Consider the following 70,921-nt stretch of genomic DNA (forward strand, 5'->3'; position numbering starts at 1 on the left):
AAGTAAAGTAAAAACGTTAGGGATCCTTAGGATAATATTGAATGTGTCATTATTTTCTTGATTTTATAATACATTATGCTCACTAGGACGTGTTACAAGGTCCAAATAAGTTCAAAAATTACAGACTTAAATGGCCTTTCAAGCCTCTAAGACTTGCGAAGTTTGGATCCCTTTGAATCCAAGTGTATTCTCTAGTGGCAATTTTGAGGATCCCGGACGGTAATTTCCCTCTCTTTTCTCTCTTATTGAATTATGATAGAGTTTTTCTCAAGGATTTTTACTCTCATTCCCCTGTCGTTGAATGCCTTTCACTGTTGGCTGCTTCCCCTTTTATAGTGTCATCCTAGGGTTTCTGGAGAACCATTGATTCCCTCTCTTCACTCCCCTAGGTACTATAACCAATGCTATGTCAGCAACATTGTTAGCTAGTCCATTCCTCATTCTTCATTATTTCCTTCTTTTGAGGTTCCCTCTTCAAAAGACCCCCCAGCTGACTTTCCCGTTCTCGGGGTCCTAGAGGGTTGACCTTTGGTCTTTCTTTTCTTAAGGCTTCTAAATTCCACTTTTTCAAAACCACCTTTTGACTACTTTCCCTTTTGTCATTTTTCCCAAGTGAGCTAATTCCTTCCTACCAGGCTGAAAGATCCCCAACCACCTTCCTTTGTAATTCCTCTTCCTGGGTTCCCCGAGGTATTAGACCCTTGCTCATGAGTTGTTGGTTCCCAAATCTTCTGATCCCTTTTTTGCATCACTAGGTGGCTAATAAGAACATATCTGTCCTAGTTCTTCGTGTTTCTAGGTATGGCCCCTAGAACTATCTTAGTCCTAACCTGACCTTATTGCACATCCCAAGGATCCCACGCTCCTGAGAATCCCCAAGTATCCTGGTCCAGTTTTTTCCCCGAGCTCCCCAGCAATTTTTTCTGACCTTTGAGGGATGGGCTAGACTTTTTTCTTTCCTTTGTTTTGTGAGATCCAAAGCTTGCCCACCATGGATTTGGGTCCCTCCTTATGGACCCTTAATGGGTTCGGGCCTCCCCCCTTTTTTATTGAAAGCTCAAATGCTTTTTTTCTAGATTTCAATCATTTGTGTTGTTTTGGGCCTTGGTACAACATTGTAATTTTTTGAATCTCAACAGTGAGCTAGTTACCACTTCATTCCCAAAAAAGCTGCTAATAAGGATATGGCAATTCATTTTATTTCCACAAGTGATCAAGTCGCTGTTACTTTTACAAAGGATTTATCCACTACTTGCTTCTCGGTGTTACAAGACAAGCTTTGTGCCGGGGGTTGTTAAGGAAAGAAACTCTCTATTAATGGCGGTGTTGTGTTGAGATATTGTGGGTAGGACAGCGAATTCTAAACTTAAGGCGTGAAGAATAAATCAATTCAAACATCACCTCTAATATGGAAATGTAAAACAGAGAAAATCACTCAAGGAACGTAACCCAAGTAACAAGTACCATTGATTTCTCATTGCCATGGTGTAATCCGAAGATATATTTGGATGTTTGTTGCATGAATTTGGCTGTATATATAATTTCTTGATGTGCCTCACGTAATCAATCCAGAGAGGAAAGTCTTCTTTTTGTATACTTAAGACTTTACACAAAGAACATCTAATTTTGGTTTTCCTCTAATCACGCTTCACCTTGTTTTTCCTCTTCCTAGCTGCAGTTTTGTCGGTTTGGTTGTTGTTTCCTTACATATACTCCCTCGCAATACGTGATTGACTAAATCTTCTTTCGGCAAAAATATTTTTTTCTTATATTAAATTAGCCTCTCTTATCCAAAGATTACAAAAATTAGTAGTATCCTAAGCTAGGAAAAAGACGCAAACATTATTGTTCGTAGTAAGCTAGGAAAAAGACGCAAACATTATTGTTCGTAGTATCCTAAGCTAGGAAGCAATATAAATTGTTAATTTATAGTCTGAATTTGCAACTTAATTATTCTCTCCCCACTTTTGTCTGAGTATTGACTAATTAATTGAAGGATATTATTTCTGAAAAATATTTAGATACTCCTAAGAGGGCAAGGAATTGGAGTTTAAGTCACTAGAGGAGAGTTTCACATACATATACACTTAGATTAGGCTAGAATATAATTTCTATCTTATATTAAAATATATATATATATATATGGTACGCCCTCTTCTCACAATAATAGTAGACCCTATCAAAAATTTAATGAGTAGGCATTAACATAAATGTGAGAGGAGTATTGTTCACTATGCTCCAGAAGTAATTAAAAATACTCATTGAAGCGTGCTCCAGAAGTATTGTTCAGTTTACTCATGGCAGCTAGTATTGTTCACTTGTACTGTCATTCTAGGCTTAGACTTCGTGTAAATATTATAGGCGTTGTTTAATATATGCAACAAATCAATAATAACATAATCGCACTTCTCGAAAATGATTCATGACAAAAACTTTAATGAAAAAAATGTTCACAAATAAAAAATCAAGCTGTGAAAACGTACCAAACGACATGCATGAATCTCTATACAATTTACATTCCAATTATGCCTCTTTCGAAACGCTGCAGAGTGGATTCGATAAACTTGAAGGAGATGTCGTAAATCCCGAGGTCCCAAATTCCAATTATGATTCTAAGGAAGTTGCTCTGGTTGAACTCGCCACCTCGTCAAGAGGCGACTTTCGACACAGAGGGCATGTAGCATGCAGCCTTAACCAGGAGTCCAATGTTATTGATGGAGTGTTGGGGGACAGCTCCGTTGGGTTCTTGGTGTCCGAATCGGGGTTGGTGGCCAGAAGGTAAGGGCACGGCAAAGCAAATTGAAATCATGATTCTGAGTACGACCATGAGGAAGATGAAAAATATGAATCCGATGACATATCCAAATCCACTCATGTTCTGAATTGTTGATGCCATCTAAGGCATCATTGGAATGATGAAGCGAAAGAGAGTTGGAGAAATCGATGAGGCTGTCTACTTGTTAAGGAAAATGAAAGCGAAAGAAAAGGATGGGTAGGCATGATTGGGAGAGCAATTACCTGGTGAGATTGTTTGGTGGGCTGCTGCTGTATATCCATCCAGGTTTTAGCTTTGGATGGTCAACGGTTCCTATCTTAAAAAACAAATATAAATAAAAGAGGAAAAATTCTCTCCAATTTCATTACTCATTTGATAAACGTGCATGATTGTTTTATTAATTTTCCTTAACTTTTTGAATTTTATATGTTTGGAGATATGATTGGCTAAAGTTAGTTGTGAGCAACGATATATATAGTTGATTACCAACAAAAAAAGAAAAAAGAAAAATAGAAAACGATATATATAGTTGAAAAAGATTTACATCGATAAAAATTCAGTTAACATGTTGACCAAGTTTAAACTCTGGGTTAATTTGGCCCAATTAGATATCGGATAAAAAAAAAAAAAAACATATTGGATTAAAGTGAATATTTATTGTTATAATCCTTACCCATCCTTTAACGGGTTGGGTCAACTCACATTGCTATTTTTTCACATATAAAAAAACTAAATAAATAAAAAATAAAAACCGTAACATATATCCTAATAGACAAGTACAAACCGCACCTTACAGAGAATGTACTTGTTACTTGGCTGGTTTAAAGTTTAAACATATAAAGAAAAAGGGAAAGTTGATAATTTAAAATTGCTAGTTTGAAGTTTGAACAAGTATGAAATAGATGAAAAAAGAAAAAAGGACTAAAGTTATTAAAAATGATAGTTTGAACACATAAATGAAAAAATGATAAGAAAAAATTATTAGAATTTCTAGTTTGAAGTTTGAATTTATAAAGAAAAAAAAAATGTTTGGCTTACTTTTAGTACCTTTTTAATTTGTAGTGTTCTTTTGTTTCAAATACACAATGACAAATAATAGTGAGTTTTAATCTTTACTTTTTATTTTTATTCAGTTAGTGTGTGATGTGACAATTTTTCAATAAAATAAAATGAGATTTTAGTTAAAAAGTACTAGAAGTAAACCAAGTAAAAAAAAAAGAAGAAAAGAAAAAAGTTAATTAAAAATTTTGAAGATAAAAAAATCCAAGTGTCTTATGTTTGAAAATATAGTAGTGGAAGCATCAAGCATGGAAGGTGCGAGGTATGCCTTGGCAAATGGTGGTCAACTCTCTGTCGGTACGATTGGTTTACTTTCTCCATCTTCAAACGTCAACAAATCTATTAAAAATGGTTTATTTTCTTCATCTTGGATTCAAAGTGGGTATGATTAGTGGCATGGTTCATTTAATATAGGACTTTTTGTTTTTTCTTAATGAATAATTAACTTGGTATAAAAATTAATTCTCAAAAAATAAAAAATTGGCATAAAAATTAAAATTTTCAAATTAGACACATTAATTGAAAATTAGAAAATATTTAGGATAAATTACAAATTGCATCTCTAACGTTTGGAGGTATTGGGATTTTACACCCTGAAATTTCAAATTTTAGATTTTACTTCCTAACGTTTAGGGTCTTTGGATTTTAAATCCTAACGTTTCGGAATTTAGATTTTATTCTCTAAAATTATGGACAAATTTGAAACTTTAAGGTGTAAAATCCAAATACTCTCAAACTTTATGGCATAAAATCCAATCTCCCCCTAAAAAATAGAGTAAAACCCTTATTTTGAAACATCAAAATGTAAAATCCAAACATCTTCAAATATCATGAGGTAAAATCCAAATTCTAAAATTTTAAGGTGTAAAATCCAATCACCTCCAAACTTTAGGAGTGTAATTTGTAATTTACCTAAATATTTATATTAGCTAGAGAAGTGCTTGTAAATTAAGTTTTCACATAATGTCATTTATATTTTCATCTACAATATAAAAAGAGTAATGTTATAATCACAAACAATTTTATAACATCTATATATATCTAAAAGCTGAAGCATAGCATTTATTGTTACTACGCTTCTGTTGAGCCACGTCAACGACCATATCATCTACTTATTTTCAATCATTTCTCTTTTATTTTTTTTTGTTTACCCTTTTTATTTATTTATTAATTTTGTAGTGCGGTTACATTTTCTCCAACTTTTCCCATCCCCTTTTACATTTTTATCTCCCCACTACTATTAACATTAATATCACTTTTCCTTCATTCCTTCATCTTCCTTTTATTTTGACTATTTTTATCCTTATCATTTTACTATAAATTTGCTAATCTTTTGCACCCTATACATATTTTATCACACAAAAAGGTTATTACTCTCTCTTTCTTTCTTGTGTTTTTCTTTTATTTTGGTAGTTTAAAAAAAAAAAAATCGTATCTTTACTTTATATTGATGAATTTCCATGTTCTTTAGAACTCTTCTATTTAAAATAGGATTGAATTGAATTTCACGCTCCAAACTTTTTGGTTTTGTGTTTTCAAGTTGTTACTTTTTCCCCTTTTTTTTTTCAAATGCTATCATATTGCATTATAAAGATAGAATATAAGAATATAATGTTATTTGACTTGGATAATTTGGTGTGACTATATCCTTTATTTTGACTATTCTTCTTCTTGTCTTATTTTCTATAAATTTATCTAATTCAGGTCTCTCTCGAAAAAAGTAATTATTCTCTTTCTCGATTATTTATTCTTTCTTGCAACTTAACTTTAGGTTGATGAATCATTATGTTTTTTTTATAACACTATTTTGGGTTAATATACAATTTTGTGTGTGTTTCTGAGTTCTCAATCACAAGCCTTCTCTCTCCCTCTCATAGTTTTTGTTTGATTTTTGTTTGACATAATAAAAAATTAGAATTTATATTAAAACACAATCTCGCTATGTATTTGAATGTGTTTCCCAACTATTTGAGTAATATCAGGTGTAATTTTGTAATGAGTTTTGATTATCATAATACCTTATTTAAGAAATGAGAAATTTGAATAATACATTTGAAACTTAAAGAATTTTTTTTTAGTAAAAAACTTAAAGAATTTAGTTGTAAGAAAAAAAAAAGGAAAACACAACATACCATAATATAATTTAGAAAAATATAGATAACCTCAAAAAGAAATAATTTCAATCAAACACACCTAAAATATTAAAATGATATATATGTAAAGATGGATAGATGAAAAATAATTTTAAATTTTTTTTATTTTTAGAGAGAACATATTATACATTGTACCACAATTTCAAAGTAATAATATATCTCCACGTATCATGTGGGTCTGCGACTAGTTTTTATAAATTGCTGTTGTGACCAACTTTTTATTGGTTTTCAATGACTAATGCTACAAACACAAATTATTTTATAATATTTTTACAAATTGCTAATATAGTTTTAGTATTTTCTAAATAATTATTGGTAAGTAAATATGCGATATTAGTGGTGGACCCATATTAGAACTAGTAAGAATTTGTCACATTAATAATTTGTAAAAATGTTGAAAAATAGTTTGTGGTTGTAATGTTACTCGTTTTCATTTGGGCTCACCACTAACATCACTTTTTCATTTATTAATAACTATTCTCACCACATCAACGGTTTATAAAAATTTTTGTAAGAAAATTTGTATTTCTAGCATTTTCCATATAAAAACTTGATATAAGTATAACTTTAGTTCAGAAACATGAATTGACAATGAGTAAAAATAGAAATTAAGTTTACAATTAATGTAATAAAGGCTTGGTGAGCGGGATAAAATTTTGTTGCTTTGAACTTAAATCATGGATTGCCTCAAATGATACATGGGGTTATGACAAGGCTTAATTACTTTCTTGAACCAAGGTTTTCCATGGCCTTTCATAGTTCAATCAGAGTCTTCGAACAATTTTTAATTTTTTATAAAAAAAATAAAAAAAATAAAAAATGTCTTCGAACAATGAAATTCTTCAGGTTTTGTTATTCCATCCAAAATAAGAAGAAAATATGCAGTTTACAACTTACAAAAAGATCTTAAAGTGGTGTAGCTGGTAGGCATGAAAGCGTTCAATGTAGTTCATGCTTATCATGAGCCACGTTTGAACTCATAGAAAAATCAATAAAATACCAATAACACCATTTTTCTAGTTTCAAAGGTTTTCCCTCTCATTTTGGTCTTTTTCCTGAAGGTCTAGGTAATATAATTTTTGGATTTGAGGATGTGAGGTGATTTGTTGCATTTTCAATGAACGGTTTTGATATTTGGCTCTACTTAATTTGGGTATGATACGTTATCAGCGATTTTTTTTTTTTTTTTTTGGTTACAAACGTTTCGCCATGTCATAAAATATTTGTGAGGGTGGCCGTTCTCCCTCACGAAAACATATTTTTGTGAGGCCTTCGTGCACCTGTCACAATGATTTTGTTGCTAAAAATCATTTTTCTTTTAAAAATCAAAACATGAAACATATAAATGGAAAAATAAAAAATAAAAAATTATTATGGTCCTTAAAAATTACCAAAAGTTTATTTTTTGTCCTCAATATTTTAAAATGTTTTTTTTTTTTTATCCTTAAACTTTGTAAAGAGTTTTTTTCAATAGTTTAAATACAAAAATAGGGAAAAAAATTTTTTTTTTCCAATAGTTTAGGTATGAAACTGTTGAAATTTAGGGACAAAAAACAGAAAGTAAAACACTTTCCATAATTTAGGGACAAAAAATGGCCATTTCAATAGTTTATGAACAAAAAACGAATTTTTTTAAAATTAGGGACAATAAAATTTTGATAAATTTTTGAGACCAAAATAGCATATAATTATCCAAAAGAAAAAATTATAGAAAAAAAAAACAATTTTACACACATATTTATATTTATTTATTTATTTATTTATATACATAGCAGTACTTAATAATAGAACATTAATTTAACCTAATCACTCAGTTATTTTAAATTATTATTTTGAATTTATTGAGAAAAAAATAGGAATAAATTCTGTATAAATATTTAAAATTATTTTATTTAGCATATTAATGAGACTCAGAATACTTGTTTATTGAAAACTAGAAAGCCATCTATGTTTGGTTTAAACATTTCTAGTTAAGAGAACTTTGGAAATCAATTTGTCCAAGTTTTGGTAAGAAGAACTGCTAGGTTTGGTAGCATCCTCTGTCTTTCTCTTCCACTCCATTACCTTTTTCTTCATTTCTTTACCTTTCTCACCGTCCATTAACTCTCTCACAAGTTTCTTCACTTTGTCTCTTTGAACATTATTATCTATCTCCATTCCAATGCCCCACTCGACAGAATAGTATCAACAATTCGTCTGTTGATCAGCAAACAGGGACCAAGACATCATTGGAACTCCACAACACACACTCTCAAGCGTTGAATTCCACCCACTATGTGTTAAAAAACACCCTATTGATGGGTGCTTTAGGATTTGTTCTTGATGACACCAGCTTGCTAACCTGCCTCTATATTTAGTTTTGGTAACAAAATTCAGGAGGAATTATAGCTGAATTTCCTCCCACAAGATCAGGCCTTATAATCCACAAGAAGGGTTTTTCACTGTTTGCTAATCCCCATGCAAACTCAATGAGTTTGTGAGGTGTCATGATAGTTATACTACCATAATTTACAGACACTACCAAGTTAGATTCTTTTGAATTTAACCATCCCACACACCCTGATTCTTCTTTCCATAGATTGGAACCTATTGATTTCAAGCTATTGTCCTTAACTTGATTAGCAAGCAAAACAAGTGGTCCAATGGTGTATATACAAGAAAGCATGGAAGATAGAGTATCCAACAGATGTTGTTTAAAGGGGTCAAATGTGTTCAAAATGATAGCTAAAGCTCTTGGAGCTCTCTTAGTTTCACGGATTTTAAAGTTGAGCATGACGTCATTCTCATTTGTAGTTCTAACAAAAGTTGGAAGATCCTTGAGAGAGACATTTTTCATACCGGGAATCCAATCAATTGTAGTTTCCAAGCATCCATTTGTTAGATAGTTTGCATCTATAAATCACACAAAAATAGGTTTGACCTTTGTAAATAGCCTACTCCAGTGTAACATTACAAAGTAGCGTAAGATTTTCAAAAAATAAAAGTAAATATAAAAAAGGAAAGAAAAAACTTGATAATTTGATGGCTATTATAAGTGTAATTGACATACAGAAATATAATTGGATCTCCCATGCACATCTCTTATATATAATATATAGACTTCTAATTTGTATGTTTGATTTCTAATTGAAGTTAACATGTATGATAATTGGATGTGATATTATTACCCCAAAAAATGGAGGTGATATTAGTAACGCATATGAGAGGGGTGTAAATCAAAATCAAAATCAAAATCTTCTATCCCACTTTCTCTATTCCACTTCATGTTTCACAAATCAAAATATGTCATTTGTCTACTAATTCCTAATTACGAGCTAAGATTATCAATATATGATGATATGGAACCAGGGAAATGATCGCTATTTCAATCTTTTAATTTCCTTTTCTTTTCTTTTTTTTCTTTCAAGTGTGAGATTCACGATATTGAAAAAAAATAAATCGAATCATCTTAAAAAATATAATATAAATAATAAATAGAAGGAATTTGAAGATTTAAATTATACCTTTGAGAGGTATTAAACCTCGTTCAACTAGATGGCGAAAATGCATATAGCTCAAGAGGCCGCAAGCGCTAGGTGCCCAGAAAAGCAAACATGGAATTCCGAACTTGTCAGCAGCATCAAGAGTGAAAGACATAGCACCATCTGCGACAATACAGGTAACAGGAGGCACATTCGAAGACGAAGTGTCGTTGAGTTTGGAAATAAGGTTGCAAAGTGGGACTAAGCAAGCCTTTGTGGTGGACGCAGCAAGAGCGAACATGTCTTGGCTGACATCTTCGTCTACTGGAGGGAGCCCATCGGGAATAGTTTCCAAGTGAAAGTCAGGCAAGCCATCAAGGGAGTTGGGACCTCTAGAGTCTAGACCAGAGTAAACGTTTGTGGATATACTGTATTTACAAAAATTACTTGAAACCCTTACGGTGGAGGAGTTTGGCTAGCTTGAGCATTGGAGTTTTGTGGCCTAGAAGTGGAGTTGGGACGCAAACTACATGAGGTCTAGTAGCTGTTGTAATGGAACCAATCACAACGAAGTTGGCTTTTTTTTCAAGGGTCATAACCCTTGAAAAAAAGTAATAAAAGCCCTCAAAAAATATAAATTTGAGCGTCACCCTCGATAAACGTTGAAACCAAAATTCCGTATATGACCTTTGAAATAGAAACTTCGACGGCTATGACCCTCAAAACAAATGTTTTATCTATATGGAGGTTTGGCGACCCTCGAAAATTTTAATAATAAATAAACAGTCCGATAACCATCTTTTTAGGGCATCCCAACCCTCAAAAATAAGATTTTAAGTGGGACTAAGCAAGCCTTTGTGGTGGACGCAGCAAGAGCGAACATGTCTTGGCTGACATCTTCGTCTACTGGAGGGAGCCCATCGGGAATAGTTTCCAAGTGAAAGTCAGGCAAGCCATCAAGGGAGTTGGGACCTCTAGAGTCTAGACCAGAGTAAACGTTTGTGGATATACTGTATTTACAAAAGTTACTTGAAACCCTTACGGTGGAGGAGTTTGGCTAGCTTGAGCATTGGAGTTTTGTGGCCTAGAAGTGGAGTTGGGACGCAAACTACATGAGGTCTAGTAGCTGTTGTAATGGAACCAATCACAACAAAGTTGGCTTTTTTTTCAAGGGTCATAACCCTTGAAAAAAAGTAATAAAAGCCCTCAAAAAAAATAAATTTGAGCGTCACCCTTGATAAACGTTGAAACCAAAATTCCGTATATGACCTTTGAAATAGAAACTTCGACGGCTATGACCCTCAAAACAAATGTTTTATCTATATGGAGGTTTGGCGACACTCGAAAATTTTAATAATAAATAAACAGTCCGACAACCTTCTTTTTAGGGCCTCCCAACCCTCAAAAATAAGATTTTTTTTTTTTTTTTTTTAATTTTAAAAACCACAATCATGCCTATAAATGTTAAGGAACCACATATTACAAAGAATAATGCTAGAATATACAAATTATTTTATAAAAAAATTTATAAACTGCTGATGTGGTAAGTAATTATCGGTAAATGAAAAAAAGATATTAATGGTGAATCTAAATAAAAATTAATAAGAAGTTGATCACAACAACATTTTGTAAAAATGCTACAAGATAGTTTGTTGCTGTAGTTTTATTCTATTACAAAATCTATATTGTACCAAAACATAAATATCAAAATAAAATTCAATTATCTTTTCAAATCATTAAACCCTTCATTCTTAAAGTCTATGGAGACACTTTCACAATAACCAAAAGGAACATAGTATTTTAACTAGAATTCTATGTGATAGACAATAAAAGTTGATATCCAGGATAGTTGCTAATGAAAAATAATATCTCATCCCATTGCCTGAACTTCCCTTAATCATCTCCCTTTTGCATTTATTTCAAAGGAATATTGCTGTCAGTAAGGTTTACAGAAGAAAAAAAAACTAATTAAAACAAAACAAAGTTGGCATTCGATAGCAAAACCTAGAACTAGGAAAAGAGAAACACACATAGATCTCATAGCTAGGAACAAATCTAAGGACAAGATTTTTCACTAGGAAACAGGGAGTATTAATAGTTAAAGCAGGAGGTATCAAAAACTAAACTGTTACTCCAGTTTTCAGAAGCAAATAGTATATCATGATTGAAAAGTAAATAGATATTTTTAAAACAGTTAAAATGTTAAAAATCAGAAAAGTAATTTTATTTATGATCTAAACCACCATAAATTTTAATTGTACCTTCGTTCTAGCTTCCTCAAAAATGGGCAGAAAAATAAAATCAGGATCAACTGGAGTTGCAGTTGCAGAATATTGGCGGCCATCTGTATGGGGCAAAAAAAAATGTCATATATAGTTTGAATTACTGGAAAGACAAACAAAAAGAATCCAAACCAATTACAGTCATTAGAAGTTTCAAGGTGATTAGAAACTAGAATCCAAAGCAAAAAAAACAGGGACTAGAATATCTAATACAAACAGGGACTAGAATATGTTAAAATTAGTTAACTAAAATATCTGATAATAAGAGCAGGGAAAGAGAGAAGAGTTAATGAATCTTGTTGCACATACCTGATTTTGGATTATGAAGTGATAGCATTTGTTCAATGCCATTTCCTGTTTCCCCTGGAACTCAAATTTTACAGCCAAAAAACTCAATTTGATGAATGGAAGTTAAACAGTTTAGAAAATAATATGACCAAAAAAAAAAGTTCATAAATGAAATACTTAGAAAATACATAAAAGATGTTATCCTCTGTTCTGATTTGTAAACTTCAGAGTTCTCTAAAAGCCAAACATAACAGTAAACACAAATGCGAATCAGTCGGAAGCTATTACCCCCACCCACAGACTGGAGTGAGAGAGACTGACAGACAGACAGAGAATCAGACAAAGAAGATATCAACTTAGGAGAAGGAAAAAAAAAAAAAAAATTAAGCTTTGATTTAAAGTGACTTTTCTTCAGGTCAAATGCTCACTCAAATAAATCAGCATCAATACTAACTCATAAATAAATTGAGAGGCATCAATTTTAAAGATTACAAAACCTTAGATACCACATACACAAAACAAAAATGATCACTTAACTGGTTAGTAATTCTTACATCTCTTTCAGTTTTGAAACCTACAAGTCAGTTAGTGGAAGCTCAGCTAGGTAGGTGACTGATCCGGTGAAGTTGTTATTGTGCAAGAACCTGCAGATNATCTTAGTTCTACTTTACTCAATTTATTAAAATTTTGATCAAAATCATCAAAAAGATAGTGAGAGGCCGTACCATGAAAAAGAAGATCAGATTGTTCATAAGAAAAACTAGTAACAGAAACCCCAAGTTCAGTATACTAAAACTTGTTTATATTTATGGAATGTTGTAATTTGCATTAATTTCTTTTCACTTCAAATGCCAGGGAAAAGAAAATATAAGGATCAGGTGAAAAACACATACATCTCTCTGAGATTCTGTAAGCCAGTAAAGACATTGCCAATTGGTCCAGACAACAAATTGTGGCTGAGATTTCTACAAGAAAAGTGTCAAGGGATTCTGACTGAATAACCAAAAAACAAAAAAGCAATTCAGTAAATAGTGGACTGATTTTGATTTTTTCTTTTATCCATTAAAATCAGTCTAAGACTTTACAACTGCGATAACAAATTTCAGCTGTATCAATATGTTAGGTACGCACCAATTGGTCATGTACGCACCAAATGCACTGGCAGCTCTACTTGTATATGAGGGTGGTCCTAGACCACCATCACTTGTCCCAAAAAAAAATTTTATATATGCAAAAAAAAAAAAAAAAAAATTATAAATAATCATTTTAAACTAATATGTATTATGACCTGACTTGAAAAAGATTGTATATATATACTTCTAAAAAATATGTTATATACTAAATTAATCTATTTTGACCACTCTAATAAAAATGTTGAACACCTTTACTTCAGAATCATAAGAATTTGAGTTCAATAAATATAAGAGTAATACTATATCCACAACATTTTCACAATAAATCTTATGTGGTAAGCTATTACTAATTCTAATTCGGGTTCAATATTGACATTTTTTACCCACAAATAATAGGCTAACAACTTGTTGCATAAGATTTGTTATGAAATTGTTGCGGTCACTTTATTATTCTCATATTATCAGCATTTTTAATTTGTAATTTATTTTTATTAGGTTTTTTTAAGTACAAAAAATTGTAATATTTCACGTATTTGCAATAAACACAAATGCGAATCAGTCGGAAGCTAATACCCCCACCCACAGACTGGAGTGAGAGAGACTGACAGACAAACAGAGAATCAGACAAAGAAGATATCAACTTAGGAGAAGGAAAAAAAAAAAAAAAAGCTTTGATTTAAAGTGACTTTTCCTCAGGTCAAATGCTCACTCAAATAAATCAGCATCAATACTAACTCATATAATAAATTGAGAGGCATCAATTTTAAAGATTACAAAACCTTAGATACCACAATACACAAAACAAAAATGATCACTTAACTGGTTAGTAATTCTTACATCTCTTTCAGTTTTGAAACCTACAAGTCAGTTAGTGGAAGCTCAGCTAGGTAGGTGACTGATCCGGTGAAGTTGTTATTGTGCAAGAACCTGCAGATACACCCCACATAATTATGGAAACCAACATGACAGATGACTCTAGAAAGACAATGTGCTTATGGTAGAACAGAAATCAAGAACCAGGGGTGGGGAGAGGACTCACAATCTAAAAAGATTTATCAAAGATCCGAATGAACATGGTAGATCTCCAATAAAGTTATTGTACGATAGGTCCCTGTTGAAGGAGTGACACAACATTTAATTTAAGGATGTCCATCAGATTATATTGTCAATTGACAACATACTTAATACACTTAAGTTTAGAATAATAATCAATTCAAAAGAGGGTAGCCCAATGCTTAAACTTAAATTGCACAATGAACTCATCAAATGAACTACTATAAAAAAGAAGACCAATTTGATGGTTTAACCTGGAAAGAAAAAACAGTTGCCCTTCCTGTTACTATATAAACAAATATAACGCTTAAGACAAAAGATTTCAGGAAGAAATACCAACTATCTTAGTTCTACTTTACTCAATTTATATTAATTTTGATCCAAAATCATCAAAAAGATAGTGAGAGGCCGTACCATGAAAGAAGTTTCAGAATTGTTCAAAGAAAAACTAGTAACAGAAACCCCAAGTTCAGTTATACTAAAACTGTTTTATATTTCATGGAATGTTGTAACTTTGCATTAATTTCTTTTCACTTCAAATGCCAGGGAAAAGAAATATAAGGATCGGTGAAAAACACATACATCTCTCTGAGATTCTGTAAGCCAGTAAAGACATTGCCAATTGGTCCAGACAACAAATTGTGGCTGAGATTTCTACAAGAAAAGTGTCAAGGATTCTGACTGAATAACCAAAAAACAAAAAGCAATTCAGTAAATAGGCACTTGGGGGGAGAAGTAACTCACAGATGCCGGAGATATTTCATGATTGGTAAAGAGTAGGGAATATTTTGGCTCAAATAGTTGTAAGCCACATTTCTGCATTCACGAAAAAGTAGAAGAATCACCAAAAAACTTGAAAGAAAAAAAATATTAAGCATATAAGAATCACAATTTACAAAACAGGCATCTTACATATTTGTGGCATTAGGGGTTAAGCTATATGGAATTTCACCCTGTATGTTATTGTAGCTGACATCCCTAAAGAAGAAACCAGACTAAAGAATTAAATAAACAGTACAGGTACTATTTCAATTATAGGTGCTCCAAATGATGCAGGATATTAAGCTGGCCTCCAATCCACCCAGTGAGGTTTAGTCCTTGAATTTTACTGCATAAAATTAGTAAAGACCATAGAAGGGACACAAAATAAATATAGAGAAAAGCAACAATAACACTACTATAGTACCCCAAAAAAAAAAAAAAAATGAGAACCAGTACTGCTAAAAAAACTTGAACAGTGAACGTTATATCACTCAAAACTAGAATAATAAAGAAACATATTATTACAATTCTGCAGCAGACTATACCTCATAAATGCTCTCTCTGAAAGAAATACAAGATTCACAACAAGAACACATTTATTCCAACATCCAGTGAAAAATAGAATGCTACAACCAGAGATCGATTCTTCAATAACAAACGATTCGAAGGGATATAGACATAAACCACCAAGCTTCCACATTATCATGATATTTTCATTCATTTTCTCGCTAAACAAACAGAGAAAAAGAGAAAAGTTACCTTGAGTTAAGTGAGTTTCCCCAAACTCCCTGGCTCCACAGTGTGTTTCACAAATGAAGGATCTATTGAATTCACACAAATTTTCTCAATTAAACCGGTAAATCAATAAATTAATCAACAAAAAACTAGTATTTGGAAATGGAATTTCGTTCAAAAATTTTTCTCAGGAAACAAACAGAGAGTTAAATAGATCGGAGAGACCTGTAGTCCGATGAAGAAGTGGCAGAGCTGAGATCGCCGACAACCGTGCCTCAGCTGGATTGTCATCGGAGCTGATCATCAACCACCGCGCCTCAGCTCTTTGAGTCTTCTCAAAGAGAGAGATGGGAAGAGCTAAAAATCAACGAAAATGAGTATTCTCACTAAACGAAAACTCATTTTAATGCTTTGATTCGAGGGTGAAATATATGGGGACAATTATTTTGGGGATTGTGTTGAAGTTGCGTCAAAAAATGTCGCTCCAAATTTGCGCGGGAGAGCTATAACTGGGCTGCCAAGTTTTTATTATGGGTGGAGTGTTTCTAGTCGTATCAACTAAAAAATTGTCTCTTGTAAAAATTGCCTCTTATTTGGGGGTGGCTGTTAAGACATATATGATTCACTTGTTAAATAATATATGTCATTCTTTTTTATAATTGGCTAATCCTTTGACAAAATGCACTCAACTTGTAATTGGGTAGTTCTAGATATTTTTAATACTTCAAGAAACAAGATTTCAAGATCAAGTGTTGAAGTCATCAAGTCTGTTCAAAAAACAAGCTGAAAAAGTGTTAAATCATTAAAGTTCGACACCTACTCGATAGATGCTGGACAGCTTCTATCTGTCGAGGTTTACTAAAATCTGAAATTCTGATCTGATTTCTTGTGATCCGTGGATGTGTCTTTGGACCTTTTTTTCTTCTAACCCTAAGCATATAAAATGATTGTTTTAAGGACTGTCAAAGTGTTCATAAGTTGTACAAGCATTGAGAAAATTATGTTCAAGCAAATTGGTGATTGAAGTCACGTATTGGGATTCGCGCAATTGGTTAGTCACGTACTTGGGAGCCGTGCATCAAAAGGGGGGAACTGTCACTACAGAACAAGTCTAATTGGGTATTGGGGTAAGGGTTCAACTGTAGGTTAGTAACATACTTGAGATTCCTTTACTCGTAACCACTTGTTATAATAATAGTGGAGTTTCGGGAGTGGTGACCTGAAAATCACCTGGTGGGGTTTTTGCCGTTAGGTTTTCCCCATTCGTAAACAAATCACCGTGTCATTTATTTTCCGTTGCATTATTAGTTTATTGGTAATTTGTTTATGCTACACGCGTTTGCATATTAAATTGATTAATTAAGAACTTGACTAATTAATTAATTTAATCATAAGGGGTCAATACGTTTTTGGCTTATCAGTGACTATCATTAACTTCTCCACTTACCAACACATTCCTATACCCACCAGAATCCCAAGAGATCCTCACGAATTTAGAGGATTCTCTTGGAACTTGTTCTAGAAGCCGAACAGTGTTCAAGAGTGGATCCCTCCCAAAACCATAGTTCTCAGTATATAATCTCACTGGGGCTATGCACAGATTCCCGTTGTGGTTGGTTCCGCTCGCTGACCTCTTAGGAATTCCTAGGGTATTGTTGCCCCAATTCCTAATACACAGCTAGAGATCAAGCCCATTGTGGTAAGGCCCGAGGTTATCTCCCCCATGCGTATTGGGCTTATATAACCTAACAGGCCTTGGGCTTTATGTTGGGCTTTGTCCAGGTGGGTTGACCTAGTTCCTCGGGCCTAGCTCACCCACAACATTGCATAGACATATTAGCCTAAAATGTGTAACGTCATCAGAGAAAGTAGTTTTAGGTATGGGTGTACATTGGCGACTCTAGAATTTTTTTCTAAAGGGGCTAGCAGGGATGGAGCTAAAAATTTATCATGGGGGCAAGTAAAAAAAAGAAATAATTAATTTTTTTTTTATATATATATGCAACCTCCATATTATATACATTATACAATAATCTAAAATAGTATTCTAAATATAATTTAGTATAAATAGTGGTAAGAAAACAACCATTAAATGCATAAACAAATATAATTAAATAACTAATAAACACATGGTTAGTCTTTTGGAGTCAGACTAACGATAAATGTGAAACTAAGAAGAAGAAAAAAAAATAGTAACTAATATAAGTTTTAACTTTTGAAGTGTATGACTTTTTGACCACACACGTTGTTAGTCTTTTGGAATTAGAGCAAGCACTAAAAGACTTTTTAAATTTGGAAATCTATAGAGCATTTATCAAACTACTTGATCAAATAGAAAGAAAAACTAAGAAAACAAAGAAGGGAAAAATAAAGATAGAGAGAACGAGAAAAGAATCACAGATATAGATATAGATCGGTTAGTTGTAACAGTTTTGTACCTTTTTGTTGATAAAGAAGAAAAGTGCAGGAAAAAACTATTTTATTCTACTATCAATGAAAAAGTAAACCGAAGTCTTGGGAATTTTTTTTTTTTAAACAAATGAGCAAAAATTTGAAATAGATTTATTTATTTCTTGTAAAATTAAATATCTTAAGAGTAGTGTTATTGGCACAACGCTTTCACAATAAAACCTAGGTGGCAAGTTATTAAAAGTGAGAAAAAAGTGATGTTAGTTGTGAGTTCTAATAAAAATCAATTATGACTTGTCACTTAACATTTATTGTGAAAATATTGAAAAATTAGCATTAAGATGATTATATTTCAACTTATATCAGCTAGTTTTAAATAAAATTTAGGGTTAAGAGGTTCAAAATTTTATTTTAGGGGCTAAAAAAATTATTAAAAAATAAATTATATATATTTGTATATATACATATATACATATATGTATATATACATATATACATACATATATATATATATATAATTATGGCCAGGCCAGGGGGTTCATTGGAACCCCTGGCCTTAAGGTAGAGTCGCCCCTTTGAGTGTAATATATGTATGGTTAAGGGATTTGAAAAGTGAACATGAGTGGAAGAATGCTTGAACAATGTTGAAGATATTTGTCTTGACAGTGCTCCAATATTCCTGGAAGAAGAAAGCAGGGATGCCATCTAGTCCAAAAGTTTTATGTAACCTAGCTGGAAGACAATAGACTCAATATGTTTTCGATATCCTCAGGGTTTTCTATTAGGTTTCCATCTTTGTCTTTCAAGTGCAAGATTCTGCTCCTAGCTCTTCTTTACTTAACCACTGTTTGGAAAAACTAGTATTTCTATCACCCAATAAGGTCCAATCACTTCTAGCTTTCTGTGCCTACATTAACTCTTCCCTATTAAGCAACACTTCCAATTCTTCCCTAATTGCTTTCTCCTTCCTCACATCCTCAACTGAATTAATTGAATTTTGAATATTCTAAAGTTGAGCTTGTTTCAGTTTAATCTCACATTCAACCCTTCCAAAAACCTTCTTGTTCTAGCCAAAAACTTCTTTTCTGACATTGGAAAGCTTATTCTTTAGTTGGAAAGCTCTAGAGCCCTTAGTGTGAATGTCCCATGCATGTTGAACCATATCTTTGCATGTAGGATGAGTGATCCACATGTGTTCAAATCTAAATAGTCTTCTACTAAAAGGATGCTGGAAGTCAAAATCTAGGATGTTTGGTCCATGATCAAAGCGAAGAATTGGGAAATTCCTAAGAGCATAATTTGGGTACGCATTTACCCATTCCACACTAGCAAATGCTCTATCCAGTCTCTCCATGACAAAATCACTTTCCTCTCTATTGTTCATCCAAGTAAACTTTTGTCTAATGGCAGCTAATTCACAAAGTTCTAATTCAGAAATTACCTATTTGAATCAAGCGGCACCCACAATTGCACCCTGACTGAAAAAGAATTTCTCATCTATTGACAATATTTGGTTGAAGTCTCCAATACACAGCCAACTGGGGTGAGCAAGAGAACTAAGGTTACTAAGTTGCTGCCACACTTCCTCTCTTTTGGATTGTTTAGGGTGCCCATACACAAAGGTAATGGATAAGGGGTTACCTTTGTTATCCAGCAAGTTAGTATGGACAAGATTCTTTGAAGGGAGGATGATTTTTAACTAAAATATTACATTTATGTTCTACTTCCCATTAAAATAGTGGCAACAATCTAATGCATTAGATATTGTGATATTACATTATGTAAGGGATACGTTAGATTGGTAAAATAATATGCAAATCCAGCATCACTAGGTGTCCAAAATATAATTTTAAAAGATGGAAAAATAAAAGAAAAAATCAAAATCAATCTAAGACTATTACAGCCACAAACAACAAATTTCTAACTATGTACTACAGGTTTTGGTATAATTACAACAAATAAATAGTATGTCAAGCAAGCACGCATAGAACCAGGAAATGAATGTTGTCCTATTTTATTAAAACTGTATTGTATCGTATCCTTCTTCAATGGAAAAGCATCTTAACAGGAATGTGACATTCAAGGAAGAATTATGGAGAAAAAAAGCCTGGGAGTCAATACCTAATCCGGTACAGAAACAAGAATGTTTCAGATCTCTCTCTCTCTCTCTCTCTCACTTAAGTACAAGCTCTGTCACTTACTTAGCCACAGTTGTTGCCACCACGTTTCCGCCACATTACCAGTAGTAACCTTTGGGTTTGAAAGTCTCGACCTCCCTTTCCATTCGCATTCGGCCTGCCCAGACCTGATACCCTTTACTGCTTCTGTTTCTTTTTCTTATGGGAGGTAGTTGAGGAATACAAATTCTTTGTAACATATTTTTTATTCAATTTTATGTTTCATCAATCACAATTTGATGATGTGTTTAATTTTTTTTTTTCTATTTTAACCTTTAGCTATTTTATAAAGAAAGTTAAACATACATAGCAAGTTATGATTGATAAAAAATAAAGTAAAACACAAAAAATAATACAAAATATTTGTATTTCTCGTTCACTCGTTACGGTTTCCTTTTCCATCTTTTTTTAATTTTATTTATTTATTTTTGTTTTGTGTGTTTGGAGCCATGTAAACATCAATTTCAACCTCGAATCTTTATTATGTTCTTAATAAAAAAATTATATTTTATTTGCCAATTATGTTTTGTTTGTCTAATAGTCCCACGTGAACATTCAAGGTTTTTTTTATTTTTTTTTTAATAAAAATATTGCTTCTATCTTTTAATTTAACAAGGAAAAAAAAATTAAATATAGAGCATTGATTTAAGGAATATTTAAAAACTTTTTATTGAAAAAAAAAAAAAAAACTCATTTTTTTATATTTCCCCAACTTTTTATTGAAAAAAAAAAAAAAAAAACTCATTTTTTTATATTTCCCCTAAAAGTTGTATTAAAATTTTTCTAAAATAGTTTATTAATGAATGTCCTAAGGTTTGTTAATAAGATTGTTAAAAAAAAATGATTAAGAATGAATTTTTAAAGACCTAAAAAATTTGTTTATTTAATCAAAAACATTATAAACTCAAGTACGAATATGATACCACATACCACTGCTTTGTGCTACTTGTATAACCAAAAAAAAAAAAAATTGTATAATAATAATAATTGTGGGGTACAAGAATTTAAATAAGGCACCTATGCCGCGTGTTGTATCCATGGCCGAGTCCATTGCTAAGCCGAGGAGGCCATGTGCTCGAACAATAAGGCCACATTAGTGGCACATTGCTAGAGGTCCTACTGTTGAGAAAAAGCTTCAAAGAGGGGTTAGCCCTGACATGACTGAAGGGGTGGTGGCAGCCCCCGCATTTAATGCATCCCACCAAACCCTCTGGCTGCATTTATGTGAAGAAGATTTTTGAACAGTGCTGCATTGGCCGCTGTAACTCACAAGGGACTTGGGAGGGTGTCTGATAGGACAAGCACTCAAGTGATGTACTGCATAATCAACAAATGGATGGCTAAGATTGTCTGAAGGGAGATATATAATTTGAAAGACCTTCCAAGGGGAGGAGACAAAAAAATCTGTAGAGAAAACACTGTAGATTAAGAACAACAAACTGTAATCAGATCTAAGAGAAATATATTCAAGAACTGCTCTCCTTGGATATTGCCAAGGAGGAATTTCTTTGTACTACCTTTGACTACCCATTGTTCTTCCTTGCTCTCTAATCCTCCTTGGCCCACTAAGGCCGTTGTATTTTCCTTGAGACTTAGCTTTTTAGCTCATTCTCTATAAATTTATTGTATCGGACTCTTTAGGTCTTAATCCATTCATCCCTTATACCTAAGGGTCAAAGGTTGCCCTTACAATAATAATAATAATAATAATTTTTAAGTATATTAATGTTTATTATAGAATTATGCTTTTAAATATTTTTAACAAATGGCCAGCCATTGATTGATTAACTTATAAATAAATAATATATATATATATATATCAGCAATTTTAAAATAATACACTGATATTGACCAGTATTAAAATATTTTGTTTTCTTGACCAAACTAAAATGGCTACAATATTGACTCCACTGAAAAAAGCGCTTAATTACTTTTATATTTGAGGCAATTCAATTCCTCACTCTCCCACCCCCACCACCTTAGCATTTGTCTTAACGTTTTTTTTTTTTTATTTTTTTTTTTATGCTTCACCTAGGTTAAAAAATATATAAGACTCCACTGAAAAAAGCGCTTAATTACTTTTATATTTGAGGCAATTCAATTCCTCACTCTCCCACCCCCACCACCTTAGCATTTGTCTTAACGTTTTTTTTTTTTTATTTTTTTTTTTATGCTTCACCTAGGTTAAAAAATATATAAATATATCAAGGTCCACTCTATTGGCCAATAGAATGCAGTCTCTTTTAAAAATTCCTTTAGTTATGAAAAAACAAAGACATTTTTTTTTTAATAAAACGTGAAATTAAAGAGAAGTTTAAGGCCCAATGAGTCCTTTTTTTATTTTTTATTTATTTTTTTATCGCTTTATATCTACTTTTTTGTTTATAATTTTTTGAAGTCTTCAGACATGTTTACCTAAATGATTTACAACATATCACATTTTGAACAAAACTTATTACCTTCTCCATCTCTACTTATTATAACATAGGTTGATGTGATATATCAATCCACGTTAGCTACTTTGTTACAATTTTTTTAATTTGATCATTATTTTTTAAAAAAAAATAGTTAGATTTAACTTTTCCTATTTGTACTGGTCTTTTTTGGAAAAAAAAAAATGGTAATAATAAGATGAAACAGGTCCTTTTTATTTTAAGCATGTTATTTTATTTGAGAAAAGGTAAATCCTTGTGATTTTATTAAAACGCAAACTTAAGGAATTATATCAATGTCAACTAAAAACGAAATGTCTAGCGGAACAGATTCTATCCACACTAAAAGAGGACAAGATTTCTTTGCTCTCCTAGCTAAGACATGGGCAACCCCATTGCCCTTTCTTTTAACATGAGAAAAAAAACAGGTTTTTAGTAAACCCATTATAGACTTATACAATCTTTTATAATATGACCAAAACTTGATCGATTAGAACCTTCTCTTGATAAAGCTTTAAACACAATTTCTGAATCTCCTTCAACAACACATTGCTGAAAACCCAACTCTGCTGCCAGCAAAATTGCCCTTCTAGCTGCCATGGCTTCTATAGCTTCCACCCCTCCCAATGGCTTGCTCACCTTCTCAGCCAATGATGCCATCACCTCACCCCTTTCATTTCTGATCACAACACCAATACCCACTTCCTCTAACTTCAAAAATAATGTGTCGTCATAATTTATTTTGTAAGTATCCTTTGGTGGTGGTTGCCATTTCGAAGCTGCTGGTTTCTAGTGTGTAATACCAGCGGGTTGCTTGCTCTGAAACTCTGATAAGGACTTTAAGGCAACCTCAAGTAGATTGTCCACTAGTATGCTAGGCTCATTAAAGTGACATTTATTTCTTCTACACTAAATGAACCAAGCCATCACCGTGAATAACTCCACATTCCTTCCCTCTTGTCCAAGTCTGCATATCAAGTCCATCACTGTCAAGGGTTGATAGGGTAGTTTCCGTAGGCTGTTGAAATCAGGGCCCCATGCTGTGTGAATTTTTTCGCACTCCCATAAGGCATGGAATGCTGTCTCGTTTGCCTTGCCACATGAAGAGCATAAAGGTGAGTCCACAATTTTCCTCTTGTATAGATTCTCTACTATCAGAGATGCCTCAATGCAAGCTCGCCAGCAAAAGATTTGTATTTTCTTTGGAATGCTGAGCTTCCAAATGCCATTCCAAAAGCTTCTCTGTGCGGACTGATCTGAACCCGAAGTTGCTTCTCTAGTTTCCATTTTGCCGAGTAGTTGATACCCAGATTTCACCGTATAATTTCCATCACTACTTTGTGGCCATACTATACAATCCTCCATACTCGTCTTGCACAGAGGTATGGCCTTTATTCTTTGCACCAGAAAAGGAGAAATGAGCTGATCAATCATCTGTCCGTTCCACTCCCCTGTTTCAGCATCAATGAGGCTAGAGACCATGCTATCATTTAGGAATTCCTGACTTCTAACTGCTGCCTTCAGTGGGAAAACTCCAAGAATTCAATTATCATAAAAAATCCGGGTTTTTTTTTTTTCCACCTCCAATTCTCCATATCATCCATTTCTCTACCACGTGTCTTGCCTTGAGAATACTTTGCCAAGCATACGAACCCTTAGCCAAATTTGCATAAAAAATTGAACCTGATGGGAAACATTTGGCACTAAACACCTTATATAACAATGATGTTCTATCCATTACTAAACTCCATACCTGTTTCGCTAGCATTGCTTCATTGAATTTCACCAAATCTTTGAATCCCATTCCTCCAGCGGCCTTTGTCTTGCAAATAGTTTCCCAATTTTTCCAATGAATTTTTCTTTGACCTCCACGCTCACCTCACCAAAACTTTTGGATTTGCATCTTAATGTCTTTACAAAGACCCACCGGCAACTTGAAGCAACTTATGCTGAAAGTAGGGATAGCTTGGACTACTGCTTTTAGCAAAACCTCTCTTTCGGCTTGGGATAGAAGTTTTTCCTTCCATTCTTGTAGTTTGCTCCACACTCTCTCCTTTATGTAATTTAGGCTTGCCTTTTTTTTTTCCTCCCCACCACAGCTGGCAAACCAAGACATTTTTCATATTCCTTAATCTCCGACACTCCTAGAAAAGTAAGTATCTCTCGTTTTGTGTCTTTGGTGACAACTTTGCTAAAAAACAATGTGGTCTTGCCTCGGTTAATCTGTTGCCTTGATGCTTTTTCATACATCAATAGGGTATTTTGGATCACTTGTAACTCTTCCATTCTTGCTCGACAGAATAGCAAACTATCATCTGCAAAAAATAGGTGAGTTATTCAAGGTCCATTCTTACATAAAGAATATCCTCTTATGGAGGAATTTCTTGCTGCTTATTGAAGCAATCTATTCAGTCCTTTGGAGCACCAAAGAAAGAGATATGGGGAGAGAGGATCCCCTTGTCTGATTCCCCTTGTAGGATAGATATTCCCTTTTGGTTCTCCATTTACAAGAATAGAATAAGAGACTGTGTACGTTTTTAGACCCCTTAAAACACAAGTTGTTTAACCTAGTTATTTAGCCAAGTGATTACTTAGAAAAATTATTCAGATTTAGGTTAACACAAACAAATCATATCATGTAAACAATGTGGAAAAGTAAATAATACAACGATATGATAATCTAGGAAAACCAATCCAGTAAAAAACCTGGGGATGATTTAACCTAGCTATCCTCAAGGTAAAACAGATTCACTATGAAAAAATTAAATTTTTTACAATAAAACTTAAACCATTAACATCCTATTGCTACCTCACATAGAAAACTTACTACCACGACCACGTGACAGCTCCGAGTCCATAGACTACTTCTTTCCTTGATCCACAGCAACCACAAGTTCTCCTACTTGTGTTTTTATTTAAGCTCTTGAAACAGCAATTGAAGAGATCACCAAGCTCTTGACATCAATCTTGATCTTGATAACCCTAAGTGTATATGAAGGAAAACATCTCTAGATCTTACAGAAGATTCAAACACACAGCATGTCAACCACTTCTAAAACGTAGCTGGGTTTTTCCTTTTATACTTGAAACAAAACATAAAACCTTACACGTCATATGGGCTTGGCCTAAGTTGGAAATTTTACAGAAAAAATAATCTGCACGAGGTTTGATCGATTGAGTCTAACTTTTGATCGATTGAGCCTTGCAGATTTAGTCCAGTAAATTATGCAATCACTCGATTCAAATTTTACACATAAACACACTTTGAGTAGCCTAAATCTAGAATCTAAGTTTTGATCATGGTTTGCCAACACATTACATATTAAAGTTCTAATACATTTAGTTCCTAAAGTCTTAGAACCTAACAAACTGTGCTGACACATTCATAGATAATGGCTATACATGAGTCACAAAAAACCTATATTTCTCATAATTTCCGTCAAAAACCTCCATTCAACTTTATCACATGCATTGCTCATATCTAGCTTTAAGGTCATAAAGTAAGCCTTTTTTGATTTCTGAGTCTTCATCTGATGTAACAACTCAAAAGCCATTGAGATATTATCTGAAATAGCTTTATTTGACTGAAACGCACTTTGTGATTCAGAAATAATTAAAGGTAATACTTTTTAAGTCTATTTGCAACAACCTTAGAAATCAATTTGTAAATAATATTACAAAGAGCAATAGGATAAAAATCTAAAACTCTAGATGAGTTTTTAACTTTTGGAATAAGAGTTATAAAAGTACAATTTATAGTGGATGGGATGGAACTTGAATTAAGACAAGTGAGGACCGCTTGTGATACTTCCTCCCCAATAGTCGGCCAAAACTTTTGAAAGAAGAGTGGAGGAAGTCCATCTAGTCTGAGTGCTTTTAGAGGATCCATTTGCTTCAAAGCTTCATCAACCTCTTCCTTCACAAATTCTGCACTTAACATGTTGTTTAGCTCTGGTGTGACCATTGTAGGAGTTGCTGAAAGAACATGTTCAATATTTTCTAGGTTGGCCGAATGGAATAGCTCCTAGTAGTGGGTAATTAAAATTTGAGCAATATCTTCTTCATCCTTGCAAATCTCTCCTCTAGAATTTTGTAGCTCCTTAATCTGATTCCTCCTATACCTGTGTGATGCTTGGTTATTGAAAAAGCATGTATTTTGGTCCCCCTCATGCAGCCACAAAGTCCTTGACCTTTGTCTCCACATTTTTTCTTCTTTGATCAGTAAGCCATTTATCTCCCATTTCAATTAGCTCACCCTTCACATTGATCCACCATTTATTGCTAATTCTTCAGCTTTCCTTAGCTGCTCTTTTTTTTTTTTTTTTTTTTTTTTTTTTTTTTTAAATTAAAAAAAAAAACCGGTAATGTTTCCAAAACTCAACCGGCTCCATTGATTGAGTTTTGCTTGGCACTCCTGAATCTTTCCCTCCACTTGCTCCATCGGACCCCCTACCATAATTCTGCCCCAAGCCGATTCAACAATGTCTTTATACCCCCGATCCTCTAGCCACATTTGTTCAAGTCTCCACGGCTTTCTTCATTTCTTTTGAATACCTTTTGGCATGATTATCATAGGATTATGATCTGAAGACCCACACTCCAAATGAACAACCTTTGTAGCTAGAAAAAGCTCAATCCAATTTGTAGTGGCCATTGCTCTATCCAACCTGTCTCAAATTATATTATTCTCTCCATAGTTTTTGCACCAAGTATATTTACCCCTTACAAAACCCAAGTCTTTGAAACCACATTCATCCATCACATCTCTAAACGCTTCCATTTGTCTGACTAGCCTTGGCCTACTTCCCAATTTCTCATGTGCCTTGGCAATTTCATTGAAATCCCCCGCACACACCCATGGAATCGAATATTTTTTCTTCAATCTTCGTAACTTTTCCATGATTCATGGCGAAGGTTTGTGTCTGGCTCTGCCATAGAATCCCGTAAATCTCCACTTGTTTTCCTTTCCCTTATTCACAATAGCATCTATATGATTAAGGGAGTATGTGTCAACTTCAAAATTGCACTCTGCCTTCCAAAAAACAGCCACAACCCCTCCTTTGTTGACTCTTGACACTTCAATCATTCTGCCAAATTTATACCGAACCTTGAAAGTTTCTAGCCTAGCTTTATCGAGCTATGTTTCAGTGAGGAACACAACTGAGTGATCTTGTGTCAAGATCAAATCGCCAAGCTCTTGCTCTATTTATGGGTTCCCAGGCCCACGATAGTTCCAACATAGGATATTCATCTTCACTGGCAGGGTTGAACATCAGCCTCTACCAATAACATAGGATTTTTTTGATCATTATGTGAAACCAATTTCTTCTTCTTCGTTAACTCACGGTCATCAATGTCTGAACCAAACCACTTCAATGTTGCTGGTGATAATCATTCATGGGTTTCTGCCTTTTTTCCCGAGGAATTCTTATCCATGTTGGAGTGAGGATTGCGATACCCACTGTAGCATCTGAATTAGGGTTGTTTTGTGTAAGTGGCATGTGAGACTCAGCTGGCTTAGAGTTTTTGTTTGGGTAGAGCATGTGACGGGTTTGCTCACTTAACAAGTCACGTGATTCCCAGGAAGGTTGCTTATCTGCTACTTCTAGCGCCATCTCATTAATCCTACACTCCGAGCACTTTAGTGCTTCAACAGTTACGGTTTCTCCATAAAGAGTATCCTTTTTCAAATCAAATTTCCTTAACTCCTGATCAATCTTATTTATCTTCTCTGTGAAATACTCCCTTGATTCCGGCTTTAACCCCAATTGACTGCAGGTCTAGGCTAGCATCCGTTTCCTTATTAATTTCAGTAACACCCGTACTTAGTTTTTCCTTTAATGCAGGATTTTGTAATTGAAACTCCTTAATTCCGCCTCCTTGAGTCCCACCTTGCGCTGCCGCTACCATTGCTGTTGAGCCAGAGCTTTCTTGCTTCCTTCTCTCCACCTCAAGCTCCTTCTTTTTCGCGTCATAGTATCCTGGGACTACGATCATAGAGTTTTTGTGTGTGGGCAATGGAGCAGCATGTGACCATGGCCCATACTCTTGGTCTTTCGACTGTAACCATTTTTTGACCTCCAAATGGGATTGAAAGTTCTAATAATAGCCTTTGTGTTCAACACTCTTCTTGTGAGAAATTTTGCTGCGATAGTGCAGTTTGACAAATTTGTTTCCTCAAAAAATTGAAATTCGCCACCTTCCCTATCATTCAAAGACAAATTCTCCCAACATTGCGTAAGCATTTCCATTATCACCCAAAAGCGAAATTTCAACATAACTCAATGTTTCCCACAACCCCAGAAAAAATTCCTAACAAACCTACAAGCAATAGTGTTACTTGAGGGATTCAAAAAACCTTACACAAAGGTAAACAACTAATTCTATAGACTAAGATAGAGAGGAGCTGCTTTCATTAGTACCAAGAAACTCCCTTGAGGTTTGACTTAATTACTTGAAAATAGCTAATAATTGCATGTTATTTAATTTGTATATTTTGGGTAACAGTAATTGTTATAGTTGCATCTGTAGAAAAAATATGTTTTAAATGACTCAAAATTGGTTGAGTTGGCCCCAAGAGAAGCTTTAGTTTTACATCGGGTTGAACGACATGGTTTCTAACTAAGGAAAAGTATTGATGGCACACACTACTCTTATATTAATGGTGGATTTTACTAATTAAATTTAGTGTGGAATCCATTGTAAATGTAAAAGAAAAGAGCATCACATCAATGTGCTTTGAAAAAACTTAATTATTTTCCCTATCTTAGTGAAGGTTTTTTTTTTTTTTTTTTTTTTTTGGAGAGAGTTTCAACCTATAACATCCACTTCTGATGATAGTTTTTTTATCATCAAACTAAGCCACTAATTGTTTTTTGTGTAAGAGAAGATTGAACCCTAAATCACTTATTCAACTATTAGAAACTTTACTAGTTAAGCTAATTCACATAGAATCAAAGGCCATGTGATTGTTACTCATTAATGTTACCAACAAAACATCTCTTTCATAAGATATAATGAAATATTAGGCATTATGTGGAGGACATTCTTGTTCAGCATCGATTAGACTGGTTCGACCTTAAATGGGATTCCTTGGACTACAAAGACTCCAAATTCTTATTTATTAAAAAAAAAAAAAAATTGTTAGAAGGGCATATTTATTCATCTTTAATGTCTAGAAAAAAAAAATATTTTCCTAACTATATTTTTATTATGTGATATTGTTTTCTTTTAATGCTTACCACTTGCACTCTCTCAATGTAATTCACCATACACACTATTGTAATTTTTTTTTTTTTTTAATGAAACGTAAATAGAAAAAGAAACAACAATGACAATACTACAAACAAAAGGCAGGGAGGACTCATCCTCCGTCTGAAAGAACCCAACCTAATATTATATATATTTACAAACTTCTTGCTCTTACTACTAATACAAGTTGTGCGGAAAAAAAGGCTATGGGCAAAGTATATATGGGAAATTTCAAATAGACTATACATTATGTTTATGTGAATGACTATAAAAAATAACATCAAGACAAAACTTCCTAAAATTGATGATGCTAAAAAACTTTCTTGCCAACATAGAAGAACGTTTCAAAACTGCGGACAAATCCTTTGTAGGGACACTGATACGAAACTTACCGTCGTGAAATTTGATGGTAAGCATAAAATACAAAATCATGTCTTAAAATGAAACTTTGGCTGCTCAATTAAAGACTACAAAGATGAATGAAGTTTTTTCTTGTACAATTTTTCTTAAATTCCTTGCCTCCTCAATATGCGCCACTTCAATTTAATTACAATACTACTATAAAGGATAAGTAGAGTGTAAATCAATTGGCCAATATGCTTAATTAAGAATAGGTAAGGCTCAAGCTACTTAAGCAATATTAAAATGAAAAAAAAAAAAAAAAGGCTTAAAGCATGGATCACACAAGACAAATAAACCCAAGTACCTAACCTAACTGATCAAGCTTAAAAGAAGAAAAATGACAATAATAACTGATGAATATCACTTTGTAAAAATTTGAGACACTATAAGAAAGATTGCCCAAAATATAAGCAATGGTTCAAAAAATAAAAAGGTAAATCATTAATTAAAGGTTTTCTTTTTCTATATGTTTTGAATCAAACTAACTCAAATTTCTTCTAATACTTGGTGGCTTGGCTCTAGGGCTGCTAATCATGTTTCAAATATGATGCACAAATTCCTTTCAATTAAGACCATAAATAGAATTTAGCAAAAAACAAAAAAGACCATAAATACAAATGAGAACTTTTGGTTGATGGGAAATCAAGTCAAAGCACCCATTGTAACCATTGGGACCTACAAATTTTTTTTTTTCTAGATACAAATTATAATTTAGATTTTTTCAAATATTATATATTCTTTTAATTTCTAGAAATTTAGTTTCTTTGCCTAAACTTAAACTTAAACCTAAAAGGATAATTTACAATATTTGGGAATAAATTTTTCACATTACTGTACTAGGTCTGCATGGACAGCCAGCAAGCCAGTGAGAGTGCCGTAATATTGTCCTTGGTGGGCTGGCATGACACTTGAGCCCTGTTAATGCTCATCTCACCATGCAAGCGGTTCTCCTTCAGAGGCCCGTTTTGTCTTAGTCCTCTGATGTATGGTTATGGGTTGGACCAACCTTGTCATCCGGTCTTATCCACTCTTAAATCTTAGAAAAATTATCCTTTGGAATGGTACACATGTAAGGCTACGATGTCTGAGGCAACGTGTGTGCAAAATTACCATAATGCCCTTAGTCCTAATCTATGTGATGTTACAATTGATATGGAATCCGAATGACTCACATTAAAATTACGTTTCTTTTAATCAAGACATAAAGCATACAAATACCTATAAAAAACATACAAATGGGAAAAAAAAAATTATTGAAAATACAAAATTTTACACGCACATATGCTTGAATCACCTTGGAGTAAGTCAAGCTGCATACTCAAAAAGTTTCTATCTCAGTATCTCTCTCTCTCTCTCTCTCTTTCTCTCTCTCTTTTCTACGGTACAACGTAAATTTATATTAATTGTAGAGACATAAAAAGTGGGAAATGTTGATGTGCACAACATTTTTCACTTTTTGTGGGTTAATAATCTAAATTTATATTACAAATACATTGTAAACATATAAAGGTCGTTTATTTATATACACAACAGTACTTAATAGAACATTAATTTAACCAAATCACAAAATTAATTAGAATTTATTGCAACAAAATGGGAATAAATTTTGAATAAATTTTGAATAAATATTTAAAATGATTTTATTTATATTGGGAGTACAAGTGCATAGAAAAGTAGAAAGTCTTGCTTGTTTGGTTTAAACATTTCTAGCTAAAAGAACTAAAGCAATCAACTTATCCAAGTTTTGGTATGAAGAACCACCAGGCTTGGTGGAATCGTTTGCTTTTGTTTTCCACTCCATTACATTTTTCTTAAGTTCTTTACCTTTTTCACCATCAATTAACTCTCTCACTAACTTCTCCACTTCATCTCTTTGAACATTATTATCTGCCTCCATCGCAATGCCCCATTCAACACAACAATATCGACAATTCGTCTGTTGATCGCCAAAAAAGGGCCAAGAGATCATTGGAACTCCACAACACACACTCTCAAGTGTTGAATTCCACCCACTATGTGTTAAGAACCCCCAATTGATGGGTGCTTTAGGATTTTTTCTTGTAGGCACCAACTTGCTAACATGCCTCTATCTTTAGTTTCGGTAACAAATTCAGGAGGAATAATAGCTAAATCACCTTTAACAAGATCAGGCCTTATAATCCACAAGAAGTGTTTTTCACTATCTGCTAACCCCCAAGCAAACTCAATGAGTTGTTCAGGTGTCATGATAGTTATGCTACCATAATTTACATACACTACAGAGTTGGGTTCTTTTGAATTTAGCCATTCCACACACCTTGGTTCTTCTTTCCATAGATTGGAACCTATTGATTCCAAGTTATTGTCCTTAATTTGGTCCAAAAATGACACGCCAATGGTGTATAAACAAGGAAGCATGTTGGATAAAGCATCCAACACGTACTTTTCAAAGAGGTTGAATGTGTTCAAAATGACAGCTAAAGCTCTTAAAACTCTCTCAGTTTCACGGATGAAAAAGTTGAACATGATGTCATTCTCATCTGTTGTTCTAACAAAACTTGGAATATCCATAAGACGAATATTTTTCATACCTAGTTGAACTAGATGGCGAAAATGCATATAGTTCAAGAAGCCGCAAGCACTGGGTGTCCAGAAAAGCACAACACATGGAATTCCAAACTTGTCAGCAGGATCAAAAGTGAAGGACGTAACACCATCTGCGACAATACAGGTCACAGGCGGCACGTTCGAAGACAAAGTGTCGTTGAGTTTGTAAAGGAAATTGCAATATGGGACTAGGCAATTCTTTGAGGTGGAGTCGCAAAGCGAGGCAACGTCTTGGCTGACATCTGCGTCTGATGGTGGGAGGCCATCAGGAATGATTTCGAAGTGAAAGTCTGGCAATCCATCAGCCATCAACGGAGTTGGGGCCTCTGGACCTAAGCACGCGTTTGTGGTTGTACTCTGAGTGTACAAAAGTGACGTGAAAGCCTTTATGGTGGAGGAGTTTTGCTAGCTCGAGCATTGGAGTAATGTGAACTTGTAGTGGTTGCGGGACACAAACAACATGAGGTCTATTAGCTGTAGCTTCCGTTATGGAACCCATCTTTCTCTCTCTCCAAAATACCCACACAAAAACAGAATATATATATACATTGGACAGTTCGGAGATATCAAGCTCATTCCAGCCCTTTCTTTTTATAGACTTTCTTTCAAGCATAACAGAGCTTTTACTTATAGTATTTTTATCTTTTTCAAGGCAAACTACTGTTTGACAATGAACTCTGTTACGGGCAATTGTCCCTAATTTACAAATTATGTAGTAAAATGTTTCTATTTTGGAATTATTTAACAGAAAACCTTGTTTTTGAAACTCAATCTTAATAAAATCGAGTTATAAGTAGAACTTGACATTAGCAATACCAAGTTTTATGCATATTTTACCACTTGATTTTTTTTTTTTTTTAATTTAAGTAGAACTTGAAATTGCTATTGTCGAGTTCTACTTAAAAATATACATAGAACTCGATTTTGACGATATTAAGTTTTACACAAATCAAGTTTAAAAAATTAGGACAATTTGCTAAATAGTTTCAAAATAAGAGCATTTTACTACATAGTTTGTAAATTATGAACAAATTTTCATTTTTCTCTCAACTTTGACACTTACCTACCAAGCTAGGTGGCCGTACCATCTCAAAAAAAAAAAAAAAAAAAAAAAACAGGTGAGTCTTTCAAACAATATACAAATGCATATTTCAATTTAGATTAACAAAAAAAAAAAAAAAAAATTTGGTCCATAAATTTTGGATTAGGTTTAATTATAGTACTCAAGTTTGAAAAGGTGCTTTTATTTTTATTTTTTTTTAATAATAATAATAATAATTCCCCCTCCCCCCTTTCCCGACAAAAGTAGTAAGTACGGTTCATTCTGATAGTTTTGTTGTCTTTTTCTCTTTTAAGGAAAGAATACAACTTGAGACATCGAGGCTGTATAAGCAGGCCGGGGTTAATCCATTAGCAGGTATGTTTTTTAATTGGTCTCTTAACATTTGTTGAAAAAATTCTCGTATGAGCGGCTAAGTGATGAAACATTAATGGGTCCAAACTAATTGGCTTAAGCTTTTAGGTTAACAGGGGCCCTAACATGTTATATTAATAGGCCGTTTGGTTAGAGATTTCTAGCATTGTTTTTTAAGTGTTGTGGAAATTGTTTAAACACTAAAAACTGTTTAAACAACAGTACCAAACACCCCAGTCCTCCCTCAAAGAATTCCCAATCTTGTCTAATGACATGGAATCAAAAATTCATTCTTTTTATTTGTTCAGGTCCTCCAGGACAGTGTCTATATTTTTTATAGACGAATAGTCCCATTATCAATACCTTTTTATGTTAGGTTCTTAGTTCTATTTTGTCTCTCTTTTAACTTCAAAGCCTTACCAGTGTTATCTTTCCCTTCGCCTTATAGTGCTGATCTGCTGATGCATATTAACATCTTTATTTATTTTTGTGGAAAGGTTGTTTCCCAACTTTGGCTACTATTCCAGTCTGGATAGGGCTATATCAAGCTCTATCAAATGTGGCAATAAGGTAATTAAGAGGTTGCTATCCCATTATCTTTTGGGTGATGTTATTGAACTGAAACTTTTATGTCTTCACACAAGTTCATCGTTGCTAATTTTTGTTAATCATTTTATTTGAAGGAACTGTTGAAAGAAGGTTTCTTTTGGATTCCCTCTCTGGGTGGCCCAACTTCAATCGCTGCCCGACAAAGTGGATCTGGCATTTCTTGGCTTTTTTAGTTTGTGGTAATAATAATTTTTGTTGCCATGGCTTGTTAAGCTAAAAGTTGTCTTGCATCTTTATCTATGTTGAGCATTAGTTTTTCATGTAAAATTCTTTATTAACCTCCGTTGTCATGGAAGTTTTATGTTAGTTACTGATCATGGAAGTGTTAGGTCAATGTCTCAAATTGAAGCACATATCTGACACATTTAATGATGCAGAGATTATTAGTCAGTGGTCAGGATATGTTTGGTATTGTGGCTTGTTTCCTACACTGTCCCATCTTCCAAGTCATTGACTCATTGCTATCCTCTTCCTGACAAAATAATCTATACTAATTGCTGACAGGTGAATTGTTGCATATTGGGCTAGTTGGGTATTGGTGACTGGTGCAAATTCTAAGTTCATCTTTTTTGCCTTCCAAAGCAAGCACAATTTAGAGAATATATGTGGGTCTGAAGTCTGAACTCCTTACTTAATGGGCTCTTAGGGGGCCCAATCGTGGAATTTGTCTGGTCTTTTGGCAGATGATTTATATAATAATATTTGGTACAATGACTGGAGAAGCTTCTAATGGCCCATGGAGATGCCTTAAATGTCTGGGGAAATTGATGACCTTTCTTTCTTAAAAAAATTGGTCAATAGGAAATTTTTCTACTTTCTATGTGGAAAATATCTCCCTATGTCTTCTCCTTTGTAGTTTTGAAAGATTTTAAAATTTTTATATGATTTATAGTGAAAACCACCAAAAATTTGCAGCTAAAGAAGGGAGATAGGCAGTTTCTGAAGTTTGAAAAGCTAAGTTTACCTTAGTAGTTTGATTTGGGTATATGCATGTCTTGGTTGGTAAGCATGTCCTAGGAGCAGGATACTGATGAACTGTGTTCCACGTGAAGGATCTGCGGCATCAGATTTACACTTTTACAATAGCACGTAAGGCAAACCTACTTTAGTTCCTCAATTGTAGTTTATACATGTGTAGCACTTAATGGCAAATTTTCTTTCCTTTTTTATTTTTTAGGCAAAATTTTGCGTTTGATATGGGTTTTACCATGAATAATTTTTCATGCAGGATGACCAGCCACCTTTGGGCTGGTATGACACTGCAGCATACCTTGTTTTACCTGTCCTCTTTGTTGTTTCTCAATATGTCTCAATGGAGCTCATGAAGCCTCCCCAGGTAAATCATAATCCTCTTTACCATTTTTTTCTTCTTGCTTCTCATTTTTCTTTAAGCATTGTTAAGACTTGATTGTCTTTTATTGGCAGACTGATGATCCAACTCAAAAGAACACACTTCTTGTTTTCAAGTTTCTTCCATTCATGATTGGTTACTTCTCCTTGTCTGTGCCGTCAGGATTATCAATTTACTGGTTGGTTTCTCATTGCCAATTTTACTTATCCTTGCCTTTTTCCATCCACTTGCTTTAGTCAATAACTGGCTATTGTTGTTGAGGATCCATAGCCGACCCCAAAAATTTGGGACTATGGCTTGGTAGTCATGGTTTTAGTCAATAACTGGCGGGTGGGGTCAGTTGCCCATAGGAGTTTGATTAATAGTGAGGATTGTTGTATAGTATGCTCTGCGACGTGCAACTAATCTAAGTTAAGTTCTCCTATGTCATCAAAAAAAAAAATTGTCTATTTGACAGTTTTGATATGTGCAGAGTAGTTTATATGTCTAAGAATTTGAACTAGCACAAAACTTTGGGGTGGTTGTTCTATGACCTTATGATCTGCTGCATGTACTGATTCTGTGAAAAATTTGTGATTTTTTCAATTCTGATTATGCTTGCGTTAATACAGCATATACCTACTAATAAATAAATCTTCTTTAATTGTTATCTTGAGAATCTGCTAGTCAAAATGTCTGAATCTTCTTTTATATGAACTATTTTGTTAAAATCTTATTGCTCCATACAAACTAACATGTCAAGAACTGATTAATTGCATCAGATATTTTGAAATGCAAACTGAATCATATGGTTTTGTACTGATATACTCTCTCTTTTCCCCCTTCTAAAAATTTATGCTTGGTGGATCTCAAAAACTATATTTTTACAACAAACTCTTCTGTCCATTTGTTCATAGAATTGACCATGTGGTTTTTAGGTTCACAAACAATGTGCTCAGCACAGCCCAACGAGTATGGTTACACTAAATAAGTGGTGCAAAACCTGTTGTGAGTGAGAATGCTAGTGGAATCATTACAGCAGGACGTGCAAAATGATCAGCTTCTCAGACAGTACAGCCTGGCAAGAGGTCAGTTTTACATGAAAAAATGCATGCATCATCAGCTTCTAAGTAATTCTTAGATACTCCTATAACACGGAGAATAGTGCTCTCTCCTCTCACATTCATAGTGGGATCCACTCATTATATTTATCGGGGTGGTGGTGGACTAGTGGGTTGAAGACAGTAAAGGGGATAACTAATAATAAGCCAATAATTTAATATAGTTATACAAAATTAATTATTACTTATAACCTATGTTGCACGGACACGGACACGGACACGGACACGGACACGGAGATACGGCAATTTTTGAAAAATAAGGACACGACACGGCGGGGACACGGCGGTTAAATAATTAATTAAATTTTATATTTAGGCATATTTTTTAATATTTTTAGACATAAAATACGTTTATGTCTAGAATTTAAATTATGTAAAAATTACAAATAAATAAATTAACACCCAAATTAATACAATAATGTACATAAAATATTTATATTACAAACCGAAAATTTAAATAAACTACGTTTAAATACTAATAATAATACTAAAAATAATAGTCAAAATAATAATATAAATTATTTTCTCTTGGACGAATTGCATATTAATGACACCTTGGCATTGATATATGGTGCTCAAACGTTTAAATTTGAAGTTGAAACTTTCACGTGAGTTGGCAGTTGACACACAAAACAAAGAGGTAATATATAAAAAAGTATTATAAAAGTTTAAATGAATAGAAGAAGGCAGAAGGCAGTGGTTCTGCGAAGAAAAAGAAAACGAAAAAGAAGCAGAAGAAGAAGAAGAAGGAGAGAGGAGGAGCTCGCCGATCGGAAGGGACAGGGTACGCCGGCACAGCGTCGACGTCTATGGAGTTCTCCGATCGGCCCGATCTAGCTCCGGCGAGGGCAGCGGCAGCGGGCAGAGGTCAAAGAGAGGGTACGCCGGCACAGATTTTTTTTTTTTTCGTTGCTGGCGTGTCGGACGCGTTGGATCCGCGTCGGCGCCATGTCGAAGCCGCGTCGGCGCCGTGTCGGAGCCGTGTCGGAGAAGCGAAAAAAAAAAAAAAAAAAAAAAAAATCAAGAAATCAAACCATTTTTGATCTTCTTATTCATTATGATAATCCATCTTACATTGTATAAGATCTACAAAGGAAATTAGTCCCTCCATAGATGCTTGTAACCAACTAGATTAAATTTCCCTTGGCCGTGGACTTCCTGCAAATCCATTATCTGCCTCATGTATGATGAGCTTAGCATGTTCTTCATTTGGTCAAGCTGTTTTGCTGAATAAAGCAATCTATCACAGGGCTACACGATATTATGAATTGAAAAGGATTTATCTTAAAAAAAAAGATTAAGCAGTCTGTAACCTTGCTATAATCTGTCCACATAATTTATTATTACAATTATGTTAACCTGAAGCATTTTCATATTCACATGTTGCACAAACATAGTTCTTTACTATAAAATAGAAGAGAAAAATCAATAGCACAGTCACTTACAGCAGCTTCAACATTTGAAGGTGATTCGTGATTAGGACCAGAAAGCATGATATTATACTTAAAACTATACTTTCAACTGAAACAATAACAAAAAACGTTTGTAAATGAAGGTTATGGTAATATCAATCATTAAGCAGGGAAGCAATGATTTCTGGGAGAGAAGGGGGGGGGGGGGTGCCAATTGTTTGTTTTCAAGTCAAGCTCCGCATCCCTGTCTCTTTTAGGTTGGCATAACAAAGAAGGAATGATGCTGGCTGATTGGAACTTGGCATTTGGATGTTCTAGCTCATGGAGAAACATTGATGCCAAACCAAAGGGTATGGTGTCAAGAGTTCAGACCGTCAAATGAATTGTGGCCTGGTGGGAGGACTTGTGTTACGATGCAGCTGGCACAACTCATATACAAAGGCATTCATTACCGTGGGTGCTTCATCGGGGTATAACTCCTCAGTAAGCCTTTCTTCCTAACAAAAATATGTTTGTAAATGCAAGGTTATGGTAAATATACAGTCATAAAGCAGGGAAGCAATGATTTCTGGGGGTGAGATCTGTATAGAGCTTCTGCCCTCTGTTGAGCCCAGGGTTAAGCCATAAATCTCATAATCTAGTGTATACACAATAAAACTCATAATGACTACATGAGAAGAAACCATCATGTTAAATATCTTAGTTGACTGGTTTTCAGACATTGGACTTTCTCCAATATTCTATTAGTCACCTCTTTTTCTGGAAAATTTTCAAGGTTGGTATTATCGAGCTAAACCTAGAAATTTGAAGCAATATAGAACAACTCTTAACCAAAAAGACTAATGTAACAAAGGAAAAGAATAGATAAGAGCAAAAAAAGAAACCAAATGACATGAACGAGGAAAGAACCTTTTCTTAATGCTGTGTTTGTTTCAAGGAAAATCAAGGAAGCAAAATAAAATACTAAAAATCCCGATGTTCTCCTATTTGATTGATATAAACTTCTAGATCATGAAAATAAAGTCCTACATGGAGGATATACAAAAATGGCATCCGTGACAAATACTATAATTTCCTATAACCATAAAATATATCTTAATCACTTACATTCATAAAGAACAACAATCCCTTTCTTCTAATAAATTTTCTTATAAAAAATCATAAAGAACAACAAAAGAATTCTAACAAGAAAATATTTATGAGTGAAACAAAAGAAGTTATGCCATGGTCTTGTGCCTCCAACATTCAAGATGAAATTCAAGAGCATAAGCCTCGAAAACATTAAAACTGTGCAAATTATTTGATGATAGTTAAATTTTAGAGATGCACTTAACATGAGGAACTTAAATCAGTATGTTTTTCTCTAAGTATCAACATATGAAGTTAAATAAAACTGTATAGATTCAACTACTATGCATTGTAGATTTAGATTCTAAATGGCTTCATTCCTTAAGGTTCTGATATCAACTGTTATAAAAAAAAATAGTAAATCCAACAAACATCTGCAACTTCTTGTCAAGTACATAATAAATACAATTGAAGCTTATTACCTTGTAGATTTTAGTTGTTATAAGCTAGGTTGCACGGACACGCCATTTTTGGCATCGTGTCGGTGTCCGACACGTATCGGACACCGGAACGGCCACGACGCGCCAGATTCCGGTGTCCGGCGGTGTTCCTTTTTTTTTTTTTTTTTTTTTTGNCCCCACCCCCCCCCCCCCTTTTTTTTTTTGGTGGTGGAGATAACAGTATAGAACCCACCCCTAATTTATTGTACCAAATCTTGAAGATTCGAGTAATCCATCCAAATCAGTTTTATTCAATATAGTGGCATTAAGTATTGTATGCAATTTAGTTGAAACTGATAGTAAGATCACAACCAAATAGAATAAGAACCCACCCCCCCCCCCCCCCTTTTTTTTTTGGTGGTGGAGATAACAGTATAGAACCCACCCCTAATTTATTGTACCAAATCTTGAAGATTCGAGTAATCCATCCAAATCAGTTTTATTCAATATAGTGGCATTAAGTATTGTATGCAATTTAGTTGAGACTGATAGTAAGATCACAACCAAATAGAATAAGAACCCACCCCCCCCCCCTTTTTTTTTTTGGTGGTGGAGACAACAGTATGCAATTTAGCTGAATCATACTAACCATTTTCTTCTAAACTATATCACATTGCTCTCCCAACCCATTCAATAAAGCAATATTTATATCATAGGTCAGCACAAAGAATAAAAAAATTGGAAAAAAAATGTCAATTTGCTTTGTTCCTCAATTAGACTCTAAAAAGAATGTTTCAACTCTGCCATGATTACAAATCCTTGAATAGCTTCCGGACCTGTTCAAGTGTAACAAAGAGAACCACGGTGAATGGCCCTTGCCTTGAGATAGTAGGGATAAAACCCTTATACAAAGCCATAACCCCCTCTGTCCTCACAGTCTTCATGGCACAATCCAATGCACCAGAGTAAGGTGCCACTCCTCCTGCCTCCAACTTCATATTCATCACTCTCGTCTTGATCACATCGATTGGATTCGAAGCCACCGAGGCCACAAACCCGGCGGCAAAGCTCGCTGTCACGTGGGTCCCGATCCCATCACTCATCACACCCTTTTCCAATATCATCTCCTTCATCTGATCATAAGTTGCGAGCTGAGAAGCCGTCACAATCATCGCACGGTTTACCGTTAGCGCCGAACCGCGCCACAGGCTAGCAATCCCTTCTTGCTTTGACATTTGACTAATTGCATCAACCACACTCTTGTAGTTCCGGCGCTGCTCAATAGGGAGACGTCCATCGGCTTGCATGCGGACCATTGCCACGTCAGCCGGGTTCCCGACCGCCGTGCCAACACTGCCGGCAATAAGGCCAGCTACTATCTTTTTCATGATTGGTAATTTGGCAGTGTCTGAATCAGAATGATCAGACCATTTATGTTTTAGGATTTCGTAAAGGCCCATACGGGTGGTGGAGTAGAGGTGTTGGCGGAGGATGGTGGCGGAGACACCGGAGAAAAGGGCGGTAGCGCCTTCGGATTTGACTATTTGGGTCCCGATGGAAATAAGTCCAACACGAGGTGGTGGTTGGGTTCTTATACTATTTGGTTGTGATCTTACTATCAGTTTCAACTAAATTGCATACAATACTTAATGCCACTATATTGAATAAAACTGATTTGGATGGATTACTCGAATCTTCAAGATTTGGTACAATAAATTAGGGGTGTTCATTCCTATATTGCCGAATTAGCAGTGTCCCCTAAATGCAATAGTAATTTACTCTCCACTACTCACTATTAACGAAATTTTCTGAAAAAGTTCTACCAAATAGCTGAGAAGAGTTTGGTTCTTTTTCAGCTGCACTAACTTGTCATAGGTTAAGACTTCATTCTGATTTTTCCCTTCAATTGTCCCCAGAAGACAAAGAAAGACAAATATCTTGCAATCCTCTGTTTTACCCCTGGCCTGTTTCTGCAAATTCGACAAACTGTCTTGTAAATGAATAAATGGGACAAACTTTCCACACAACACAAGAAATCAATCAAATGGTCCATTCCACTGCGAGCTGAAGGAAATCTCACACGTATGTTCAAAGTTAATTGATATATTTGAAAAGGGGAGTGCCTAATAGGAGCTGGTTTACTTTCAGTCCGTTAATTTGGATAAAGCATGGACTCAAACTAGGATGTAATATTAATACCCAAGTGAGAAACATAATATCTACGCATTATTAGTCCACCTGCCTACAAAATGCTTTTCATTACTTTACCAGATACACTTATATTATTATGATTTTGTGTACCTCCCTTTGCAAAAGCGAAATGGGTCACTAACTGAAAACAAGCAAAGCAAAATCTATAATGCAGACAGGAAGAAAGAAAGAACAGTTATAAGAGATAGAAATGAGAAAGAAAGCTGTGTATATTAATACAAATATAGTGATATACTCTCTGCTTATTTACAAAATGATCTACACTTGGAACCGAGAGACTGTACAGATATTTATACTGCATACATATATAATTTGTGTAACGTATAGATTTAAGAAATGAAGGACCATAATTATATAATATTACATCCTCGCTTGCTAAAAGAATGAAAATTTGTTGGTCTTTTTCAATCCATATTCCTCACTTTCAAATTTCAAATGCTTCTAGCTTCCTAGAAATAAAAAGTTTCTAAAATTTTAATTACAACCGTTAAGAGCAACTACATCAATTGATGCAAAGTCTTGCAAAATAGAAAATGTTGCTCATTTTACATATTTTGAGCAAAAAAATGCCCACATCAATAGATGTAAAATAGTGCATTTATGCACAATTGCTATAGTAACCATGCATATATGCACGATTACTATAGCAATGCATATATGCATAGTTACTATAGCTGTGCATATTATTATTTTATATTTTTTTCTCTCACCCCTCTTCTTTCTCCATTTGACTTCTCTCCCTCTCCCTCTTTCTCTAAACCGAACAAAACTGATCGACCACCGACCACCCAATCCAGCAACCTACCACCACCACCACTCTCTAACTCTAACCCGTGACCCCCTTAGTTCTTCTCTCCGATTTCTCTAATCCCAAACCCACCATGGCAGAACTACCTAAAGCTCTTCCACTACATGCCACCACAAACCGCCGCCACAAGCCACCATCTGTCATCTGAGGCAGCTTCGTCTCTCTCTCTCACTCAATAGCCAACCCCAAGTTGAGCCTCCATGGCTGAACTTAAGCACTCTTCCCTCTATATCTAGATCTAAAACCCAAGGCCAAAGACCTCAAGCTCTCTCTCTCTAATCTCCAACTTAGGGCCAAGACTCTCTTCTCTCTCCATTTCTATTTTTATCTTCTTCTTTATATTTATTTTTTGTTTGATCCAAAATCTCCTCCGTTGGTTTGGTTATTTCTGGGTTTGAGGATTGAAAAATGGGAAATTTTTTTTTTTTTTTTTTAATTTGGATGTGGCTGTGGAGATTTGAAAAGAAGGGATTTTTGGGATTGGTTGTTTAGCTGTGGGTTTGATGTTGAGTTTGGGGCTTGTTTCAAAAAAAGGACATATGTATATGTGTGAGAGGATGGGGAGAGATGGGGTTGATGGAGGATTGGAGTTTCTGCACTTTGATTCAGGGTTTGCGTGTGAGAGGATTTCAAGAGAAGAGAGAAGTATGAAGGGTGAAGGAAATAATAAAAAATTGTAAAAGAATAAATATTTTATTGAATAAGTGTGTAGAATAGAAAAACTAATGTGAGTGTTTTGTAAAAATAGATGTGTAAAATAGAAAAAGTAGGTTTTTTTTTTTTTTTTTTACAAAATTTTTACATCAATTGATGTGGTTGCTCTAACCCAAAACTATATAGGGGTATTTGTAACAAATACCCTAAACTTCAACATTTTATAGTCACCCTAATACTTATTGCAAATTGATATGACATCAAAGATGTTTTCATTATTCTTAAACCATGTAGATGAAAATCATGGAGAAATAGAGAATAATGAACAAACTTTTTCATTTTTTTTATGTATAAAAACTCACATAATATCGGTGTACATGAAATTATGAATTATTAGATCTATCTTGGCCACACCCACCTTCCACATAATCAAATTCGTACCAAACTTCACAAACCATGGTGGCTGGTGGCATGTGTTGCTGCTTGCTGGCTACCATCAAGGTCAAACGTTCATAGGATGGTGGAAAGAGAAGTAATCAAGTTCTTGAGAGCATTCTCATCAAAGTGTTAAAAATGCTAAATGCTATTTTTTAGCATTTTTTACACCTCAAATCTTAAAAGCATACCTACAATAAAGATGCTAAATGCTAAATATTTTAGCATTTAGCTATAGTGAACTGTTAATTATAACAACTCATTGTAGCTGGACTGTAAACAAAAAAATATTTTTTTATTCTCACCAATTCTCTTTTTCTCACTTCTCTCTTCTCTTTCCTCTCTCACTTCTCTCTACTCTCTTCTCTCTCACATGCCTTTGTTTGTTCTTGGTGGTTCAGCGATTATGGTCCGGTAATTATGGTCCACCGATTGTGGTCCATCGTGGGTTATGGTCTGATGGTCATAGGTTGTGGGTCTGATGGTAATGGTTTTGATTTTGTGTTGTGGGTCATGGTCTGATGGTCGTGGGTCATGGTCTGATGGTCCGATGGTCGTGGGTCATGGTTTAATGGTCCAATGGTTGGCGATTACGGTCTGATGGTCATGGGTCGTGGGTTCGACAGTCCGATGGTCATGGTTTTAGTTCTTAGGTCACTGTGCGGTGTTTTTAATGGTCATGATTTTTTTTTCTATTATTGTTTACGGTTGCAGGTGGATCCTGTTGGTGGTTGGTGGCAGCAATGGTGGGTGGTTGTGGTATGTGTTAGGTTCTAAATATTTAAGATTAAAACATGTCTAGTCTAGATGTTTAGACACTGCTTAAATAAGGGTGTTTCAAGTTTTTGAAGTCCAACTGTTTGCAGAAAAGAAAAGTGAGGTTCTACCTTTCTCAACTTATAGAGAATTAGGCTCAACCGATCGAAAAATCGTAGGCTCAGTTTTTCTGCAGATTTTTTAAACAAGCCCAAGCCCGTGAAAATGTTTAGAGTTTCACTTAAACTTCTCCACATATAAAAAGGAAACCCTAGCCATGTTTTGGGAGAGCTGAAAAAGACTTGTGTGTTACTCTTTGTGAGATTTGAGAGGTTCTATACCTTCTAACTACACAAGATTCTACCGGAGCTTAAACTATAATCAAGGATTGGTAGAACTAATTGTTGCGTCAAGATCAACAAGAAAGAGTGATCTGAAACCTTTGAGTGGAGTCTCAAAGTCACGAGTAAGGGTGTGCTTGTGTTGCTGTAAATCCAAGAAGAGAAAGAGTCTATGGATTCGAAGCTTGCACGTGGTCATGTCAGTAAGTTACTACATGAGGTAGCATTAGATATAGGGTTAAATCTTTTGTAAAAACTTTAATTCTCTTATAGTGGATTTAGTTTACCTTAAAGATAGCTAGGTCAATTCCTCCCCAGGTTTTTACCTTGAAAAGGTTAATTTCATTGGTTTTCCTGGATATTCATATCGGTGTGTTATAAACTTTTCCACATCTTTGCATGATATGATTTATTTATGTTTAACCTAGATCTGAAAATTTATCTAAGTAATCACTTGATTAATAAATTAGGTTAGACAATCTATTAAAGGGGTCTAAACAAACTCTTAATTGGTATCAGAGCAGGTTAGCTCTTGTTTTTAGGTATCTTTACCTAGAGTTGATCTTTGACCCCTGTTGTCATGGAACACAGTCACTCTCTTATGATCCGCCACACTTTAATGAAAATAACTATGCTTATTAGAAGGTTAGGATGAAAGCCTTCTTGAAATCCATTGATGAGAGAGTGTGGCTCTCTATTAAGAATGGTGGGAAAGACCAACCACTGCTATTGGTGAATGGACTACTGTCCAAAAGGAAGCAGCAAGCTTTAACAGTAAGGCTATGAATGCAATATTCAATGCTGTTTCCATGGAAGAGTTTAAGAGAATCTCAAATATGGAGATTGCTTACGCTACATGGAACATCTTGCAAACAGTGCATGAAGGCACTAAGGTAGTAAAGATCAATAAACTTTAGCAGTTAACATTTAGATTTGAAAGTATTAGAATGTCAGATGATGAGCCTTTTGATGACTTCTATGCTAAATTGAATGATATTGTTAATTCTACTTTTAATCTGGGTGAAGTTTATGATCAATCTAAAATTGTTAGGAAAATTCTTAGATCTTTGACTGAGGAACTTAGACCCAAAGTGACTGCCATAATTGAAAGTAAAGATGTTGATTGTATCCCTGTAGATGAACTTGTAAGATCTCTTCAATCCTATGAATCTGACTTACCAAAGACTAATAAATCCAAATCTATGGCTTTAAAAACTGTTGATGATGTTGAAGATTGTGGATTTGATGATGAACTCTCATCTACTGAGATTGCTTATCTTGCCGAGAACTTTAGAAATTTTCTGAGAAATAATATTAGAAGGGCAAGAAATAGAAACATTGTTGATTCTAGGAATGTTAAGAATAATGACACTGCTAAAAACAATAATGCTGAAAAATCAAAAGAAAGAGTAGGTCAATCTTCAAATAATTCTTTAGGACAATAGTGTTATGGTTGTCAGGGTTATGGTCATATGAAATTTGAGTGTCCAACTTTCTTGAAGTCAAAAGGTAAGGCTATGGCTGTTACTTTGAGTGATGACGAAGTTTCTGATCATGAGTCTGAAAGTGATCAAGAAGGAAATTTCATAGCTTTCACTGCTACTGCAGTAGTAAGTGAAATTGAGACTGTTGATGAGAACCCTTCTGATGGAGAACTCTCTGAGAATGCAGATTTGTAGGAAGCTTGTAACAAGCTTTGCAAGATAGCAGCTAAAGATGCTATGAGTGTTGAAATAGGTCTGAAAAAAATAAACACTCTTGAACTAGAAAATAAGAATTTGCTACTAAGGTTGTTTGATACTAATGAACTCTTGAACTTTGTTAAGATTGAGAACATGTCATTGCTTGAAAAAGTTAAAAGTTTAGAATTAGAATTATCAATTGCTAGAAAACAAATAGATAGAACTTTTACCTCTAAACTAGATGAAATTTTGCATGTTCAAAAGTCTATTTCTAATAAGACTGGTCTAGGGTTTGTTGAGAATGGATCTATAACCATAATGAATCCTCCTAAGTTTGTACCTACTACATCATCTTCTGTTGTTCGTCAAACTCTTTCTGATGTTAAGTTTCAAAAAGTAGTATCTCCTGCTTCAAAAGAACTAAAGTAGATCTAAGTGGGTCTGAATCTAAAAAGTCAAATCAATCTGGAAGCAAGAAATACCACAAACCTCAGTGGTTTTGTCACTTTTGTGGTAGAGCTAGGCATACTAGACCAAATTTCTTTAAGCTGCAAGCCTTAAAACAATCTCACAAACAGAAAGTGCATGTGCCAAAAGCACAAGATCCTGTTGCACTTATTCATGAGTTGGTAAAGGTTCTTAACCTTTATACCAATGCTGGAGCTTAAATTAAGAAAAATCCCAACTCCAAGTTTGCATCTAAAAGAGTTTGGATGCAAAAGACTCAATCTCAGTAAGTCTGTCTATCATGGTCCTTGTGTTAATTCTTTCTATCTTTTGTGACCAAAACTGTTTTTCTTTAGGATTGCATTTGCATAACATACATACATTGCATTCTAGGTTTGTTTTGATTTATGTTTTTCAGTTTAAAAAAATAAATAAATAAATAAATGTTTTGTATTACACATCTTCAAGTGTGTAATTGAGGTTGGCTTGAAATTTACATTTCATGACTATGTACCTTGTTTAGCTTTGATAAGCTTTATTTTTCCACACTTTGCTAGATTGAGCTATGTAGTTCTTATATTGTGAGTTGTTTATGGATTTTAATCACATGCTCTTGATTTTGAAGTCACATTCTTTTAATTGTAAGAACTAAAAAATCCTAGGAGAAAGGCATAAATAACCATCTCACCACTGTTACTCGCCAATCATGAACACCTATGTGCAAATCATAAAAGCCGTGCTCAGTAAGGTGTAACACTTGCACAGCAAAATTCTAAAGGTGTTATTGTATAATAGTTAAAAGAAGCAAAATAAAAACAAAACAAAACAAAACAAAAAGAAAAATATGCTTCAAAAAAAAAAAATTTGCATGGTTGCAAACGTGTTTTCTAAGAGATGTAGGAGTTATACGATGTAACTCTTTAGGTGATAGTCACTTTCAAACTTATGTGATGAACAACGTAGAAAGTGTGTTTATTCTCTGTTTACATGTCACCATGTGAGTATCTCATGCACTTGCTAGTTGCACACACCACAAGCAAATCTTTGTTAAACACTATACATGTAATTGAGTGTTAGGTTCTAAATATTCAGAATCATTATTGTTTGGTGTTGGCAAACCGAGATCAAAACATGTCTAGTCTAGGTGTTTAGACAATGCTTAAATAAGGGTGTTTCAAGTTTTTGAAGTCCAACTGTTTGTGGAAAAGAAAAGTGAGGTTCTGCCTTTCTCGACCAATCGAGAATTAGGTTTGACTGATCAAAAATCGCAGGCTTAATTTTTCTGTAGATTTTTTAAATAGGCCCAAGCCCACGAAAACGTTTAGGATTTGACTTACACTTCTCCACATATAAAAGGGAAACCCTAGCCACGTTTTGAGAGAGCTAAAGAAGACTTATGTGTTACTCTTTATGAGATCTGAGAGGTTTTGTACCTTCTAACTACACAAGATTCTACCAGAGCTTAAACTACAATCAAGGATTAGTTGAACTATTTGTTGCATCAAGATCAACAAGAAAGAATGATTTGAAACTTTTGAGTGGAATCTCAAAGTCACAAGTAAGGGTGTGCATGAGTTGCTGTAAATCTAAGAAAATAAGGAGTCTGTGGATTTGGAGCTTGCACGTGGTCGTGTCAATAAGTTACTACATGAGGTAGCATTAGATTTAGGGTTAAATCTTTTGTAAAAACTTCAATTTTCTTATAATAGATTTGGTTTACCTTGATGATAGTTAGGTCAAATCCTCCCCAGGTTTTTATCTTGAAACGGTTAGTTTCATTGGTTTTCCTGAATAATCATATCAATGTGTTATTTACTTTTTTGCATCTTTGCATGATATGATTTATTTGTGTTTAAAATAGATCCGAAAATTTATCTAAGTAATCACTTGGTTAATAAATTATGATAGACCAAAAATGTATTAACCCCTTAAGTAAATTAACCAAGTAATTAGCTAGGTGAATTAATTAAATTAATTAGCATGCAATACGCATGGTAGCACCAAAAAATCACCAAATAACTAAATACAGCAGAAATTAAATTTGACACGAGCAATTTGTTTATGAATAAGGAAAACCACTAAGGCAAAACCCCATCGAGTGAATTTAAGGTCACCACTCCCAAGAATCTACTATTATCAAAACAAGTGATTACAAGTAAAGGAATCCTAGTACCTTATACAAACCTATAGTTGAACTCTTACCCCAATACACAATTGACTAACCAATCGATGCACGGATCCAAGTACGTGACTAACACACCAACTTGAGAAGGATGTTGGCTGCAAAGTTCTTCAATTCATCCACACAATGAAAATCAAGAAGTTCCTTCTTTACAAAACCCATGGCATACAAACGCAACAACTTTTTCAAGAGAAAGATGAACTAGGGCAAATTGTCTCCAGTCACAATATGCATCAATAAAACCTATTGCATCACCTTTGACAGCCCTTAAAATAATCTTTATATATGTCTAGGGTTGTAAGAAAAGAAACCCACACAAATAGCTTGAATATGTGTGAAAAACAAATCTCGAAATTTGAATTTCGTAATTCTCGATAGATATTGCTGTCGAGCTTCACATATTAAATCTTGATAGATACATCTCTCAAGATATTTGTCAAGCTTTAATGAATAACACTTCTTTACTTGATTCTTGGATAGATTTGCATGGATTCAAAACTTGAACTTGAACTCTTGTTTCTTGAAATATTAAATACATCCTAGATCTACCCAATTATAAGTAAAGTGCATTTTGTCAAAGGATTTAGCCAATTCTATATGACATTTGTTTTAACAAGTCCTACATACGTCCTAACAATCTTCCTTTTTGGCAATCCGTGACAAAACTACAACAAACAAATAAAATATAAAAGAAGTCATAAATCACTCAACTCATAATCACTTGTTGAATACAATAAAATCTAATCCTAACACAACATCTCGAAAAACTTTGAAAGAAAAGAGTTCATGGCATGATAGATTTTGACAACCTGTATTTCTGAAACACTTTAAACAAAACTCATTAAGGCATCTTAGTGTGAAATAGAAATAAAAGATTGCATACAATAAATAAGAAACATGTGTATAAAGAGAGAAAAGAAACAACACATGGAGAGATCGGTGAAATTTGATAACAACATCATCCAATATATATATATAGGAAAAATACAATGTCTGCTATTACTAATTGGTCACAAGACCGATGTACAAAAAGATAATGTATCTAAAAAGAAAGAAAAGAAAAGATGCAAAAGTCTTCACTACATCCCTCATAAAAATGAAAATACTCCTAACAAAAATGTCCTATACTAACTCTCTCCTTAAGTACATGACTGCTCTCATACCCAAAACTACTCTCTTTTTTTTGTCACGAATGACAAAGGACAAGTTACTGAGAAGCAGTCATTTCCTCATCACTAGAAGAGCTAGGATCCTCATCCTTATCATCATCATCATCATCGGAGCCATCGTTATCATCCTTGTCCTTTGAAGCTTGTGGAGATGGAGAGGGAAAAGCAACAAAGCCACCAAGGCAAGCCTGACATCATGCAATACGACTCCACGGGTGGTCACCTAACTCGTCTCATCAGTGAGAGTGTCAAGGCGAGCATCCATAAACTGAAGCTGCGCCATGATCGCCTCAAGCATCACACCACCCGTAAAAGAAGAAGAAGAAGGAGCGGCGGTGGATGGAGCGGAATGGGCTGAAAAAGTTGCTGTCTCAGTCCATGGCCACTTCGGTCGAAGCTGGGCCTTGCTCCATCTAGTGGACACTGCACTGATGGCATCCATAAGAGTAAAGTGAGCGAACTCGGGATAGGAGACAGAAGAGTAGCGAGTGATCCTCGTGATAACAAAAGGAAAAATAAGCTTATCACGGATTTCCATATCCTTATAGACATCTATAAAGAAGAGTATGAAGTGAGAGGGAAAGTCAATAGTGAGGTCGTCGATGAGGGACAACAAAAAGTGAGCACGAGGCTTAATAATAGAATTATAGTGAGACAAGGGATGTAGAACAAATGTCATCACTATATTCAGGAACCTCGAACCCTTTGCAAAACCCAAGCATAAGATGTTTTGAATATCACCCCATAATAAAGGTGTCTCATAAAAGAGAGACAAAAGTTCGTCTTTGGACATAGTCCATAGATGAGGACATCCAGGGTAATTAGGATGTGATTCCCTCGGAACATGTAGCACATCGGAGATAAGCTCTAAAGTGACTACTATACAAGTACCTCAAATAGAAGTGATGAAATGAGGTATAGAATAATCAAAACCGTGCATATTGGAGGAAAACTCCTGTATGATCACAGAGGGATAACTCACAAGTATCTCACAAAGAGATTCCCAACCCCGCTTGTATATGACAATTGGAAAAGTAGTATCGGAGAAGTTTGATAGGATAACGTGGCATTCCAAATGAATGCCACGTTTGGAGAAGTTCTCCGAAAAGTCTTGATGGGCTTTATCATCATGAAACCTAACAAAAAGAGGAGTGGAATCAAACGATGATGCCCCAGAACAAAGAAGGTTCCAGGACGGAGTAGTTTTGTGCTTGGGTGCCATGCACAGACTATCCGAGAGAAAGAGAAAGAGAGAGAAGGAGAGAGAGAAACAGAAAAGCACCAATCAACATATAGTACCAAAATGAAGGAAATGAAAGGTATGCATGCATGAATAATGCATGATCATGTGACATGTAACAAAAATATCATCATGGGCTTAGCCTAATCCAAATCTATTAGCACACAAGGTTCCAACAAAGAAACACACATTGAAATGCATGAAACATTATTAAAAATGAAAATGAAATGCAATGCATGAGCATATAACATCATTTAAGCAAAACCCAACCCAAAAATTTTACAAATAACTCATCAATTTTCAAAAACCCCCAAAAATTTTCAAAACCCAAAAAACTAGGTCTAAATGTATGAAATGCATGAAGAAAGATAGAAAACAAGATCATACCAGTGAAGAAAAATCACTCTAAGCCGAAATCCAAGTGGGTTTGAGGTTTAGAGACAAAAGAGAGTGTTTGGGAGAGAAGAGGAAGGTTTTCTGTCAAGAGAGATTGAGGAGAAGTGAAACAGATTTCGCGTTGGACCTATATATAGAAAACACGTCTCGATGGATCGAGGATCTATCGAGAACCCAACCCAAAAATTTTACAAATAACTCATCAATTTTCAAAAACCCCAATAAATTTTCAAAACCCAAAAACCTAGGTCTAAATGTATGAAATGCATAAAGAAAGATAGAAAACGAGATCATACTAGTGAAGAAAAGATCACTCTAGGCCAAAATCCAAGTGGGTTTGAGGTTTAGAGAGAAAAGAGAGTGTTTGAGGTTTAGAAAGGTTTTCTATTGAAAGAGATCGAGGAGAAGTGAAATGGATTTTGCGTTGGACCTATATATAAAAAACGCATCTCGATGGATTGAGGAACTGTCGAGCATTAATTCTCAACAGATGAATCTGTTGAGGTGCCGTTGAGAATCTGTTAACGGAAAAAATGCCTTGATCGATCGAGAAATTATCGAGAATCCATCAAGCAGACAGAAACTTTCCTGATGGATTGAGAATCTGTAGAGAAGCTATCGAGACAAATTTCAAAAAGTTTCGATGGATAGAAGATGCGATAAGATTTGTCAAGAAAACATAGTCCAAGGGTCTCAATAGATAGCTATCTGTCGAGATCTATCAAGAAGCTGTTGAGCTTGATAAAAATAGTTTTTCAAAGAATAGAAAAACATAGAAATGAATGCAATCAGACAAGCTACTCAACCAAAGATCCAATCAACATTTTAAGATCTTAAAAACATCTCTCAACGAGAAAAATGTAAAGCATTTAGGATCCAAACACACATACACACTACACAAATCTAACCAATTTTATATTTCAAAAAAAAAAGTCAAGACAGTTTAGTAAGCATACATTAACACATGTATTCCTTGTGATGGCCAAATCACATTTGACCTACACATGTATTAAAAGTAGCAAAGAATTTGGCATGTTGTATGCGAAAAATATTGCAAGATTGCATAAATTTCTGCATGTTATAATGATTTTAGATATGAGAAAATATTGGAAGAACCTTGGAAGGACCTTTCCTTTCAGTGACCCTGTCATCCAATGGTAAGGGGGAAGAATTGAAACCATTCAAGTTCAAAAGGAACACAAGGGCCTTAAGAAGATCTCCAAGAGGAGCAAAAGAGGATGGAAACTGATTCTGGTTTCCAGATGAGATTATACTATTGCTTTGTTGAGTGACTAACCACTTGTAGTGAAAGTTCAAATAGCGTTGAAAACACTATGAACGTTTAAACTCCCAAACAACAAATTACCAATTCAAGCTTTATATCAAACAATGTATGTACAGAAAATGAAAACAAGCTTATAACAGAATTGATAAACAATCTAAACCAATTAAAATCACATCCACAATAGAAATTAAATGGTAAAGATTAAGGGAAGAGAGATGCAAACACAAGGACAACACAACGATGTGTTATCGAAGAGGAAACCGAAACCCTCAGCGTAAAACCTCTCCGCCGCCCTCCAAGCGGTCAATAATCCACTAGAAATTGAAATTGGGATATATGAATAGTAATAGACCCTCCAAGCCTAATTTACCCAGATACCTAAGCCCTCCAAGCTTCTTGCTCCAACGAGGTTACGCCAAACCTTTGTCTTTTCTAGCTTGCCGGATTTCGCTATAAACCATAGCATCAACCAATAACCATTGGTCCCTTCCAAACTGCTTCCTTTAGCACCAAAATACCTTCTCACAGACGTAGGTATGGTGAGAAAAGGATTTGGTCAAGAACTTCTCAAGGATGTATCAATGGAGAGGGTGAGAGTGGTGGAATTTGAAGAGTCTCTATGTGAAGATTGTGGATGAATCAATCTTGTAGCAATAGACCCTCAAAATTCTCTCTGGAAGCTCTTCTACATTTCATGGGTATGAGGGGTATTTATACTAGGGTGAGATAGGAATGCGAAGAGTCAGGTTTTTCAAAACAAAACTGGTTGGCAATTTGGTCTCGCGACTTGGCTGAGTTGCGAGTTCAAGCCGCGAGATAACAGAACGGCCAGGCTGGACTTTTTGTCCTGTAGTGCTCCAGCTGGCGTGACTATTCATCTTCTCGCACGCTTCACTTGTATGTTGCATTTGGCGACTTGCTAGTCACGAGTCACCTGCGAGTCCCAGCCACAAAGCCCTGCATCCTTACACAATCTTAGGCATTTCTTAACACTCTCTCACTCACTACCCTTACATGAATTCCACCTAAATACAAGGTTTCTAAGTGCTGAAATACAAGAAAATTGGCATGGAATAAAGTCAACAAGATGGTTGATTAAATTCAACCTTACAATCTCCCCCTTTGGCTATTCCATGACAAAACCCTACAACAAACTCTAGACTTAACGCATGAATTGGGAATAGTTAGAAAACTCACTCACACCTAACTCTAGAATCTGTGAAGCTCTTGAACCATAAGACCAAAAAATCTCCTAAAACAAAATAACACTATAAGTTCATTGTATGCAAAAAAACTTGTAAAGCATATGAAGCAAGCACAATGCAATCAAGCATAATGGAAACAGGTAATAAACCAAGGCTTGACCAAACCTGCAATCACTATATACTAGTGATCACAATGCTTATTCACTCAAGGAATGAACATCTGGACATGCAAACTAATAAGTTTATTTACAAAGTATCATTTGCATGTCCAACACTCAACCAATGCACAAAACATATATGCATCTTGGAACAAGATCCTACAAGGGCACAAGAGCGGTGTACTAAAAAAAATGCATAACATTTACCATCAAGTACAAAAGCTACATATCATGGGTACAAATACCTAAAAACCTTAAAAGCTTACAAAAGCAACAGGTACAAACACGTAAAACAAACACGAAACAAAGTTAATATAAAACAGAAGATAAACATAGTCCTTCTTACTGAAATCTCCCCCTTTGATCCAGCCGTTTCTCCCCCTATCATTGTACTCCCCCTGCCAACATCATCTCCCCCTTTTTGTCATGGAATAGCTAGTCCTCATCATCTTTTAGCTTTCTTTGAATTTGATCCAATTGAGTTTGGATAGAGGTGAACTTCATATCCCATCGAATGTTGAGATGGTGCAAGATAGATATAAGGCTGGACGTCTTGGCACTCAACTCGTGGACAAATTTCACAATGTTGTCTAGTTTCTTATCAGATGTGGATGAGCTAGAGCGTGAACTACTGTGAGAGGCTGAAGTTTCTGTTTTGATTCCCTTCCGACTATGACCAAAGCTAGCGTTGTACGTACGCATATTGATTAGAGCTAGTTTTGTGCAGGGAGACTCATCCGTTGAAGGATGAATACCTTTAAGCTTTAATATCCTAGAAATAAGGTAGCAAAATGAAATACATATCCGTGATTCCGTTCAAAGAACCGTTTTGCGCAAGACATGAAAGATGTGTGCACAAATGTCAATCTCAACATCAGAGATCATATCGTGAAGAAACAGGGCACGACCAAGGTTCATGTACCCGGTGCTAGATAATGGGTACAAGTTGTGAAACATGATGATTGTAAACACCTTCAATTTCGGAGGAAGAGAGGAAACACTGACTGAGTTCCCATTTGATAAGAATTCCAAGTCTTTTCCAAGAGCATCTCGGAGTAGGTCCTCATCTGGACATAAATCATCATAAACCGGTAATTTTTTAAACATCGGTCGATTGATGTGAAGAATCTCAGCCAAATATGTGGGAGAGACTGTGAAACTCTTTCTTCTTACCCAACATTTGAGTTCTTCGCCTTCAACAATTGCATTGACATAAAACTCTTTGACCAAGTCCTCATATGCTTCATCAAGATCAAAGAGAAGGTAATTCCAATCTTTATAAGCAAACCATTTAGGAATGTTAGTGTCAAAAAGAGAAGGTTGATCAATGACCCTTTCGAGTAACGGTGTAGCATTTTTGAAAAAATTCTCATGATTCTGAAAGGCAGCATAAGATCTGAACTTGTTGGGATCGAACACTCCAGATGATGAATGGGTCCTCTTTGCTCTAAATGATAGTTCATCAACATCAATGACATGTTCCTTCCCTTTATTGTTGCCCCCTTTTATAGCTACTCTCTTGAATGGAGACATTTTCGCCCTATGTCATGTTTTATCAAAAGAGAAAACCAAACAAGGCACCAAACAATATTAGCATTGAGAAAGTACCAAAACATTGTTAATGAAGGAAACCCTAAAATACTGGGATTTAGGTTCCAAACATGAAAAAGAGTGTGTGTGCACCACAAACACCACAATGTGTACTCAAGGTAGAGTAGATCCATACATAAACACCAACAAAAAAACACAGCAATTTCAATCATGAGATCAGATACAAGATCAAACAAAGGATATATAAATATCAGAAAAACATACAAATCAAGAGGAATAAGCAGAGAATATGAACAATACTATGTAAGAGACAGAGCCCATACCTTTTCTTGAGGATTGAATCAGAAATGATGGACAACAATGGTGATGTATGCAAAAACACAGTGAGATTGAGAAAAGTTCAAAAGATGAGGACAATGAACAGTCACAATAGATCAAGGGAAAACTGAATTTTAAAAATTGTCTTTAAAATGCAAAACACATGTTTTTCGTGACTCAGTCAAGTCGCTAGTCAATCGCTAAGGTAAGTCGCGAAACACTTTGAAATTAAGATTCCTGAAAAATTTTCTAAGTGTTTTTCGCAACTGGAAGATCTATTTGCGAGACAGCCACTAGGTGAGTCGCGAAAATCTCTGTGTACCCCTCGCGACTGGACCTTTCACCCGCGAACAAGTCGCCACACTGAGTCGCAAGAAGCATAAAGACTAAAATTTTGAAAAATATTCTAAGTATTTTTTGTGACTAAGGCATTTACCCACCAGTGAGTCGCCAATGAGCCGCGAAAACCAACTGAGTAAAGTTCGTGACTAAGGCATGCGACTGGACCAACCCGCAACTAAGTCGCCAGAACAGGGCAACACTATTTTTGAAATTTTGACACTTTTGTAAAAACAAAATACTTTCCAAAAACAAGCCAAAACACTCAAAAATCTTTTCGTGTTTGATCAACAAAGATTGAGCTTGTGAAAACACATTTAAACAAGTACAATCACACAAATGAATTTGGCATTCATTAAACATAGACTTGTGTGTTGTGTGTGAATATCAAAAATAAGATAATCCTTAGTCTAATGTGAAGCTTCAATGATCAATTCAATCAAGGCATACACAACTAGCACTAGATAATGTGACCCATCTCAATTATAGAAATATGCATATTTGACCTCCCACACAAACTTAAGTACAATGTCTTTAAAGCTTTTCATTTGGCTCCATGGTCAACATATTAGTTGATCTTTTTGAATCAACACATCTCATTGTGAGATTGATGCCTGAAATTTTTGATATTTCACTTTGATGAGTAAGCCTTTGACTTTTTGGGCATCATACATTTTATTTTTGGTCACTTTCCCTTTTTTCTAGTCAAATACTACTATATGCGACATGCTTTTGCGGCTCAATATCTCTTTTCATTTGGAGATTTACATTTGAAGAGCTCTTTAATTAAAAGCAATAAAATAAAAGTGAGAAGATATATAGGCACAAGTCTATGCATGTCTCAAGATCAACAAAACCATTCATTAATCATTCATAACAAGATTGAAGATCTATTTACACAGTCACATAGATTTCAAAATTTCTTCCACAATGATATGGGTGCATAGGGAACAAGTTAAGCTCATAGATGCACAAGGCCATAAGTACAAAGGTACAAGGCAAAACATGTTTTAAGACAAAACTCAACAAAGTCGATCAAACTTTTTGGATTTTTTACATAAAAGCAAGAAAAGATTGATAAAAAACAAGGTAAAAATATTTTAAAACAAAAAAAATGCTATGCAATTTACCAACAAAGTAGTGTGTGCCCTACAATTAAGATGATACAGTATAAAGAGGTAAAGCACACATCACACATGAGATTCAAGGGATTGTACCAACACTAATGGTCTTACTGAGAGATTCAAACCATGGACCATCGAGAGGCTTGGTGAAGATGTCTGCATTTTGATTGTCTGTGTGTATGAATTCAATACGTACAACTTTTTCTTCCACCAAGTCCCAAATGAAATGGTAACGTATCTCTATGTGTTTTGACTTCGAATGCTGAGCTGAATTCTCAGAGAGATTTATGGCACTGGTGTTATCACAGAAGACACACATTGTATCTTGAGGAATCCCATAATCATGAAGTAGCTTCTTCATCCAAAGGAGTTGTGTGCAGCAACTTCCAGTGAAGGGTCAGGTTTTTCAAAACAAAGCTGGTCAGCGGCTTGGCTTCGCAACTTGGCTAGGTCGTGAGTTCAAGCCGCGAGATAACAGAACGGCCAAGCTGGACTTTTTGTCCTGTAGTGCTCTAGCTAGTGCGATTGTTCATCTTCTCGCACGCTTCACTCGTATGCTGCATTTAGCGGCTTACCAATCGTGAGTCACCTGCGAGTCCCAGCCGCAAAGCCTTGCATCCTTGCACAATCTTGAGCATTTCTTCACACTCTCTCACTCATTACCCTTGCATGAATCCCACCTAAATACAAGGTTTCTAAGTGCTGAAATACAAGCAAATTGGCACAAAATAAAGCCAACAAGATGGTTAATTAAATTCAACTTTACATGTAGTAATTAGGCCGAGTATGTCCTAAAGCTCCACAGTGATGACAAAGATGCTACTTCTTCTATTTATACTTTTGATTATTTCCCTTCTTAGTCCTAGGGTTTCTAGTCTCTTTCTTATTAAGCTTAGGGGATGCTCTTAAGATAGATTTACCATTATTTATGTTCTCACTAGCTAAAACAGTTTTAACATCATTGTTCTCAGAATTAACATTATTAGTAGGTTAAGCAAACATAGTAGTACTAGAATAAGCAATATTAGGAGAAGAGAAATCATACCCCAAACTGGTTTTATCAAAAGCATATTTCTGAAAGCTAAGCATCAAGCTTTGCACTGGAAGTCCTCTCCAATTGAGCTCTGATTTGAAATAGCTTAACTTCAAACTTCTTGATCTTTTCAGCTAAGAAATATTTCTCGAACTGCAGTGCTTCAATAGTTTGATTAGCTTCATCAAACTTTGTGGAAAGCTCTTCTCAATCAAGTTCCACACCACTCAGCTTCTTGATGGCCAGCCTATATAGTTTCTCATGCCTTTTAGAAACTTTGTACAATTTTTCATAGGTTGTATAGATGTCATCTTGATCGTCCATTTTCTCAACTCAGAGTCCACCAAGTTCTTTTCATCATCTACTGTTTTTGAACCCCCATCAGTAGGATCAATTGCAATAGTGAAGGAATTCAAGATTCCCTCGTCATTATTGTCATCTAAATCATCCTCAGGCTTAATGTCACTCAAGGTAGTAGCAAGGGCCTTGCTTTTCTCAATAGTCTTGAGATAAGTTGGACATTCTTGTTTCATGTGTCCAAAACCTTGACATCCATAACATTTTGGTCTGGAAGAAACAGTGTACTAAGACCCATCCCTAGCATCCTTCTTCCCTCTATCTTGGCTCTTGAACTATGAAGAACTGGATTGCTTATGGTCTTTGTTGAATCCTTTCTCATTGGCATTCTTCATAAACTTTTTGAACAGCCTTGTGATATAGGATTTCATCTTAGAATCTTCATCATAAGAAAACTCATCAGTGTCACTGCTTTTGGCCTTTAAAGCCACGCTTTTGCTTTTGCTTGATTTCCCTATCCTAGACAAACCCAATTCATAGGTTTGCAAGTTACCAACCATCTTTGTCAAAGGAATTTGGTCAATGTCCTTTGATTCCTCATTGGTGGTGATCTTGGCATGGAATCTCTTTGGAAGATATCTGAGCACTTTTCTAACAATCTTGGGTTTTGGAATGGTTTCTCCAAGATTAAATGCAGATTTCACTATGTCCTTCAGCTTGGTATAGAACTCATCAAACAACTCATCCTTATCCATCTTAATCTATTTAAAGCTGGTGGTAAGCCTTTGAAGCTTTGAATCCTTGCTAGCCTTAGTTCCTTTATAGGTTGTCTGAATGATGGTTCATGCTTCCTTGGCAGTTTCAATAGAAGATATCTTCTTGAACTCCTCATTTGTGACTACACTAAATAAAGCATTCAATGATCTGTTGTTAAAGTTTGCTGCTTTGATCTTAGCATCATCCCAATTAGCTAGCGCTTACTTTGGCTTGGTCCAGACTATCTCTACAGCTTGCCACACTTTCTTATCTAAAGATTGTAAGAAAACTCTCATGTGTACTTTCTAGTATGCATAGTTAGTGCCATCAAATAAATGAGTTATAATAAGAGACTGTCCTCTATCCATGACAAACTGGGGTCAATGGATCACAAAGGCCAAGAATGTATTAATCCCTTAGGTAAAGTAACCAATTAATTAGCCAAGTAAATTAATTAAGTTAATTAATATACAATATGCGTGATAACACAAACAAATCATCAAATAATTAAATGTAGCAGAAATTAAATTTGACACGGGTGATTTGTTTACAAATGGGGAAAACTACCGAGCCAGAACCCCACTAAGTAAATTTAAGGTAACCACTCCCGAGAATCTACTATTATCAAAATAAGTGGTTACAAGTAAAAGAATCCTAGTACCTTATACCAACTGAAAGTTAAACCCTTACCCCAATACACAATTGGACTTGTAATGTAGTGACAATCTCTCATTTCAATGCACAGCTCCAAGTACATGTCTAACCAATCGATGCACGGATCCAAGTACGTGACTAACACACCAACTTGATAAGGATGTTGGCTGCAAAGTTTTTCAGTTCATCCACATGATAAAGATCAAGAACCCCATTGGTTACAAAACCCTTGGCGTACATATGTAGTAGCTTCTTCAAGAGAAAGATGAACTAGGACAGATTGTCTCTAGTCACAATATGCATCAATAAAACCCTTTGCATCATCTTTGACAGTCTTTAAAATAATCCTTATCTATGTCTAGGGTTGTGAGAAAAGAAACCCTACACAAATAGCTTAGATATGCGTGAAAATTAGATCTAGAAATCTGAATTTCATAATTCTCAATAGATATAGTTGTCGAGCTATTTGTTGATCTTCACATATTAAATCTCGATATACATCTGTCGAGATATTTGTCAAGCTTTAATAAACAACACTTTTTCACTTGATTCATAGGCAGATTTGCATGGCTTCAAAACTTGAACTTGAACTCTTATTCCTTGAAGTATTAAGCACATCCTAGATCTACCCAATTACAAGTAAAGTGTGTTTTATCAAAGGATTTAGCCAATTCTATATGACATATGTTCTAACAAGCCCTACATATGTCCTAACAATTATTAAAATAAATTTTTCCTTCCTGTAATGAACTATTTACTTGGAGAAAATGACCACTACCACTATTATTTAAGGATGTAATGTGTGTGTTAACAAGGTAGTGGAGAAAAGGGAGAAACATAGAGAGAGATGAATACTAATTTGAGTTCCTTCTTGATCTCTATAGTAGTCTTTGGATCACTTCTAAGAGTTTTTCATGGAGGAGAGCTGAGAAAACATTTTTACAAGGATAGTTGTCCCCTGGCTGAGGACATTGTGAAGGAAATCATTTGGAAATATGTGGCAAGCAATTCAACTTTGCCTGCCAAGTTTCTGAGGATGCATTTTCAAGATTGTTTTGTCAACGTGATTCACATCTTTTATCTTTCTATCTCTCTCCATGCATTACATTCCTCCTTATCATTCATGTCCTAAAATTGCAATATTTAGGAATTAATATTTTTATAACTATTGACATGGCTTGTTATGATTGGCGCTAAAATATTGTCAGTGGTAGACTCAAATGGAAGTGATATTATCCTAATCATAATATAGGTCATATCAACAACGTTCATAACTCGCATTCATTTCTTAAACCATGAAACACATGCATTGTTATATGTTCACTAGACATCTAAGGTCTTGAATGGTTATAATATATCAGGGCTGCAATGCCTCTACATTGCTAGATTCAACATCAAATAAACAAGCTGAGTAGGCGACAACTCCAAACCTATCTGTGGGAGGATTTGATGTAATAGATGAGGTGAAGACTGAGTTAGAGAAGACTTGTCCTGGAGTAGTTTCTTGTGTAGATATCGTTACTTTGGCTGCTAGAGACTCGGTTTCCTACAAAGTAAGTATTGGAAATCTTTTAAGGTAACTTGGAAACAAAATAGGATCATTAGTGGGATGTGTCTAGTCCGAAAAACCATGCTAAGGCAGTGGAGTTGATGTTTTTGACCAAATTCCTTCTCATTTCAAATGGAATGGAAATGGAAAGAATCCCTTTCATGATTAAGATTTCATTTCAAAACATCTAACAACATATAGAATGTCATGTTATTTATCATTTAAAATAATGTGACACTAGATATACTTTTAGATTCGTAAAATTTTAATCTGAACAATGAAACTATCTCCTTTCCTAGTTCTACACTTTCACTTGGTTTATGTTACTCTTTCAAATATAAATACACACACCATTACCAAAATAACACTACCTTTACTGTTCCTATAAATCAATTCTGCAAGCAAAATGCAATACCTCAAGCTCTCTCTTCCCCCCCCCCCCCCCCCCCCCCCCCCCCCCCCCCCCCCCNACACACACAGACCACAAATAGGAAAAGCATAGAACACAAGCCACACGGCCACAACTCGCACTGACACAATGAAGAGAAACATAGGAGAACAGCATATTTAAAGGCAATATTTAGGGTTTCAGGTTTCAACTTTCAGGTAAAAGAGGCTAACGTGGGGATATGAACTTGTTGGCCCATAAACTTTGGTGGGCCGATGTAAAAGTTCAATGCTCTCACTAAAAATTTGGGCGGGCTAATTTCATCAAATTTTGGTACCAGTCATCCCAGCTTGGCCCATACTCTAGTGATTTTTTTTTTTTTTTTTTTAAATGATGATTTGAGTGTGAAATATATTAGTCTTATAGTTCATATTTATCTAGACTGTTTCCTATATCCCTGAAAAAAAAACCCCACCAGCTCTATAGGCCCGCTTAGTACCTAAAGAGAACAAAGACACCTTGTAGAAGAAGGAACTACAATTCTACAGCTTAAGAGAAGAAGGAAAGTCTAACTTTCTTAGCGACAGAGAAACTAAGTTATTATACTAAGATTATTTAGTATTATTAATCTAAAAAAATGTTATTTATTATTATTTAATTTGTATATGAGAAAAAGCATATTAAAAGACGAAATTAGGGTCTTTTCAAACAAACAAACAAACAAACAAACAAAAAAGAAGAAGAAGGTGAAATTAGGGTTTCAGGTTTCAACTTTCAGAGGCTAACGTGGGGATATGTTCTTGTTGGCCCATAAAGTTTGGTGGGACAATGTAAAAGTTCAAAGCTGCCACTAAATATCTGTGCGGGCTAATTTCATCAAATTTTGGTACCAGTTAGACCAGCTTTGGCCTATACTCTAGTGTTATTTATTTATTTATTTATTTTTTCAATTGATGATTTGAGTGTGAAATATATTATGTTATATACCTAAAAGTTGTTTACCTAAAGTCTTATAGTTCACATTTATCTAGATTGATTCCTCGAACCTGGGGTAAAAAAAAGGCGAAAATGCACTTTTCGTCCCTACATTTTGGGTCAATTTTTATTTTGGTCCCAAAATTGATTTCTTTGCAAATTTCATCCCTAAAATTTGAAAATCGTTTTTAAAATGGTCCTTGTCGTGAACCAATAGACGGAACCCTCCTACGTGGCAGACGGAGTGCCCTTATTTCTGACGTGTCGCTGACGTGGCCATTAAAATATTGTTAAAAATCATTATTTGGCATTTTTAAATACACATCAGCATTTTAATTTTTTTACTCAATCCACGTCAGAAAATTTATATAAAAAAGAAATTAAAATTTAAAAATAAAACCTTAAATCTAATTTAATTAAAAAAAATATTACTTATTATTATTAATTTTCATTTCATAAGAACATTACACTTGTTCTTCGTGTTCTTCCCAATCAAACCTAGCAAGGAAGAACTCAACCCAGATTACAAGAACACAAACCCAACAACCAATAACTCAAACTCAGATCTCAACAACAAAAAAGAAAAAAAAAGAAAAAGAAAGAAACAGAGATCAAACACAAACACAGTCCCAGCGGTATCAAAATCTTAGCCTGAGATGATAGCAAAAACCCAGATTGACCAGAAAAAAAAAAATTGACAACAAACGTTGCAACCAAAATCCCAATGTTATTAAACTCTCCATCCCTCTATGAACATAAACCCAAAAAGTGAACACACATCAAAAACCCAGATAATGAACACAAACCCAGAACCCGACTACCACTAGCCATGCCGTGACAACAACCAAAGCAATACAAGCCGTCGTTCATCAACACCTTTCTCTCTAATTCTCTCGCTTCCGTGATTCACCCAACTACCAACCACCTACCTGTGTTTCACAAGCTCCATGGTCGAGCTTGAGAACCGGATTTAGACCAATCCCATTCCAGAGCAATCAATCGGTTAGAAGAGAGAAAGATCAAAGAGAGGGAGAGTGAGAATCAACAAATTCCTAAAGTGGTTGTTCCTGGAGGGGCTCTGGGTGGAAGGAAGAGAGAGAGTCTGTGTGAAGAGAGAGGAAGAAGAAGAACAGATTTGGGCCGAAAATTCTCTCATGAAAAAAATGTTTTAAACAATTAATATATGAAAACTAATTTAATTAGAATGAAAAGTTAAAAAAAAAAAAATTGAAAAGTAAAAAAGAAAAATAATTTAATTAGATTAATGTTTATTTTAAATTTTTTATTTATTTTCTGACCTAACTTTTTATTTTCTGGGCTTTTTATTTTTATTTTTTTTTATTAATTAAAATGCTGATGTATATTTAAAAATGCCAAATAATGATTTTTAACAATATTTTAATGGCCACGTCAGCGACACGTCAGCAATAAGGGCACTCCGTCTGCCACGTAGGAGGGTTCCGTCTATTGGTTCACGGCAAGGACCATTTTAAAAACGATTTTCAAATTTTAGGGATGAAATTTGCAAAGAAATCAATTTTGGGACCAAAATAAAAATTGACCCAAAATGTAGGGACGAAAAATGCATTTTCGCCTTATTATTTCCGTTATGCAAAAAACATGAAAATTATACTCACCACACTAAGAAATGTATGACCACACCTCAATTTCTGACCATTCAATTCAATTGCAAAATTTGCACATTTACTTAGTCTCACAAAGGTGAAATTTCACATTACCAATTTGGAATTCTTTCTTGAGGTTGAGACAACAAGGGTGTAAATCCAAGTCCTCTTCAGGGTAATGGTAGATGAAACCTTTGACGTGTTTCCTACAAGCATTACAATATCTCTTGGTTCTTTTACCGTAGAGTTCCGAAGGGGGCGGTTTCTCATAGAATTTGAAAATGAAGTTTTTGAAGATCTCGTGGGTTGTGGTAGGCTTGCAAAACATGCAATTTTTGTGAAGACTATAATTGCAATCTTCACATCTATATCTCATTACATTGCTGCCATATTCCTTGCATCCATCGCATATGTAACGTTTTAGGTTTGGATTGTTATCTAGTTTGAGCTCATTCTTCTTGGGACAAGAAGAAAATTGTTGCAATAACAACAGAGACATTTCAACAGTTGATATGAGGCTTTGCAATAAAATTTGAGATAATATAACAAAAACTTTTGTTGCATGATAAGCTCCGAATATTTTAATGATAACTTTGATGAAATGATATATATATATATATATATATAAAAATTGTTGCAATAAACAATTTACTCTTTCAAATATCTATATAGGCTATTACTTCATAAATTTTATTGCAATATATTGCAAATAATTTACCAAAAATAAGTTGGATTAAATTATTGTAATAACATCTTCATTGTAATATATAATTACTTCATTTTCTCATTATATAGATTATGAAATAATTGATATCAGATTATTGAAATGATATATGCGTTGCAATTTCGTATTTGTCATTGCAATAGATGATAAAAGAATTAATATCAAATTATTGTAATGATAACTTCGTTGCAATAAGCTATTAGTTCGAAATTTTCGCTGCAATAAATTTCAAAAATAATTGGTATCAATTTATTGCAAAAATTTCTTCATTTTAATTTATTACAACAATTTTTCATTTCAGGCAATAAAACAAAAATGTATTCGGTTGACCTAAGAGTATCATCAGGAGCGGATGCCGTGAGGGGTTTTTTCTATTATTTGATTTCTTAATTGATTATAAATAATTTTTTTTAAATGATTTACTATATCAAACATCGATGATAAATCAATATTACGAGGTTTTATTTTTCGAGATCAAGGTAATTTTGACAAATAGTAATGGAATAAATCAAAAGTCATATTCTCTATTCAATCCCCGTTGAATAGGCAGCCCCAAATTCTTCAAAGCCAAAATATTAGTTGTTTCATTCTCCAATTCCTCAACTATTATTTCCGTTATGCAAGAAACTTGAAAATTATACTCACCACACTCAGAATCGTACCACCACACCTCAATTTCTAAGAAATCAATTCAATTGCAAAATTTGCACTTTAACTTAGCCTCATGAAGGTGAAATTTCACATGACCAATTTGGAATTCTTTCTTGAGGTTGAGACAACAAGGGTGTAAATCCAAGTCCTCTTCAGGGTAATGGTAGATGAAACCTTTGACGTGTTTCCCACAAGCATTACAATATCTCTTGGTTCTTTTACCGTAGAGTTCCAAAGGGGGCGGTTGCTTATAGAATTCAAAAACGAAGTTTTTGAAGATCTCGTGGGTTATGGTAGGCTTATGAAACATACAATCTTTGTGAAGACTATAGTTGAAATCTTCACATCTATATCTCATTACATTGCTACCATATTCCTTGCATCCATTGCATATGTAACGTTTTAAGTTTGAATTGTTATCTAGCTTGAGCTCATTCTTCTTGGGACTAGAAGAAAATTGTTGCAATAACATTAGAGACATTGCAACATTTGATATGAGATGTTGCAATAAAATTTGAGATAATAAGTTTGTGGAACAAAAATTTTTGTTGCAGTAAGATCCAAATATTTTAATGACAACTTTGATGAAATGATATATATATATATATATATATATATATATATTGTTGCAATAAATAATTTATTGTTTCAAATATCTATATAGGCTATTACTTCATAAATTTTCTTGCAATATATTGCAAATAATTTACCAAAAATAAGTTGGATTAAATTATTGTAATAATATCTTCATTGTAATAGATAATTACTTCATTTTCTCATTGCAATAGGTTATGAAATAATTGATATCAGATTATTGAAATGATATATTCGTTGCAATTTCGTATTTGTCATTGCAATAGATGGTAAAAGAATTAATATCAAATTATTGTAATGATAACTTTGTTGCAATAAGCTATTAGTTCGAAATTTTCGTTGCAAGAAATTTCCAAAATAATTGGTTTCAATTTATTGCAAAAATTTCTTCATTTTAATTTATTACAACAATTTTTCATTTCAGGCATTAAAACAGAAATGTATTCGATTGACCTAAGAGTATTATCAAGAGCGGATGGTGTGAGGGGTTTTTTTTTATTATTTGATTTCTTAATCGATTATAAATAATTTTTTTAGATGATTTACTATATCAAACATCGATGATAAATCAATATTACAAGCTTTTATTTTTTTAGATCAAGGCAATTTTGACAAATAGTAATGGAATAAATCAAAAGTCATATTATCTATTCAATCCCCATTGAATAGGCAGCTCCAAATTCTTCAAAGCCAAAATATTAGCTGTTCCATTCTCCAATTCCTCAACTATTATTTCCGTTATGCAAGAAAGACGAAAATTATACTCACCACACTCAGAAACGTACCACCGCACCTCAATTTCTGACAAATCAATTCAATTGCAAAATTTGCACTTTAACTTAGTCTCACGAAGGTGAAATTTCACATGACCAATTTGGAATTCTTTCTTGAGGTTGAGACAACAAGGGTGCAAATCTAAGTCCTCTTCTAGGCAACGGTAGATGAAACCTTTGACATGTTTCCCACAAGCATTACACTATCTCTTGTTTCCTTTGTCGTAGAGTTCCGAAGGAGATTTTTGCTCATAGAATTTGAAAATAAAGTCTTTGGAGATCTTGTGGGTTGTTGTGGGCTTGCTAAACATGCAATCTTTGTGAAGACTATAGTTGTAATCTTTATATCTATATCTCATTCCATTGCCGTCATATTCCTTGCATCCATTGCATATGTAACGTTTTAGGTTTGGATTGACAAGAAGAAAATCGTTTCAATAACATTAGAGTCATTGCAACAGTTGATATGAGGTGTTGCTATAAAATTTGAGATAATAAAAAGAATGTGTAACAAAAACTTATGTTGCAATAAGCTCCAAATATTTAATGGCAACTTTGATGTAATAAACAATTCAGTGTTTCAAATATCTATATAGGCTATTACTTCATAAATTTTATTATAATATATTGCAAATAATTTACCAAAATAAGTTGGATTAAATTATTGCAATAATATCTTCATCGTAATTGATAATTTCTTCATTTTCTCATTACGATAGATTACAAAATAATTGATATTAGATTATTGCAATGATATATTCGTTGCAATTTCATATTTGTCATTGCAATAGATGGTAAAATAATTAATATCAAATTATTGTTATGATAACTTCGTTGAAATAAGCTATTAGTTCGAAATTTTTGGTTCAATAAATTTCAAAAATAATTGGTATCAATTTATTGCAAAAATTTCTTCATTTTAATTTATTACAATAATTTTTCATTTCATGCATTAAAACAAAAATGTATGTGATTGTCTTTTTAGAATTTAAAATTTTATTTAAGGATTTCAAAAAATTTTCTCAAAAAATAAAAAAGGCGATAAATATGTACATTTTTCTACACCTAGTTTGTCAAGAAATTATTTAAGGACCATGCAAATGCTCCATAAAGCAGTCAGTCAAACATCTGTTTTGACCCAAAGGGCATATACTTTGTGTTAAGCTCATCGTTTAAGAACAATTAAGATTATTAATTTGTTTATAACAGGGCAGTTTTTGAAGAAATGAGGGAAGCTAGGATTGGGGTGGTAGTCCAAAACAAAACAGGTGAGATGCTTGCTGCGTTATTAGAAAAAATTCCCCTTTTCCATTCAGTTGTAGCACTAGAAGCTATTGCTACATGAAGGGCAGTCCAATCTATCTCTAAATTGGGCATATCTCAGTCAGTTTTTGAAGGAGATTTGGAAGTGTTTTCCAACTCTCTCACTACAGAAAGTTCTTCTCTATCAGTTTTTGGTCATATTGTTAAAGAAATTACATCTATGGCATGCTCTGTTAGAGCTCATACTTTCTCTCATACTAGGAGGCAGAGCAACTTTGTGGCCCATGTTTTAGTTAAGAGGACTAAGTTGTCTTTTCTATTGTTAGTCTAGATGAATTCTGTCCTATTAGATATTTATCGTTTTGTTAATTTTGATGTTCCTATTACTTGAATAAAAATGCTCTGTATTTTTCCTCAAAAAAAAAAAAAGATTTAATTTGTTAGTATTTATTTGGAGCAAAATGAGCCTAGTAAAGCTTGACAAAATGGATCAACAAAAAAGCTCAATATAAAAACAATCATCTAGCAAAAAAAGATCATGACCTACAATAACTATTAAGAATGATTTATATTATTGATTTGTACCAGTAGGTTAATGCTTTGTATAATAAAACCTTTCCAATTATAAATTATTCATTAATTTTGTAAAAATAGAATAATAAATTATTTTTTCTAACATGAAAACAATATTTTGTTTCATGTCAATAGAAATAAGATAAATAACTAGTATTTGTCCTTTTAGTTGTTGACTTTTAGAGATAGTTTCATTTTGGTCATTAGAAAAACTTCTATGTCAATTTAATCTATACATTTTAAATACCCACTTCAGTGTGCTCCTTGTCATCATCTAACTCACGAAAAATGTTGATATGGCAAATGAATTGCTTACATGTCACTTAATCACAATTAAGGAAATATTTAACTGGTTTTAGAAAAATTCACATCTACAACTTATGTGGCATTTGTGTTTTTTTTTTTTTTTTTT

At 34.3% G+C, this 70,921-nt stretch overlaps 2 protein-coding genes and 3 pseudogenes across 4 annotated transcripts; 1 reads left to right on the plus strand and 4 right to left on the minus strand.

Annotated features, from left to right (window-relative positions):
- Positions 1-7,944: 7,944 nt before the first annotated feature.
- LOC111984268 (7-deoxyloganetin glucosyltransferase-like) lies at positions 7,945-12,663 on the minus strand (annotated as a pseudogene).
- A 173-nt stretch (positions 12,664-12,836) lies between these two features.
- On the minus strand, positions 12,837-16,246 carry LOC136068000 (protein STRUBBELIG-RECEPTOR FAMILY 2-like). Of its 3 annotated transcripts, XM_065774591.1 has the most exons (8): positions 15,928-16,246; positions 15,727-15,788; positions 15,118-15,313; positions 14,950-15,021; positions 14,788-14,859; positions 14,192-14,263; positions 13,990-14,079; positions 12,837-12,984 (listed from the first exon to the last, which is right to left on the minus strand). In XM_065774591.1, the coding sequence occupies exons 4-7, from the start codon at positions 14,967-14,969 to the stop codon at positions 14,010-14,012; spliced, it is 234 nt and encodes a 77-aa protein (XP_065630663.1). In that variant the 5' UTR covers positions 14,970-15,021; positions 15,118-15,313; positions 15,727-15,788; positions 15,928-16,246; the 3' UTR covers positions 12,837-12,984; positions 13,990-14,009. The 3 variants fall into 3 exon arrangements, with proteins under 3 accessions (XP_065630663.1, XP_065630664.1, XP_065630662.1); XM_065774592.1 differs by lacking the exon at positions 12,837-12,984 and having other exon boundaries at positions 12,994-14,079; positions 15,118-15,183; XM_065774590.1 differs by lacking the exon at positions 12,837-12,984 and having other exon boundaries at positions 12,994-14,079.
- Positions 16,247-32,069: 15,823 nt separating this feature from the next.
- LOC112002292 (7-deoxyloganetin glucosyltransferase-like) lies at positions 32,070-33,458 on the minus strand (annotated as a pseudogene).
- Positions 33,459-33,629: 171 nt separating this feature from the next.
- Positions 33,630-38,422, plus strand: LOC111988683 (inner membrane protein PPF-1, chloroplastic-like; annotated as a pseudogene).
- A 2,668-nt stretch (positions 38,423-41,090) lies between these two features.
- On the minus strand, positions 41,091-46,369 carry LOC112002293 (mitochondrial uncoupling protein 5). Its single transcript, XM_065774603.1, has 2 exons — positions 46,280-46,369; positions 41,091-41,981 (listed from the first exon to the last, which is right to left on the minus strand). Exons 1-2 carry the CDS (start codon positions 46,367-46,369, stop codon positions 41,163-41,165), a joined length of 909 nt encoding a protein of 302 aa, XP_065630675.1. The 3' UTR covers positions 41,091-41,162.
- Positions 46,370-70,921: the final 24,552 nt, after the last annotated feature.

This window comes from Quercus suber, unplaced genomic scaffold (genome assembly GCF_002906115.3).
Source record: "Quercus suber isolate HL8 unplaced genomic scaffold, Cork oak 2.0 scaffold_95, whole genome shotgun sequence".
Taxonomy (NCBI): Eukaryota; Viridiplantae; Streptophyta; class Magnoliopsida; order Fagales; family Fagaceae; genus Quercus; species Quercus suber.

Bases quoted from the DNA above. Each gene is read 5' to 3' on its own strand.
- LOC136068000 (XM_065774591.1), bottom strand. From the start codon at position 14,969: ATGAAATATCTCCGGCATCT. The intron at 14,264-14,787 runs GTATGTGTTTTT...CTCCTTCAACAG, and splicing joins TTACAGAATCTCAGAGAGAT to GGACCTATCGTACAATAACT. The intron at 14,080-14,191 runs GTGAGTCCTCTC...GTGTATCTGCAG, and splicing joins TTGATAAATCTTTTTAGATT to GTTCTTGCACAATAACAACT.
- LOC112002293 (XM_065774603.1), bottom strand. From the start codon at position 46,369: ATGGAAACAGCATTGAATATTGCATTCATAGCCTTACTGTTAAAGCTT. The intron at 41,982-46,279 runs GTTGGTCTTTCC...TATGCAATTTAG, and splicing joins TCCATTCACCAATAGCAGTG to TTGAAACTGATAGTAAGATC.